A 72,089-nucleotide genomic window follows, 5' to 3' on the forward strand; every position below is an offset into this window, starting at 1 on the left:
ATCTACAAGATCATGATATAGTGTGGCGTGTTCCTTGGTTAGCTTTTGCTGATGTATTGTACAAATACGGAGATTCTGATTGGGTAACCCTATTAGGGTTATGGGGTGGAGTAGGTTATGCTCCATTAATGGTATTACAACAATTTGGGGCACGCCAATTCGTCCCAATTACATCTGGTCTAAAGACATCTGAATTTGTGTACCACGGAGATCACTACAAGAAAACTGCTCGAGTGATGTCAGATGCATGGAAGTCAATCTTTAGAACCGATTTAGTAGCAGCTGAGGTCATGCTAACACCAGATTATGTGGCATGGAGAACGGCAAGAAAGAATGATGGCATTCCCTTGGCGGATCGTGATCAAGTAATTCCTTTGGAAGCACAATTCAGACACATACCATCTAAGTTGGAGATACTGAAGAATGAATTCGAAGCAGAGATCGCCAGAAAGGAGGCAGAGTGTGAGGCTCTTAGACAAAATAATTTCGTGTTGGACATTGATAAGGGGTTTTATAATAAACAATTTGAGTTGATGCGCGAGAGAAAAGAGAAGGTGGAGGCTAATTTTGCTAACTTACAGAATGATTACCGAAGGATTGCTGGGCTTGAAAAAACTTCAAAATAGTGGAGGTTGGAGCTCAAGGTTGAAAGGGATCATCGTGTTAGGGATGTCAGAGCTGAAAGAGAACACCGAGTCAGAGAATTAGAGGCGGAGAAGAAAAGAAAAGATCATGAACTCGAGTCAGAGAAGAAGTCATGGGCTAGTGCACTGAATAACGAAAGGAAAGAAGCTAAAGAGTTAAGACAAAGGCATACTTTGAGCAAGAAACGAGAAGAGGAGCTTACTTTTGAAGTACAAAGATTGCAAGCTAATATTGAGGAGCTCAAAGTTGAAGATCAAAGTAGACTAAACGAGATTAAGGAAGGAAAACGAAGGATGGAACAGTTAGAAATTGAGAAAAATAATATGTTTCAAGGGTTTAGAATGGAGGTGAACAGTATGCAAAATGAACTTGAGATGAGAGGACAAAGAATAAGTGAAATTGAAGCTGAAAAGAGACGAATCAATGAAGAATTGAAATTAGAAAGACAACATAAAGATCGTGTGCTCAAAGGCAAACAAGATGAAGTGTTCCTTTGGATGCAAAGATGTGTAACAAAGAACGAACGAATAGAGGTCCTTAATCAAGAGATGCAAGAGGTAGAAACAAGGCATGAGGAAAAGTTAGCTCAGGCTCAAGCAAAGAATGAAGAGTATGGTGCTTACATTCGGCAGCTCAAAAATTCCTTGTTCACAGAGAATAGTCAGCGCTGGCCGTCAGATTTAAGGGTTAGTCTCGAAGAGAACGCTTCTTTGCGAAGAAAGGTTAATGATTTAGAAAATGCCTTGCGAAGCTGTCAAATACAGATCTCTGGTCTTGAGCGTACTGTTGAAAGTACCCGACATCAATGGCAGAACTCGAGTGATCATTTTGAAGACTGGAAAACGAATATGAACAGCATAATCCTTGAAACCATGAATCAATTGAGCAGTGTTGCAAGACAATTGGGAGAAATGGACATTCAAGCGAGAGTTATCCAGAGCTATACAAGTCCAGCATCAGATGTAGGAAAAAGGGTCAATTGGCTTGTTAATGAGATCATGGAATTAAGCACTAGAGCTAGGCCTTTTCTGTAATAAATTTTTCTTGTAACGATGAGGCTTTTGTCCTAAATGAAAGTTGTTCTAAGACTGATCACGTCTTATGAATCAATGCCTTTCTTCATACATTTGTATTTTGTTTAAGTATTGTTTTTTGCATTTTATTCGCATTTTTATCATTTTATTACCACATAACATGCATTCATTCATTAAAACACCAAAAATTATATATAATTTCCAATCATTGTAGTTATTCTGGCATTCACCTCATACCCGTACGGTACTCGGAATACAACTAAGAAAATAGAAGCTAGAATGATCCAACTTGAGCAAGAACAAAAACAAGCTCAAGAAGAAATGAGAGAGAGATTAAATAAGTTGGAAGCAGAGATAACAAATTCGCAAGATGGTCTACTACAAAGGATGGAAGAAATGTTTAAGAAACATTCTACAGGTGGAAGGGTTGCGGATGACCAATTAATGTCATCCGAGCAGGATCCATCACATCCTCCAGGGTTTGGAGCTGGAGCATCACATCCTGCGGGGTTTACTTCTGACCCCCAGTACCCACCAGGGTTTACACCAGAATTCCGTCCTCCTCCTGCTTTCACACCTATACACATATCTGCTCATCTTTCGATACCTCAAGAAGCTCGACCTCATATATATGTTAGCAATGAGAATCAGCAACATCACATGGGATCCACGTTCCCAAACATTTATCAGCCTGTTTTAAGTGTAAGGATAGGGGAATTTAATACCGAGCATTTAACCCCAGATTTGAACGAGTTAGCTGAGAAGGAAAAAGCCAATGAACAGATAACTCAACAATTGAAGAAATTGGAAGAAAGGGTAAAATCGGTAGAAGTGATTGAACCGTTCTATGGGTCTGATGCCAGAGAATTGAGTTTGGTCCCAGATCTGATCATCCCTATAAAGTTCAAGGTTCCCGAGTTTGAAAAATACAGTGGAACCACTTGCCCTTCATCTCATATAACCATGTTTTGTCGGAGGATGGTTGGCCATGTGAATGATGAAAAATTGTTGATTCATTGTTTTCAAGAAAGTCTGACAGGTTCCGCCGCCAAGTGGTATAACCAATTAACTAGGGCCCATATCAAATCATGGAAGGACTTGGCAAGAGCATTCCTAGAACAGCATCGCCATGTTCCAGATATAATTCCTGATCGGTGGACTCTTCAAAATATGGAAAAAAAGAAACAATGAAACTTTCCGACAATACGTCCAAATGTGGCGTGATGTTGCTGCACAGGTCCAACCTCCTTTACTCGAAAAGGAGGCTACTGTAATTTTTGTCAATACTTTGAGAGCTCCGTATTTGGGGTATTTGCTTGCAAATGCAACCAAAAATTTTGCTGATATGATCATCTCTGGTGAGCTCATCGAAAATGCTTTAAGAAGTGGCAAGATTGAAGTAGTTGAAGGGTCTAGCTCCAAAAAACCCGTGTACCAGAAAAAGGAGAATGAAGTTGCAAGTGTCTACCACAAGAACACTGCAAATAGTGTCACGATAACCCAATCAAGGACGGAGAGGAATGATATGAACACCACCAGAAATGATTCCAGGGGACCTCGTAAGGAAAGAGAGAAGGTGTCCTTCACACTACTACATGTACCCTATTCAGAGATATATGCCTCGTTATTCAAGGCAGATATAGTACGCCCCTACCGTTTGACCCCTCTTCAACCACCGTACCCTCATTGGTATGATGCAAATGCACATTGTGATTACCACGATGGAATTGCTGGCCATTCTATTGAGAATTGTTTTGCCTTCAAAAAGATAGTGCAGAATTTGATTAACACAGGAGGATTACAGTTTGATTTTCCAGATGCATCAACACAGCCACTACCAAATCATGGGGGTAAAGGGGTAAACGCCATCCATGAAGAGAATAAGATGAAGGCAAAGACAGACATTCATGAAATCAAATCTCCCTTCAATTGGGTATTCCAACAACTCTGTCAGGCTGGCATGATTCGACAAGATCTTAAGCTAGAGACTAGTGAGGGTGGACACTATTGCGAATATCACCAAGAAGAAGGGCACGAAATTCATCTTTGCTCTGAATTCAGGGGGTTACTACAAAGAATGATGGATAATAAGGAGGTAGAGTTCTTTGAGGAAGATAAGGAAAAAAGAGAAGAAGATGTCTTCATGACAGAAAATTCTGAGCCCGTTCACAAAACAAACAAACCAGTAGTCATCACTGTGAAACCATCAGCAATAAATTTTGGGTCGTCAACACCAAAAGTCGTAATCACAACTCCTTCACCATTTTCGTTTAAAGACACCCGCAAGGTGCCTTGGAATTACACTGCCAATGTTTCATTGATAAGAGAATCTGGTTCTCTAGAGAAAATAAAGGTAGTTGAAGGTAAAGCACCAGTAGGCAACTTGATGACTGGAATGGTGAATGAAGTCGGGCACTTCACAAGAAGTGGGAGGTGTTATTCTCCTGAGATGTCAAAAGAAATGGACAAAGTGAAGGCAAAAGTAAAAACTGTGGTGGTACCGTAAAAGATATTTGATGATGAACTCCCACCAATGATCAATGAGCCGGTAACAGAAACGCAAGCTCAAGAATTCTTGAAGTTTTTAAAACATAGTGAGTATAGTGTAGTTGAACAGCTGCACAAGCAACAAGCACGAATTTCGATTCTGGATTTGTTAATGAATTCAGAAGTACATCGGAATGCTTTATTAAAAGTTCTCAATCAAACATTTGTGCCTGAGGATATATCAGTGAACAAGTTGGATCGAATTGTAGGGCACATAGCTGCTGACAACTACATAACTTTCACTGATGATGAAATTCCTGATGGTGGAATGGGATCAGTAAAAGCCCTCAATATCACAACTCATTGTCATGGTCATATCTTGTCAGGCATTTTGATTGACAATGGGTCTGCACTTAATGTTATTCCTATGGCCACATTACGGAGGTTACCAGTGGACAGCTCACATATGAGGGCCTACCAAAACATTGTTAGAGCTTTTGATGGAACCCAGCGGGATGTGCTTGGAAAGATAGAGATACCACTGTTGATTGGACCAACTGTCTACAATATTGATTTTGTGGTGATGGACATCAATCCCTCATATAATTATTTGCTTGGGAGGCCATTGATTCATTCTGCAGGGGCAGTCCCTTCGTCCTTGCACCAAAAATTAAAATTCGTGACAAATGGTCAGTTGATTAGTATTGGGGCCGAGGAAGAGATTATTGCTTCCGTGACGACTGACGCCCCATATATTGAGACGAATGAGAATGCCCTAGAGTGTTCCTTCAGAGCTTTAGAATTTGTCAATGCTACTTTCATTGCTGAAGGAAATAAGATTCCTTGCTCACATTTATCTGATTGTACTAAGATGACTGTGCGAGAGACTCTCGGAAAATGAGCCAAGACAGGAAAGGGTCTCGGTATATGCTTGCAAGGGACTTTATATCCAAAATTTGTCATGATGAAGAAGGATCGCTTCAGGCTAGGATTTAAGCCTGATTTTCAGCAAAGAAAGAAAGAAATGAAAAAGAGAGGTGAAGTGAGAAGAGCTAGACTGAAAGGAGAGGATATTCCATGGGAGCGTATGCTTTTCCCTCCCCTAGAAAGCTCTTTCAAGTTTGGGGGAGTTTTTGATATGGAGCAACAGTTAGCCAGAGCAATTGATGAAGAAGAGCAGATAAAAGTCAGAGACTTGTTCAATGAAGCTATGGAGGGTTTGGTCATTAACATGATAACTGGGGATGATAAAACGGGAAGATATTTGGCTGGAATCCGTCCTTGCTTCCCAGGGGAAACGCTGAAAAATTGGACTGCAGAGGATCTCCCTGTAGTTTTTAAGATTAATTCAGAGTAATACCTAGTACTAATCCTTATACTTGTGCCCGCAAGTATTAAGGAATTTTCATAAGGGCAGCTATGTTAATTCTACTTGCTTTCAATAAAAGACAATCTTTTGTTTCTTAAATGGCTATCATTATTTACATTTTCATTTTCATTCTTTATTCTTTATATTCATTTCATAAATTTTGGTTTCCTTTCAAATATATATTCGATTCAATTTTTCCATTTGCAGGTGTCACAATATCAATAGCATGAATGTTTCTGAATTTAATACTGAGATAAACTTTGAGCAGCCCATATATTTGGAAGAAATCAATGAATGTCAGGATGAGGTAGAATGTGATGTTCCTAACGAATTATTAAGACTGGTAGAAAAGGAGGACAAACAGATCTTACCTCACCAGGAAGAAACTGAGGTTATAAACTTGGGAACTGATGATGACAAGAGAGAAGTTAAAATCGGCAGCACACTTTCTGTTGAGATAAGGCAAGAATTCATAGATCTGCTCCGAGAACTCAATGATATCTTTGTGTGGTCTTATCAAGATATGCCAGGACTGAGTACAGACATAGTGGTGCACAAGCTTCCGATAAAGCCTGAGTGTAAGCCAGTTCAGCAAAAGCTCGGAAGAATGAAGCCAGAAATGTCATTAAAAATTAAAGAGGAAGTGATGAAACAGATTGATGCAGGGTTTCTTCAAGCGGCAAAGTATCCGGAATGGGTCGCAAACATAGTCCCTGTACCAAAGAAAAATGGGAAAGTTCGCATGTGTGTGGATTACAAAGATCTTAATAAAGCAAGCCCAAAAGACAATTTTCCATTGCCTCATATAGATACTTTAGTGGACAACACTGCTGGTCATTCATGGTTTTCTTTTATGGATGGCTTTTCGGGGTATAACCAAATAAAAATGAACACTGAAGACATGGAAAAAACCACATTTGTGACTATGTGGGGCATATTTTGCTATAAAGTGATGCCATTTGGTTTGAAAAATGCTGGGGCAACTTACCAAAGAGCTATGGTGACTCTTTTCCACGACATGATGGATAAAGAGATTGAAGTATATGTGGATGACATGATTGCCAAGTCCAGGACTGAAGTTGAACACATTCAAAATTTGAGGAAGCTTTTCCAAAGGTTGAGAAAATATCAATTGAAACTCAATCCAACTAAATGCACCTTCGGGGTAACATCAGGGAAGCTTTTGGGTTTCGTGGTTAGTCAAAGAGGAATTGAGATCGATCCGGATAAAGTAAAGGCCATTCAAGATCTTCCACCACCTCGTACACAGAAAAAAGTTCGAGGTTTCCTAGGAAGGTTAAATTATATATCTCGATTCATTTCACAATTAACTGAAAAATGTGATCTAGTTTTCAAATTACTTCGAAAGAACAACCCCGAAGTTTAGAATGATGAGTGCCAGGAGGCTTTGGAGAAAATCAAGAGATATTTGTCTAATACTCCAATTCTGGTGTCACCAGTTCATGGTAGACCATTGATCCTTTATCTAACGGTCTTTGAGAATTCGATGGGATATGTGTTGGGGCAGCATGACGAATCTGGAAAGAAAGAGAGAGCCATCTATTATCTAAGCAAAAATTTCATCGATTGTGAGATCCGATACTCGCCAATTCAAAAACTATGTTGTGCTTTGATATGGGCTACTCGAAGGCTCAGGCAATACATGTTATCCCACACTACTTGGTTGATATCTAAGCTTGACCCTTTGAAATATTTAATGGAATCACCGGCTTTAACTGGCAGATTGGCTAGACAGCAGATGTTGTTATCAGAATTTGACATTGTATATGTGAATCAAAGAGCAATCAAAGGGAGTGCCATAGCAGATTTCCTTGCAAGTCGTGCTTCAGATGATTATGAGTCCTTAAACTTTAATTTTCCAGACGAGGATCTGATGTGCATTACAACCAAGGAGGAAACAATTTCAAATGATAAATCCTGGAGGTTGTATTTTGATGGGGCATCTAATGCTTTGGGACAAGGAATTGGAGCAATACTGATTTCCCCAGAAAATGTCTATTATCCTTTTACAAGCAGATTGGAGTTCTTTTGCACCAACAATATGGCAGAGTATGAGGCTTGTGCTATGGGATTAAGAGCAGCTATTGAAAGAAAAATCAAAGTACTCCAAGTATATGGAGATTCCTCACTAGTGGTGTATCAATTGCGAGGAGAATGGGAGACAAAGGATCCAAAGTTAGTGGAATACCGAAGATTGATCCTTGAATTGGTAAAAGAATTTGAAGATGTCAATTTCAATTATCTCCCTCGAGAAGATAATCAAATGGCAGATGCTTTGGCCACACTGGCTGTAATGTTCCAAGCAAATAGAAGAGTTGACATGATGCCAATCAAAATGCAAATATATAAAACCCCGGCACACTGTTATGATATCGAAGAAGAAGTAGATGGTCATCCATGGTATTATGACATTTTGCAATATATCAAACATCAAAGTTACCCACTACATGCATCTGAGATCGATAAAAAGACAATAAGGAAGATGGCTGCTAAATATGTATTAGATGGGGAAGTTTTGTACAGAAAGGGCAGTGATCAAGTTTTGATGAGATGTGTGGATGCCTGAGAAGCAAGAAGTATACTTGAAGAAGTGCATGAAGGGATATGTGGAACACATGCAAGTGGGTTTTCTATGGCCAGGAAGATCATGAGATATGGATACTATTGGGCCACTATGCATTCAGACTGTATTGATTATGCAAGAAAATGTCACAAATGTCAAATCTATGGGGATAAGATCCATGCATCTCCGTCACCTTTGCACGTGATGAATGCACCATGGCCGTTTTCTATGTGGGGCATGGATGTCATTGGGGCAATTATACCAAAGGCTTCGAATGCACATCACTTCATATTTATGGCAATTGATTACTTTACCAAGTGGGTTGAGGCTGCTTCATATGCAAATATCACGAGATCTACAGTTTGTAAATTCATAAAGAGAGAGATAATTTGCCGGTATGGGATGCCAGAAAGAATCATCACAGATAATGCCACCAATTTGAACAACAAAATGATGGTAGAATTTTGTACTCAGTTCAAGATAAAGCATTCTAATTCAGTGACCTATCGTCCAAAGATGAATGGAGCAGTGGAAGCAGCAAATAAAAATATTAAAAGGATCATCACAAAGACCACTGAGACTTACAGAGATTGGCACGACAAATTACCTTTTGCTTTATATGCATATCGTACTACAATGCGAACTTCGACAGGGGCAACGCCTTTCTCTTTAGTCTATGGGATGGAAGCTGTCTTGCCATTGGAAGTAGAAATCCCATCACTTCAAATTCTGAAAGAGGTGAAGTTGGATGAAGCTGAATGGATTCAGTCTCGGTTTGACCAGTTGAATCTCATTGAAGAAAAGAGATTAAAAGCTATTTGTCACGGTCAGATGTATCAGAAACGAATGATGAGAGCTCATGATAAGAAGGTTTATCCAAGATAATTTCGAGAGGGAGATCTAGTGCTAAAAAAGATTTTGCCAATTCATAAAGATTTCCGAGGGAAATGGATGCCTAATTGGGAAGGTCCATATGTTGTCAATAAGGCCTTCTCTGGGGGAGCATTGATTTTAGTAGAGTTGGATGGGGAAAACCGAGAAATCCGGTAAACTCAGACTCTGTTAACAAGTACTATGCTTGAAGAAAAAAATGAAAAAAAATAAAAAAAAAGGAAAAAAAAAGAAATAAAAAATGAAGAGAAAAAGGAGGGTTCGAGATGAAAATCCACAAAGGACATCTTGAAACCAAATGAAGACTTTGAGTTGAAAACCTGAAAATGCGGCTCAAAGGCATTTTGAGATTAGGCGTCAGGTAGCTAAATCCTCTCGAAAGTCTGATATTTTGAGAGAAGCTTCACGTCTACAAGATATTTTGGCAATCTTTGAAGTCCTCCAGACAGAAGCTCAACTCAATAGTTATATCAAGTGGATTGGTTCAGGAACACTCATGCTAGTGATCCATATGGACATCTGATATGTGTTTTTAAATTTCCACTATTTATGTGATTACCATAACTTTGTAAATTCATTTCCTTGTCAGTGAATTTAAAGTGTTTTTTATTTCAAGTCCCAATTTTATTCATTCTTCTTATAAGTAGATTAACATGGCATTAAAAAATAAAAGGATTTTTGGTATTATTCTGAATTAATACTTCCATATCAGAGATGTTAACCTTAATTTTTGAAGAGAGTAGGGTAAGACATGGCCAAAGAAAATGCATATGAGCTGAGAAAAAGCACATGGAAAACACTGATATTTTGATACGTTGACAAAGATGAACAGTTCAAAAGGGAGCAGAAAAATATTTATATGGGAACAAGAGAAATGAGAATTTGCATAAAATAGCCCAAGCAAAGTGTGAGGTGCAAACAAAAGGTCGAATGACGTGTTTGAAATGAAGATTTGCAAGACCACAGAGCTCATAATATTAAAACGACATCATGCATACATTAGTAGGCATCTATAAATAGGAGCATGCTCATTCATTCATATTCATTGAAATGCTTTGAATGTTTTGACAGAAATTCAGAGAGAGTCAATAACAATTCAGATTCACTGCAAAAGGAGGTGGATCAACATTACCAGAAGAGTTCATAATGAGAAGAACTCATCCGACAGAGGGAGAAGAAGTTCATAACGAGAAGAGCTTGTTCGACCTATCACTCGATTCACGACATTTCGAACCAGTGATGCCTCTCTTGAGGGATTGACATTTCCAATGGAGAGTTCATAATGAGAAGAACTTATCCGACAGAGGGAGAAGAAGTTCATAATGAGAAGAACTTGTTCCTTTCAAGTCCACCACAGAAAGAGGTGACTTAACATTTTCAATGGAGAGTTCATAATGAGAAGAACTCATCCAACGAGGAAGAAGAAATTCATAATGAGAAGAGCTTGTTCGACCTATCACTTGATTCACAGCATTTCGAATCAGTGACGCCTCGCTTGAGGGATCAACATTTTCAATGGAGAGTTCATAATGAGAAGAACTCATCCAACGAGGAAGAAGAAGTTCATAATGAGAAGAGCTTGTTTGACCTATCACTTGGTTCACGACATTTCGAATCAGTGACGTCTTTCAATGGAGAGTTCATAATGAGAAGAACTCATCCAACAAGAAAGAAGAAGTTCATAATGAGAAGAACTTGTTCAATCCAACAACGAATGAAGACTGAACAAAAAATTGTTTGTCTTTTTTATCTTTGCACAAGAATGTGCAAAGAGGGGCAGCTGTAGACATCCATTTTTTTATTAGTATTAATATATATATATATGTATTATATTATAATATATATATATTATTATTATTATTATTATTACTATTATTATTAATAATATTATTATTATTAATATATGTTACATATTTTTTTTTCAGACCCAATAAATGAGGCCCAATCCAGATTATAACTCACTCAAGACCCGGATGTACAATAGGCCCAATAACCAGGATGACCCGACCCGTTTAGGCCCAGATTGCCCTAACCCGTTAGGGTTTTTCCACCTTAGCTGTTAGCCGTTTGGGATGCCGACCGTTGGATCAGATTTGATCCAACGGTCCAAGATTGCTCCAGATTAGGGTTTCCTAACCCTAATGAAGAAGCCGCCGCCGTCGCCAGTTCTCAACAGTGACCAGTTCACTGCCTGAGTCACCAACAAAGCCACCAGCGTCATTGCATGCGTCAAACAGCAACCAACAATCAACCAAACCAAATCATCATCCATCAACCGAAAAAAATAAATAAATAACATTATCATCCATCCACCGAACCAAACATCCACTAAAAAATACTCTAAAAAAATTTGTATCATGCTATGCCACTGCTCGAAAACCAGTGGAAAATCCACTCAAAGGGTGTTATAAATACAACCAGAAAAACAAAGCAAGGGGAGGGGGGTATTCGAACACCAAAACCAGAAAATACAAAGGGAAATAAATAAGGAAAGAAAGAGCTTACCGAAGGGTTGGTTCGTCGGAAGCCGGAGAACGCCAAAAGTCATCAAATATTCGAAAGGTAATTTCTAGATCTACGTTTCTAGGGTTGGTTTTAGGTGAAATAAACCAGATTTTTGGGTCGAGGGTGACGAGAGAAAAATTTTGGGACCATTCGGTCCCTACGCCATAGTACGCCGCCGTGCCGGTCGCCGTGGACCACCTACCGACGACGAACTCTCTGAAGAGAGAGTTGAGAGCATTTCTCTCATACTCTCTCTCTATTCAAACAGAAATGAGGAAGAAATGAGAAAAATAAGCTTGAAATTGGGTATAAATACCCAAAGCAAAACGACGTAGTTTTGCCTTCTCCATTCCCGTGTTTTTGAGAAATTAGGGGAAAATATTGAATTTAGTCCTTCACTCTTTGTATTCAGACGTTTGTGTCCTGAAATAAAATGGAAATTATTGTTTTTAATCCTTTTTACTTTACATCCGTTTTATTTTAGTCATAATTTTAGGCTTAATTGCATGACAAATTTTTATTAAAAATGGTTATTTTTAATTTATTCATATTATTTTACGCATATTCATTCTAGTCACTGTAATTAATATTTTTTTTCTATCAATTTTAACTTAAAATTTTGAATAAATTATATTTTGACCACTTGAATATTATTATACGAATTTTGTATACATTATAAATTATTCTATTGGTTTATAAAGTTTGCATTTAAGTCACTAATTTAATATGTGTATATTTTTAATATTATTCGAATTTGATTATGATATTTATAAATATATTGTTTTAATCCTTCTTTTATGTTTTGATTTAGCCTTCACATTTATATTTATTATATTTTAATCCTAAATTTTATTTTGAGGTTATTTTTATTTTAATACTTATATTATTTAATATTTTCAATTTTGAGAAATTCATTTATCTTTATTTAAAATTTAATATTTTAATTTTTTTAAATGTTAGTTTTTATTATTGTAAATTAAAGTTTTTATTATATTTTTTTATTAGTTTAGTTACTTAATTTTCTATTTTTTTATTATTTTAGTCTTTAAACTATCTATTTTTATTATTTAAGTACCTTAAGTTTTTATGACATTTTGATACTTTTAAACTTATATCTTTACCATTTTTTTAGTTTTTAATTTTTAGTTGTACTATTTTGGTATATTTATTATTATTTTAAAAAAAAATCCATGTTTTTATTGTTTTATGGGATCAAAAATCAAATTAAAATCGAACTTGTAAATTTCATTGCAAATGAATTAATTAATCGACTAGGTACCGATTTAGGACATTGTGAGGGTGCTAATCCTTCCCCACACGTAACCGACTCCCGAACTCATTTTCTGGTAACGTAGACATAAATTTGTCGTTTTAATTAAAATTAATTTTTATTTAAAATGACAAAACATTTTTGGGTGCCCAATCACATCCTAATCAAAGATTGGTGGCGACTCATCGAACATTATTTTTCTATCGTAAAAGGAATTTCCAAATTTTTGAAATTTAAGGTTTTTAAATCATATTCACTTTTTAATTTAAATTAATCAATTAAGAAATAATTAAAAATGACATGATTTTCAAAATCTATCTCTTTTAAAAAAAACGGTTACGACAACACTACAGAAGTATATCGACAGACTTATGGCGAGATTGTCTACCCTATTCCACATCCTTCTAAGTGGGACATACCAGATGACTTACAAACAGTTTTGCCACCAGCCATGGACAGAAGGCTACCTGGCCGACCAAAAAGTCACGATCGTATACCGTCTAAGGGTGAAGAGAAGAAGAGATCGACATGTAGTCGGTGCAAGGAAAGTGGTCATACAAGGTTGACGTGTGGATCACCAGTGCCATCACAATCATCTTTTCCTCTACCAAAATATGGATCCTCATCAAAATCCCAATCACAACCGGCTTCACCTTTTGGGACTGTTAACTTAGGTGATTTTTAAATGCAAACGTTGTATTATGTGTATCTTATGTGTGAACTTTTAACATTTTCAGTTAGGCGTGTATTAGTAACTTGAGTTTGAACATTTCTATGATAAGTTCAGTTGTTATCACTTATTAGACATTCATTTGACTATCGTAACGCGGAAATCGCAACGCGAATATGACTATCGCAACACGGAAATGACTATCGCAATGTGGAATTGACTATCGCAACGCGGAAATGACTATCGCAACGAGAGAATCGCATTGCGATTTCTGCGTTGCGATAGTCTGTTTTGCATTCAACATAATGCAGATTGAAATCAACAAATCAACTATTACATTTCAATCAATTAAACAAGCACAAATATTATGTACACATCAATTAAACAAATCAACATTTACAAATCATCTTTTACAAATCAATTAAACAATCAAAAAATAATAATAAAATCAACTTTTGCACCCATACATCCATTTCACGCAGCTCACTTCAAGATTAACCTGCAGAAACCAAACATTGAATCAACAACACTTTCTACACATCTAAAACCTACAAACAGCAAATTATTGAATTCTAGCTACTTAACCAAACATTTTCAAACAAAAAAGAGTAAATATGTTTAACAACACTTGCATTTGACTTACAAATTGTTTATGGACACTTTCATAACGCGGATGCAGGTAGGCAGCGTCTCGCATATATCGCTCTAGCTATAAAATGCCGAAACCACAAGCCTACTACACCTCTATCTCTATCGGTGGGAGGTAGAAAATGTGTACTTCCTGTCGTCAAACGCTCCAAGCACATGCATACGAGAGGACCACAATCCCCTCTGGCTTCCTTCGTTTGTTGTGGCGCGGTCTCGTCTCTGATAACTGTAACATTGAACTTCTTTGGCTTCTTGTTTCCAGACTTAGTCCAATAATCAATTGCATCCAAGAATTTAGCCAAATGAGAGCTCCATCCCTTAATCATATCTCTCAAATCAGACAATGATATGTAATTTATCATGTTGTCATATACTAATTGTCTTTAGGGATGGGAGCTGAAGCTCGACGAGAAGTCAATGAGTACGGTCCAAAACAGGGATAAACACCTGCATCGAAATGTAATAATTCAAATTGCGCACTTATTTATGAACACCTTTAAAATATTTAAACAAATATACTAACCTTATCGACCTCCCACCATGCAGGATAAAGCTTAGCTTGTCCATTAGTCAGCACATATGATTCATGTCGTTGATTCTTCAAGTGAACTACGTGAAAATACGTCGGCATAATTGTATATCGCGTTTTTTTAATATTTTTCTTCAATTTCCTTACAATTAGAAGACGTGTCACCCATGCATCAATATGCTGTTTTACAAAAAAAGACATATATTAGTGAATTACATAAATTTTAAAAGAAATTAATCAAACTGAAATATAAGAAATATAAGACTTACCCCCCATCGAAATAGTCGTTGTCTTCAACCCCTAATAATACACCCCACCAAGACCGTTCAATCAACAAATGCATATCATCGTTGAGTTTGTATATGTCAGCGTAACACCCTTGGTTCCGCTCATGTAGATAAAAATCAACTACGGTCTTGGCCCAAAGGGTATTATCCATAATTGTTTCCGGTAGTTATTTCCTCTCCACTTCATCTGCCGGAATGGTACTGGCCGGTAACTTATACGAAAGCCAACAGTCATCCATCATGTCCGGCACGTGAGGGGGCTTCTCAATAATTCGATATATTACGCCGTGTGAATCAGGCTCTAGAATGTTGGGAGGGACCTCTTCAACGATGACAGTGGCTTCTTGAACGGTGGGAGGGGACTCTTGAGGGATGATGGGGGCCTTTTGAACGATAGGGGAGGCCTCTTGAACGATGACAGGTGAGTCGGACTTTTTCTTACGGATTCTTCGCACTATTGGGGTGAACGGAGACGTAATGGCACGTGCACGCCGTCTGATGCGTGAACTCCGTCTTGCAAGAAAAACCCGACGTAGAGCATCCACCTTAGCGGGCCGCTAAAAATAAATTAATACATAAATCAGTAAATAAACAGACATGATATTAAACAGTGAGAACAAAGACAAATATATTTCAAACTTGCAGGGTATTCACCCAAGTCATTATTATATCATTGTTCACAAAATGCATCAGATAACATTCCAAAAGTAAGCACTTATATAAACATTTAAAAGGACAACATATAGGTTTAGTGCAGGTTCAATGACAACATAAAGAGTAGTAGTTTATTCCTGAAACTTAAATTTTCAACACTGTGAAGTTAGTATTTGCCTTTTGGTTGAAGTAATGCAATTCATTCAAGTTTCAATTTGCAGAAGAAGAATAGAATCTGAAACTTAAAATCGCAACGCGAAAATGACTATCGCAATGCGAAAATGACTATCGCAATGCGAATTTGACTATCGCAATGAGAGAATCGCAATGCGAAATGAAAATCGCAACAACAAAATCGCAACGCGAAAATGACTATCGCAATGCGAATTTGACTATCGCAACGAGAGAATCGCAATGTGATTTTCATTTCGCAATGCGATTCTTTCGTTGCAATAGTTAAATTCGCATTGCGATAGTCATTTTCGCATTACGATAGTCATTTTCGCATTGCGATAGTCATTTTCGCATTGTGATAGTCATTTTCGCATTGTGATTCTCTCGTTGCGATAGTCATTTTCGCGTGATAGTCATTTTCGCATTGCGATAGTAAACTATTCTTCTTCTGCAAATTGAAACTTGAATGGATTGCATTACTTCAACCAAAAGACAACCAAAAACAAATACTAACTTCACAGGGTTAAAGAATAAACAGTTAAACAGTATTGGCAGCAACCGAATGAATTTACTAAGCAATCTAAGTGAAATTACGAGTAAATTTATCATCAAGTTAAATATGAAAATTATTAAACTTACCTCGTTGTGTAGAGTATGACCCTCGTTCTGCAACGATGCTACAATCTCACGTAGAGCTATTACCTCACCACGTAAAGTAGACACCTCAACACGCCATACACCATTATCATCGCGTAAAGTATCGACCTCCTCACGCAAGGCATTGACCTCATTACGTAACTCCCCTAACTCATCCCGTGGAGGTGGAGGTGGAGGTGGAGAACAGGGAGATAAACGTCGTGGCATCTTTGTCGGTCGCCTATCATGAGGTGATGGTGGAGAAGATGCTCGATGATGTGACAGAATAGGTGATAACTCTCGTTGTGGAGGTGTATATTCGGGTCGATCAGGTGATGGCTCTGGGTGAGGTGATGGCTCTCGAAGTGGTGGCTGCTCATCATCCGTGCCATAAAAAAAAGCTTACTAGCTTGCCACCAATCAGTGGCAAGCTCAGCTTCCGTGGGTGTCAGCCTCTGTAATGGAGTGTTGGCCTCCTAACAATATAAAAGCTCAAACAAAGTTAAACGTGTACTAGTAATAACTTGTTTATAAACATATGGTAATATTTGTGTTAACTTACATTATTTATTGTAGTTACGGTAGTAAATCTTCCCATTGCTGCAATGACCATTTCCTCTTCCAGGAAATAGCCCTAGGAATATCATTGGAAGTTTTTAATGCATATGTCTGCATGGCGGGAAAGGCCTCAAATATCCAAATCTACAAACAATATAATAACAAATATTATTAATTGTTAAAGAATTAATTATAATTTTGGAAACATTATATAAAAATTATTATCTTAAAGGCCCAAATAAAGCCTGACAAAGTGTATTTGGAACCATCGCCACGCAAACTTTTCCGATCATTAAAGGCAGACGACAACTTATTCCATGTAGCTCTCCATAAATACGAACCCCACGAAAACAGGTTCCATGCATTTAGGTCCTCTACCAATTTAATTAGATCATTAGGAATAGGTTGTCGGGCATCTCTGCCTAAAAAGCCGGCTTGCAAAAGTATTAGAAGGCATACTCGGACAACATCGACGTCATTCATCCGAGTAAAACCATCTTTCTTATTCAATAATCTCGTCAAGTCTTCCACGTGTAAATTCGACTTCTCCGTTGACTGCTCAGGAAAAACCTGGGAAAACCATGATAGGCGGGTAATATGTCTAGTGTACCAATCTACATCATCGTGTCCGAAGCGTAGACCGGTGATTAAGCAAAACTCCTCCCGCCCAAAACACGTATACGTCGGAGGAAAATCAAACCATATCTCTTCATCACGACGTTGTATAGTCTCTGGTAGATCGCTAGTCATGGTTTGAAGAAATAGATGGGTCAACATAGCATCTCCACCCGGATGTTATACTTTCAGCCATGGCCCGAAGCAAGTATCCTCAAATATTTTTCTTTGTGCAGGTGAAAGCTTCGACGCAATTGTTTTGGCCAGGCTTACTTTATTTCTTAAGGTCAATTGAGCCAAATAAAAATTCTGCAAAAACAATAAACATACCAATTTAGATATACCAAAAACTATACTGTGAAGATATGAACAATAAAGAGTAGTAGTTTATTATTCAAACTTAAATTTACAACACTGTGAATTTAGTATTTGTTTTTTGGTTGAAGTAATGCAATTCATTCAAGTTTCAATTTGCAGAAGAAGAATAGTTTCTGAAACTTTAAATCGCAACACGAAAATGACTATCGCAACGCGAATTTGACTATCGCAACGCAAGAATCGCAACGCGAAATGAAAATCGCATTGCGATTCTCTCGTTGCGATAGTCAAATTCGCATTGCGATAGTCATTTTCGCATTGTGATTCACTCGTTGCGATAGTCATTCTCGGTTTCAAATACTAAAATTGAAAGAAACTTGAATGGATTGCATTACTTCAACCAAAAGACAAAACAAAGACAAATACTAACTTCACAGGGTTAAAGACTAAACAGTTTAGTAGTATTGGCAGCAATCGAATGAATATAATAAGCAATCTAAGTGAAATGGTTAATCTATTATTGAAAACACCAGTAAACTTATCATCATTTTCAATATGAAAAACCTAATAATAATGCAAAAATTTCAAAATAAAAATAATTAAAAAAACTAACCATCGGTGGTTGATTTGGTTGATTTTCCATTTCTGACCGTGAATGATTTCGCCAGAGATGGAGACTGTTATCGTCGTGGGGACTGATTTCGTCGGAGATGGGGACAGATGTCGCCTTAAAGAGTGAGAGATGGAGATGAGACTGAGTTGTGATTTAGGGTTTTAAGTTATGAGTTGCGATTACGGGATATACTGTGGACGGTTCAGTTTCCGATATATTAATATATTCGTGTTTGGAATTTGAAAAAAAAATACGCGTTAATACGAATGGCACTATGTAAATCGCATTGCGATAGTCAGATTCGCATTGCGTTTTACGTATTCGCATTGCAATTTACGTAATCGCATTGCGAATTGGAAAAATCGCAACGCGAATTTGAAAAATCGCAATGCAATAGTCATAATCGCGTTGCGAATCTGGAAACTGATTTGCGATATCGGAGATCGCGTTGCGAATTATCGATCGCATTGCGATTTAGTTGGTCATTTTGACAAATCCAAAAAAAATTGATTAAAATCGTATATTATAAGGCATTTTTGATCACTGAGGTTATTTTCTCATAATTCTATATTGGTTGTGGGGTTCATAAATACAATAATTTGGTGGATAAACCATACCTTCACTTCACACAAAAATCATGTAACACAATAGTTGCAAGATTAAAGATCTTTGTACTGGGGTGTTGCTGAAATTGTACACAAATCTGGCAGTCCTTGGGGCTCAAAATACACTATCAGGCAAACACAAATATTATATATATATATATAGGCCGCTTTAATACATCAACCGATCAACCCAATAGAACCATTGGTGATTAGAGGTTCCAGGTTCTACTTGCACTGCTTACTGTCCTCCTGGATTTCTGTTCCATGACAAATACGAAGGATCTCCGAGTCGCCTGAAATGGTAACACGATATCTCATCAGTTACAACAACACAATATTAATATTTCGATACTCAAGACATGGATATGGAGATATGGTAATCCAATTAGCCTCTAAATACATGGAGTTCTTAGAGAAAATTGGACATGTATCATGTCCAATACTCACCTAATCAAATTAAACATGAATCCGAAGTAGTACTTTAGTAGAGAAAATAATGACCAAAAAAATCTACGAGAGGACGCTACCTTTCAAATACCCCTAAGCATCCTATCCTAATTTGTATTACTAACATGTCATTTTCACCCAGGAAGAATCATGTTCAAATAACAGCAACCTTCCATATGAGATAGCTAAGTCTAGATGCCTTGTTTGAGTATGGGTAGCATGAATATAACCAAAGAAATTACCTTGGCTTGACCAGGTAGACTACAGTGAAAGACAAAGCCAAAAAGAAGCACAGTCCACCGACCGTGAGATAAGCAATGCCGAGGAAGTCGTTTTTCCCACCAAGCCAGCTAGTAGTTGAAAGCACAAGTTTCTTCTTGCCATTGAAACTATATGTGTTGTAGTTGTTCTCCAATGTCACATGTATGACTTCATTTGGTTGGAGATCCCGTTCTATCTTCCCATACAGTTTTCTAAAAGTTGGCAGTGCAGCAGTTCGCATCCAAACAATGAGGTCTTCTTGCTCACTTAACTGTTATACAGATCAAGCCGGATAAGTTTACCAGTAGTTCAATGCAGGTAGGAAGGGCTTTCAAAGATAAAACAAATGCTCCTTTGACGAAAAAATTTTGCAATCACATGTGCTGTTTTTTTTAATGAAAATTGAGACTTGAGTTTATTCTGAGATATATGCTTTTTATTTTCATTCTAAATCACTAGTTGTTGAAGAAACTATATAGGGCATAAAATAGAACAGTACAACAATGTAATAACAGATATGAAGACGAATGCTTACCGGGACAGTTGGATCAAGACTTTTACCACCTATAAGAGTTCCATTTTGAAAATTTCTAGGAAATACATCATTCCCAAATTTACTATCCCTATCACTCTTCCAGGAGATCTCCGTCTTGTTCACTGCCAATTGCTGGTTGTTGAGGGAGAAATTATAGGTATCATTAAATAAACTCCAAGCTATAAGACCGCAGGGGACAATCGGCTGGCCATTAGAATCGTCTTCAGGCTTACAAGAACTAACATCATTCCAACTGCTATTGTCTTTCAACTGTGAGTCACTTCGGCTCTTCACGTATCTGAATTATGAAAGCCATCACCAAACTTTATGCCAAAGAGTAATCATAAATAAATATATTTCCAAAAAGGGAAAAGGAAACAAAGGAGCAAGAGTTAAAATAAGATCAAAATAAATACCAAAAATACGGGGTGAAGACAATGAATTGTCATCAAACCAACGGAAAAGAGAAATCAAGCACACAACCGAATCCAAAAGCCTAAAGAAATAGCATGAGAACAGTTTAATCTATAAATATAAATACTTTAGTGCCCCCAAGAACATCTCAAAACAATAAAAGAATCTAACAATGCATAAAATTTTTAAGGATCTAACTACTAACATTCCTACATAATTCCTAAATCACACCATTCCTTCAAAGATCACAAAGTTCCAAACGACATATTGAGAAAATCTGAACAAGGTGGTTTGTTCACTGAATATTTTATAGTTATACATTTTGACAAAGAACTTCTGTTCCATTGTAGTAAAAATATATTTTCATGATGTCTGCTACTGAAAAAAGGATATCCTCAACATCATTTTAAAGATTGACCAATACACAATAGAGCATTTAATGGAGAGAAAAACTTGTAGAAAAGGTGGAAAAGATATACCTCCGATGATTCTGGTAGAAGTTGTCGAGTTGGTAGTAGACATAGATAGGCTGCTTCATGCGCTTTGTAACCTAGGAAAAGTAACAAGAGAATGGTAAGAAGATGTATTTATTTTTCATTTAACTGCTGTAGCTAGTTATGATCAGTGATATCCTAATATGAGACACTGAAAACCATGGTTGGGACTTGGAAGAAAGCATCATATTGGACTCTAATTTCTTTATTTATGCCCGCTTACATAAAGACATAAGCAAAGCAGTCAACTTTAATGTGTGCTTGCTTGTCAATCGCGCACATCCATTAGTCAATATTCTGTTGATATATGCTATATAAGAAACTTACTGTCAATCTTCTAGTGCATGTCTTGTTTGCATCACTCTGTATGAATGAGACCTTATTGTTTCTGAAATCTTGTGGCACACATTCAGTTTCATATCGATCAATGATTTCGACGACCTGATAAAAAAAGGAGTTAAAGCTTAACCAATACCAAAAGGGAAGAAAAAACCCAACAATGCCAGATTCTATTTTTTTTCTTCTTGTAATCATACATCTTGAGAAGCAAACAGAGAAACCACTCCAATAGGAATGAAGACAATGCTAACAAGGATAAAGGCTGATATGACCTGCATAACAAGAAAAGCCATAATTAGCAAAAATAGTTTTCCTATATCACCATCAAATTGCAATATAGCCATTGTTTATGGACTCAAAATCAGTAAAACCCTAATAACCCACCCATCGTGGCGTGAGAATTGGCTTGCAAGCTGGAAGCTCCTGCTGGGTAAACTTGGAGTCTGAGTTGAAAATCAAACAGAGAAAGAAAAGGTTATTAACTTATTATTGCAATCAAGAGTCGTGAAAACAAAAGAATTCAAAAAGCATTCTTCAGTTCTGACATCTAAAATCACAAGTACAAAAGATGAACAGTTAGATTTGACTAATAATTCAGTACATCCAATAAGCCCTAATTACAGTTCTAACTTTGGAACAAAACAAAACACGAAACTAGCAACAACAACAACAAAAAAACCCGATCATGCATCAAAATTACTGCAAGTACAAGAACAAATAAAAGGGGAAAATCAAAAACTAAAACTAGATACTAAATTGCATCAAAGCTAGAAACAAGAAACAAAGTCAAACAACAAAGCGCGTAAGAAGAAAAGAAAGGAATTTACATTTGGGTCGCTTGGAATTTCTTCTAGGAGCAGAAGAATCAGCAGATCCAACACCTCCAGCGCTGGATGATGGAGTATTGGAACTCATCGGATCAAGCTTCTTCTTTTTCTAAACAAAAAAAAATTATGATCTGATAGAAAAGAAAGTAGAAAACGGAGAAAGAATTAGAATTGTGGGGTTCGGGAGAAGATTGCTATGCAGTACTAATTAAAGATGAAGAAAGAAATAATAAATAAAAGGGTATATACTAATGTTGGGTTTATTCGACTTTAAAGGGGAAGGGAAGGGAAAAGCAAGTTTCTCTCACGATTTGAAAGTCCAATGGGCAATGGCGGGGAGGGGAGGGGCGGCACCAAATGCTTTCTCCGAGCCGTGGTGTGTCTAACTCGGTCTAGAAGACGTAATAGTCAAGACTGAAGTTTTATTTGTCTGGAGACGGCTCTCGGTCAAACCTCTGCCCCTGCGTTGCCATTATCGCTTATTACACCAACTTTGGGGGTTTGGCAAAACATGAAAAACATGCCAATCATATTAAAAAAAACGTACGTTCATTTTCTTATACTTTTTAGAAAAATATAAATTTCAAAGATTAAATTAATTAGTCGTCTGTTTTATTGAAAATATATTTTAAAAAATTATTTTAAGAATTATTTTATATTGTTTGAATATATTTTGTAAATCATTTTTTACTAGTTAATATTTTTTATAATTATTTATTATAAATAATAAATAATATTATTTATTAATGAAATTTTATATTATTACAATATTTAAAAAAATATATAATATTATATTATGAAAAATATTAATAGATATATTTTAAATATTATTAAAATGTTATATTAATATTAAATATGTAAAATAACATTATTTTGAAAAAATTGAGAAAATGTTTTACAATTGTAAGACATTTATAAAATATATAAAGAAAATTATATTAACAAAAAAAAGGTAAATTACATTAACCTATTTGTTTTACGTAACGTTTAAATTTAAGGAATATTGTGGGTGATTTTTTAAGAAATAGGAGGGCTTGGAAATTATTTAAAGATTTAAGTCATTTATTACATTACACATGAAATTTGTTATAATTGGATGATTAATTATATAAAATATAACTTATCATATGAATTAGAATAAAATGGTATGAAATTCGTCATTCTTTTTGACGAATTTTAATTTTTAATATATTTTATAAAACTCGTCATTCCCTTAGAAAATTTTAATTTTTTAATATATTTTATGAAACTCGTGCATTGTAACAAACAATCTAGATCCTAAAATAATTTCAAAGAAATTTATTTTTAAATTTTTTTCTATCTGCATTATTTAGCTAGAGAAGTCCAACTAAACAAAAAAAAAAGATAATAATAGGCAAGCAACATGACGTTGACTAGTACGAGTAATTTCGGTGGTAAAAAATAGTTATTCATTGAGATTTCAGATTCGAACATCATGAAAGTCAAAAGAATTAAATATTAAATAATTAAAAATTACTTTTGAATAAATATTGTTTGATAGTTACCCAAATTAATTAAAAAAAATATCATAAACAAAAATAACCACAATAATTTAAATGGTTATTAAATGAAAAATCCTCATTTATTATTTTATTGAAAAAACAATTCAAATAGCATTAATTGAAAAAATATCTCTTAAATTGTACATGTAGGATTACCTCCTGTTCTACGAAAAGCGAGTTTTATGATTTATTGTGTCCTTTATCAAAAAAATTAAATGAAGTTATTTGAAAATTTGAAATATCCCATGCAGAAAGTGAGGTCTTTAAAATGTGTTTTGTATAACATGAGTAGTCCTATGTGTATAATTTAAGATATTTTTTCAATTAATTTTGTTCGTCCAAAAAAATTAATTTTTGGGTTTTTTTAATAAAAGCATCATAATTTAAAGGGTAAATTGTAAAAATAACAATCAATCTTTTAGGATATTTTTATTTTAGTCATTAAACTTTTTTAAATTTGTAATATAGTCATTGAAATTTTCATTTGTTTTCATTATGGTTACTACTTTCAGGAACTAACTTTTTTTTAAAAGAAAAATGACCCTCGTTAAAAACTTCTTTTAGGCCTGTAAAGGGGAAAATAATGCCCTAGAAACTTGTATTACTATAAGTATAATCGTTGGATACAACAGACTATTTAAGCTAAGGACAAATTGTTTCAAAACACGTAGTATTGCCAGACACAACACCCGCCATACTCGAGAACTTCACCATTATTTCATCTAAGGGCATGTTTGATAGACTGTAATTAGTTTTTTGAAAAATAATTTAGGTAAAATGGATTGCCTCAAAACTTTTTTATGTAAAATGAATTGCATGAAAATTGTTTTACATAAAATTAATTATATAAAACTGTTCTACGTAAAATGAATTATATTTTCTGAAAACAACTTTCAAAAATTATTTTTCGATGTTTTGAAGATATTGTGTAGATCATTTTTCACTTATAGATAATGAGTTACATAAAATGAATAAAATTCGGTTCAGTTAATATTTTCCCAAAAAATCGGTTTGATTAACGGTTAAAGATTTTTTTTAATTCAATTAATGATAATTCAATTCGATAAGTGATTGAATTAATCTTTTGGAGACCCTTTGTTTTAATTATTAGTATTTTATTAATATAATACTAAATTATTATAGTAATAGTAAATGTATAAATTAATATTACTCATTATTAATAATTTAATAATATTCTATTTATAAAAATAATAGATAATATTAATTATTTTAATAATTTATTATATATTATTAAATTAAAAATATAATAGCATATATTATTATAATATAACTGAGTAGATACTAATATAATATTAAAAATATAATATTATTAAAAAATATTATATGTATATTAAATATTTTAATAATTAATAATTTTATTAAAATGATATAAAAATATTAAATTAATACTAAATAAATAAAATAATATTTTTTGAGTGTTTATATTTAAAGTGAAAAAGTTTGAAAAACATTTTATCGAAATGAGACGGTAAAACATTTTATAGAAAATACAAAAGAACTAGGAAAATGAATTACATCAAAAAAATTTATTACAATTATCGAACACCGAAAAATATTTTTCGCAAAACCAATTACACCTATCAAATACTAAAATATATTTTTCGAAAAATATTTCTCACCTATCAAACAAACCATAAGTCTCAAACACAACTAAAATTCCCTCACCATGATTTGATTCCTCAGATTTAATCCAAATCTCGTTCGATGTAAACAGTCGTAGTCGGTAGTAATAGCAATCATGGTTGAATTCCCCAAGCGGTCGGAAGCAGGAGATCTTTCACTGACCTTCACTTGTTAGAAGTAAACCTCTTAACTTTAATCCCTGCTCAAGGCCGGCCCTGGGCCGGGACAGGAGGGGAATGCCCAGGACCCATACATTTTTTTTCTGAATGCATACAATGTTTCAGCCTACTAGCTAGGGGCCTCACAAATTTGTTGATTTTTTTACCAATAAAAGTTGAATTTTTTACCAAACATTAAATTTTTATTATTAATTGTTCATTTTCCAACATTTTAACTGTTCAATTTCTTTAACATTATTTTTAAATTTTATATTTTTCAAATTTAAAAACAAAATCAAATTAAACATTTTCAACAATTAGACATCTTCAACTTTAAATTTTTCAAATTTCTAACATTTTATTAACGGTTATTTTTTTTATAAAACTCAATGAGGAGAAATAAATTAAATATAATCAACTTGAAATTATCTATTATATATCTCAAAATTCATTTGAAAATTACTAGTTACTACTATGATTTTTCAATTCAATTCCAAGTTCAAACATAACTATGAACGTAAAATTCTGTTGGAATTTATTTCTTTTAGGGTTTTTATTAGTTTTTTATTATATTTATTATTATCAAGTTCTTGGGTTTGTTTTTAAAATTTATTTTATTATACAACGATCAATAATTTGATTTTCAAAATTCTAATGTAAATTATTTATTTAATTCTAGAGTTCATTCATTATGGTGTTGCGGATTTGATATATAAATACTTCAATCGATGATCTCCCTATTTTACAGGTGCTATTATTCTTTTTTACATTAGTTGCATTGCATATAATGTCGTCTAAAAACAATTTGTCTGGTAATAAAAATAAAGAAAGAGATGAGTTAATAGAATCGCATAAGGGAGCTCTTAGCAAATTCTTTAAAAACAAAGTAGGAGAACCTTTTAATGAAAATTTAAATGATGTTAATGTGAATCTAAATAATATTGATAGTTCTCCAAATTATACCAGTGTGGGTGCTACTGATGTAAATGGCCATGATAATATCCTATATCATATAGATGATAACATTTCTAATTTAAATGACCATAGCCATACACAAAATGAGTCTAATGTTGAGGATGTTGGGATTGATCAACACTTAGTCCCTCCTTTAGACATTTATGATCCTAGAAATTGGGGTAATCTTGATAATAAATCTAGAGATATTTTAGTTGAAAAAGGACCTATAAGAGAATTGAATTTGAAATTTCCCTTAACCAATAATTCTAGGCATTTTTCATATGCTTATTTTTCTAGAAAATTGAGTAATGGAGAGACTAGTGATAGAAAATGGTTGGTTTATTATATACATATAGACAAAGTTTATTGTTTTTGTTGTAAATTGTTTACAAAGCAAAACAACAAGAGTTATTTAGCAAATGACAGATTAAATGATTGGAAGCAACTTAGTGAGAAACTCGAACAACATGAGAATAATATCGAGCATATGACTAACATGAATGTTTGGAGTGAATTAAGAGTGAGATTAAAAACTAATAAAACACTTGATAAAGATTTACAAGAAGGAATTTCGAAAGAGAAAAAACGTTGGAGGAAATTTTTAATAAGAATAATAAGTGTTGTAAAATGTATTACTAAAAATAATTTAGCTTTTCGTGAATCTAGTGAGAAAATTTATGATGAGAGTAATGAATTTTTTTTTGGGTTAATTGAAATGATTGCAATATTTGATTTGCTAATGCAAGACCATATTAGACGTATTCAAAATGAAAATATTCATTATCATTATCTTGGTCATAAAATTCAATATGAACTAATCTCTCTATTGGCTCATAGTATTAGAATTTTTATTCTAAAGATCATTCGGAAGGTAAAGTATTTATCTGTTATTCTTGACTGTACCCCTGATGTATTCCATCAAGAACAAATTATTCTAATAGTGCGATGCGTAAACACGTCAAATAACAAAATAAAAATAGAGGAGTACTTTCTAGAGCTCTTGAAAGTGGATGATGCACCTAATTGAGACTTTTTAATGAATTAGTAAATACATTACAATCTCTTGAGTTGAATGTTGATGATGTGAAGGAGCAATGATATGATAATGGCTCTAATATGAAAGGAAAACATCAAAGAGTTCAAAAGAGATTGATTGAAATAAATCCTAGACCTTTATATATGCCATGCGTTTGTCATGATCTTAAGCTTATGTTTAGACCCACGATGCCGATGCATAAAAAATTGTTCAATGAATGTCATAAAGTTGAGTGATGAAGGATTTGTATTTAAACTAGCTAGTCTTGTTGGTGATCCTTAACTATTGGTTTTTAATTGTATTATATAAAAGCTTATAATAATATCTAGGTAAACTATACAATTAGTCATCCAACTATTAGCATATTTCTGCTTTAGTCATCAAACTATGAGAATTTTTAATTTCGTCACCAACATCTTTTATTGGTTTGGTTTTTGTCACCATCATTAAATTGTTAATGAAAATGAGGATGTGTCATTAGGGTGAGTAAAAGTATTCTGATTGTAACGTTTCATATTCGACGTACAAAAAAACACTTTAGTAGTAATAAAAATATTAGAAAAAAGTAGATGTTTTAGTTGGTTTTCAATTTCATAATAGAAATTGCTTCAACTAAATAGTACATACTCAAACTAGAGTCAACTTTAAATCAAATTTAAAATCGGCTCTAGTTTAAGTACAGTAGTATTTTGTTTTCGAATTTAATTTTGTCACTCTTAATTAACAAAAGATTGAAACTGGATGGATTTTATTCTGAAAGAAGGGGGTGTATTAAAATTAAATACGAATAGGACTTGTGTGCCAATCAGAATTGCAACGACTGTGTTTGCGTTATAAGAACCAACACGGCGTCGTTTTATTACAGTTGAGACTTAACAAACAATGAAACGGCATCGTTTCATTAAAGAAGAACAAAAATTAAAATGGCCCATGCAGGTCTCGAACCTGCGACCTTCGCGTTATTAGCACGACGCTCTAACCAACTGAGCTAATAGGCCTTTTGAATAACGTGTACATTTAAATAGATAATGTCAATGATTTGTTCCTCAAAAAAGACCTTTTGAATAATTTGGCTGTTACTAGATAAGAAATAGTATTTTCCCCCCAAAAATGGTTAGCAAAATATTACTCAAATGGTATGTGAAAATAATATGTATTTAATAGTAAAGGCTTTAGATTGTTCGGCTATTAAATTATACAAATAATTAATTGAGAATAATGAAAAAGCTCACTAATAAACAATGTTTTTAAAATTGGACCGAACATTGAACCGGTGAAGTTATTGGTTCACTGGTTCAACCGGATTCAACCGGGTTCAACCGCGATTGAACCGAATTTTATATAAAATAATTTTTTTTTAATTTTACATAATGTTCAAAGCAATATTAATATATATGTAACACTTTTTTTAAGTTTACAATATTAAAAAGTATAAAAATATCACAAGTCATAACATATATAAATTAAAAGCCATAAAATTAAGTGAAACAAAATGATTCAAATCAACTACAACATAATATTTAAGGTAAAACATATTAAATAATAAATATAATTATATAACTATAATCAAAAAAATAAAATTGGAGCTTAAAAAAATCATAACAAATGATGTCATTTGGTTTAATTTAAAAAAAACAATCCCACGTGACCAAGAAACATAGAAGAACATCCCAAAAGTTTAAAGAGTAAAAATATGATAACAAAACAATCCTACATGGCTAAGAAACATAGAAGAGTATCCCAACTTACTTCTATAAATAATAGATATAATTTGACATTCAAAATCATGAAGCCTTTTGGTGAGCACAGAGCGAACTATTCTTTCGCTTCAATTGAGCTTAAATTTTAGACTTCAATAACTTCTAATTTTTTTTTGAGTTCGAGCCTTTTTGAGTTCAAGTTTTAATATTATATTTCGAGTTCGAGTTGAACTTGATAATTTTTAGCTCGTGAGTTTTTGAGTCAAGTTGAGCTTACTTTTAAAGTTTTCGAGTTCGAGTCGAGCTCAGCAATACTCGAATTTAACTCGGCTCGTTGAACAAACGACGTCGTTTGGTTTAATTTTTTTTAAAAGAAAAAAAGTGAAATGGCGGTTCAAACTGATTTTGTCGGTTTTCAGCCGGTTCATTGTCAGTCTGATTTTGTGAGATAACCGGATTGGACAAGTCACTAATTTACGGTTCAACCGGTTGAACCGGCCGTCCGATCCAATTTTGATAACCATGCTAATAAGTGTGTGTTTGCAAAGCTATCCTTGAATTCAAGTTATTTGATGGAATCACGCAAATTATGAAAATTCAAAACAAAAACAAAAACCTAAAAAAATGAACATCTACTAATGTAGATGTAGAAATGTGTATGAATCCATGAATACCGAACCTAGTTGACGCTCTAGAAAAGGGAGCAAACCATAACCCTACGCTTTGATTTTGGCGGGAATCTCGTGAGAATAATAGTAATACAAAAAAAAGTAATTAAATTGCGGTAGCCGCAGCAGCCATGGCGTTTGAGTGATTCAGTGTAGGGATTGCAAACGGGAGGGTCGGGTACCTTCTCCTCATCTTCATACCCACATAATATTTTTTAATTCATCACCCGCTCACCACTTATGATGGGTACAAATTTTCAAATCCACACTCGCCTACGCGGGTATATTTTCAAATTCATCCCCACACCCACTACCCACTAGCAATATACCCATCTAGACTCGCCTAACAACAAACTAATGGGATGTTGGAGTTGGTTCCCAGACAGTTCGTGATAGGGTAGCAACGCATGCTTCAATTTGTTAGAGGAGTGGCTCTACGAATGTTATGGAGACAGATTATAGGGAGCATGTAATCGCAGAGCTGAATTGTTGAGTTACTTTTAATTTTAATGCTCATAGTACACCTAATATGAGTTTTGAGGGGCTAAAGAACATGAAAACTGTTGCTTTTGATGTTAATGTATATAGTATGATTAATTTGTGTTCAGATAGGTAGTATGGGTTAAAGAATATGAAAAGTGACGTGGTTAGTGGAATTATAGGTTTAATCAAATAGTCGAATATTTCCCTAATTAAAGGCCAAATTAAAAACTAAATATCCTTAATATTTGGTTAAATTATATGTTATATATTATACAATATTAAAATTTATAAATTAATTTCTAAAATTACACCTAAATTCATAATGATCTAAAATTTAATAGATATTTAACTGGGCGGGCGGATGCAGGGTGAGTAATGTCTCAAATCCATTACCTGCCCACCACCCACGACGGGTACCACTTTATAAATCCATACCCTCCCACTACTCGCTAAAATTATACCCATTTCCACTATAATTAAAACGGATACAATATGAAATCTACGAAATTATACCCGCTTGCCCTCTCTAATTCAGTGTTTGCGGAATAAGAATAGATAAATGGGGTCGGAAGCTCCTCGCCCAAAATGGGCATCTACTCCTTGCATTATGGGCATAGATGAAGCCGGCCGTGGCCCTGTTTTAGGTTTTCATCTCATTCTTTTTTTATTGCATTCGATTTCCCCCCAAATTTTATCGTCACATTTCACTCATGTTTCCTCGGTCAATTTTCTTTTGGTTTTCTGTGTTTCAGGACCCATGGTGTATGGATGCCTTTACTCTGCTCGCTCCTACCAGAAAACTTTAGCTACCTTGAATTTTGCCGGTTCAGAATTTCTTTTCTTTCTCCTTTTCCCCTTAATTTCGTTTCAAAGTTTAAATTTTTACACAACGATATAACATGCGGCTGGGCACTTCAAATGCATATTGTAGTGTGTGGAACTCAATTATTTTGGTTGGTGTAAGCATATAAAATTTAGGGAAGATAAGGGTTTCATGGAAACATTATTGGTAAATGGAAAACGAGTTGTATGGTTTAATGAGTTTTATGGCATTCTTTTTTGTTTGTAGATTCAAAGACTCTATAAAGGAAGAGAAAAGAGAAGAATTGTTTGAGAATTTAAAGGCTGACGATTCGATAGGGTGGTCTGTTGATGTTATAGATCCAAGGGAGCTCTCAGCTAAAATGCTAAATAAGTCGGTTACTTCAGTTGCAATATCGTTTAGCTTTTCCTTTGTGTGTTTTTCATCTCTCTCACATGATTTCACACGTTTGATTGTCGATAGGAAAAAGGTGAATCTGAATGAGATATCACATGATTCTGCAATTGGTCTCATCAATAGGGTATTGAACACGGGAGTTCTTCTAACTGAGGTACAACTCCTTCTAACCTTTCTGAAACGAGCTTGCTACTGCTTGCATCTGTTATTTTTACACGAATATTTCGAGTATCTTAGGTACTTCACGAGCAAAATAAAGTAAACTCAATGGCGTTGTTATTGTTGTGAGATATTAAAAGAACTCTTACATTCAAAATCTAAATCCAAATCTGATAAACACATAATATATTGCAGGTAAAAGTTTACTAAAATGAAGCTTGGTAGATTTAACTTATGCTAATATCTCTAGTCTTACAAGTATTGTAGAGTGGTGATATTGTGCACTAATTTGATAGAAACCTGGAAATTTCAACAAAATTGTCTCAAAACATTCTTTTGTTCCTAGTTTTTCTAGTGAAATTCTAAGAAGGGGAACAATTTCATGACCTGTTTCAGGTTTACCTTGATACGGTTGGAGATGCCGACAAGTATAGGATCAAACTGTCTGAAAGATTTCCCTCCATTAAATTTGTTGTTGCAAAGAAGGCTGACAGTCTTTATCCGGTTGTGAGTGGGGCGAGTATAGTTGCTAAGGTAATCAGCTCTCCTTTCCAAACCCTCACCTTTGGCTCATTCTGAACTGATTTTATCTTTATTTAACCATGCAGGTAACGAGAGACAGAGCATTGCGAGAATGGGTGATGGAGGAAACATGCGAAAACATGAATAGGAGTTTTGGTTCTGGATACCCAGGAGGTTGGAACTGCTTGACATTATCTTATTTCATATATGTATTATCCTATTGGCAAAGGTTAAATCTTTGATTTGTTTAGATCCTGAAACAAAGGCTTGGCTGGCACATCACAAACACCCGGCTTCGGATCCCCAACACTAGTCCGGTTCAGTTGGGGTACATGCACTTCGTACTACAAGGATATGGTTGAAGTGTTATGGGAATCGGATAAAGCGGATGAAGATGTTGCTAATGGAAGCAGCGCGAAGCAGTTGAAGTTATGTTGGATTGGGCAAAAGGAAGAGTGAAGAAATAGAATCAAGTGGCAAAGGGAGATGTAAGTTCTTCCAGTCTCGTAAAGCTTGAGCTGCACCCTAGTTTCTAGGAATGAACTTTTTTAACTTCATGATTTGTTTCTTGGTTCAACCGATTTTACATTTTTATAAATTTCTCTTTTTATGACGTTTTTATTCAATTATTGCTGAATTAGTGATTAACCGATTTTGACCATTAATTTGATTTTAATCAATTTTTAAACCAATCTTCAATTTGATAAAAGAATTTAATAATTCAAACTTGGGTTAAATTATATCAAAAGATTATTTAAATTGATTCTAATTCTAAATAAATACGAAAGGGTATTTATTCCAACAATTTCTCAGGCATCGCCAAAGCTTGAAAGCTTTCTTTTTCAGCCAAGCTCTGATTGCTCCTCTCTTCTTTATTGACCTCTGATCTTAACTTTAAGCGTCCAATTAAACCTTCCTTCCGGGAGAGGTATGGATCTCGGCATCCGCAATTGCACATCAAACATTCCAAATGTCTCCAAAGGTGTTGGAAGGTGCAGGTTTTCAGGTTCGATTTTAATGCAAAGCTGTCTTCATACCTGAAAACTGTATGGAGATTAATCGAATGTGGAGTACATACATGTAAATAGCAAAAATATGATGTCCCAGATTCAGATCTTAAAACGTTTATGATTAAGTTCATTACCCAAAATCCACATCTCCATGAAGATAGCTTAGAAACTAATATTCCAGTTCTGATAACTATGCATATTACGCAAGGAGTCTGTCTGTCGTAGAGATGCGAGAGAAACTATTACTATCAATAAAGAACATGAGCATACCTCAGCAACAAGTTCATCTTTCGTCACAGGAGAGTGCAATTGAATTGGGTCATCTTTCGTCGAGCGGGCATGAAACTTTTCAACATTGATAGATCTCCTCAACATCTATAAAATGCAATACAAGTTTGTTCCAGAAAAAGGCCGACATAAATGAAATTACTCTTTTCAAGCTTCAACGAACTTTTGAAAAAGAAAGTTTTTCACAAGTAACAAGTTAAAAAAATGATCACTTTTGCCATCTTTTAGAAGTTAAACAAGTCCCACTTCAAAACACCATTGTTTAACAATATATGCTTAGTTCAGCTGCTGTTAGTCTACCCTCAGAAGGCAAGGTCCAACATTTCAGTCCCTCACACCTTGACCTTGCTCATCTCAAACCCTTTAAAAAGAAAAACACACACACATTGTTGAGGGGTCATTTCTTGTGTATTCATGTGCATCCAGGGGTAGGGAGGATAAAAGTATCAGACAATTGAACTTGAAAATATATTTACTAGATTAACAGCTTCATGATAGGGAACTAACCAGCCGATTATAAAGTAGACGATATGCTGCCTTTTCATATTCTTTGCTTTGATCTTCCACATTCTTCTTTGTAACTATTTGAACCTCTTCTTCCTTAGGTTGGTAAATCTGGTGAAGTAGACCATGGGTAAGTTATTATTTAACTCTAAAATAAAAAATAAAGATATTCTGCATATCAGAAGTGTCTCCACCAAATCAAAGATGTATAATTATCTGAAGTAAATAACGGATTTTTACTTCGTCTGTATCAAATGTCCATAAGAAACATATGAATCCTCAAAAAGAGTGAGAAAGTACGGAATAACTGATATAATTGCATTAGGAGAGTAGGAGACATATTTCCTCCTTAAGGCTGTTAATAGCAGATGATACACATCTAAGAAAAGACACTACTCATAACCAGAAAAAGCTAACTAAAAGCCAACTGCAAATAAAACTACTGTTACCTGGACTATTCCCTTTTCTTAGAATATCCGACTTATACACGTTCAGACATGGACATAAGGGTAGAAAAACTTAGGGAAACATATGCACATATCCATCATTAACACGTAATTATATTGGCAATTTGGCATCCACTCCTTAAGTTAGATGGACTACTCATTTTCCTGATATAATTGTGCCTGACATGTATTTATACATAGTATAGAGAGATACTCCTCTAAATATATTAAAAACTTATAAACAATGAGCGTACGTATATTGTACACATTACCAGATCCAAAGTCTGATAAACATAACTCACCCGGGTAACATAGTGAAAACGTTCTACTTTATGTCAAGCTTGTTTTGCCTTAAATATGTCACTAGAAAAGGTTGATAAAAGAATAGAGATCTGTGTTTATAAGGGAAAACAAATTGATGCATATTTGTTTGTAAATTAAGAGTCCAATTTTGATCAATATGAACCGAAAAACTTCTTTCTTATAAACAATCAGCATTACAAGAACACATGTTCCGAAGTCCGAACATTAAACACAAATTCAAGAGAGAAGAAAAGCGACCTTACGCTGCTCCCTAATGAGATAAGCGAATTTATCAATATTATGAACAGCGAGCAATTTCGGCATCAAATGATTGCGAAAATAACCAGGAGCAACTTTAACAGTCTCACCAGCTTTGCCTAGCTTCTCAATGCTCTAACACATGGAAACAAAACAAAAAGAAGTTCAATTTTTCAGTTAGAAACAACCAAAAAACGGTAAAAAAAAATTATCGATTTGAAAAGATTCACCTTCATAAGAATGACGTCCAGTTTTCTGTGTCTAATTCCTTGACAAGCATAGAGCATAAACGATCATGGCTTTGGACATTCGTTTCTTTGATAATTTGCCTTAGGGCATTTCTACCATGCTGTATATAAGACATACTTGATTTCAAGTATCCGAATTTCGCGACGGGGCGGGAAATGGCCCGCCGGCGAACGGCGTAGTTTGGAGCTCAGATGGGTTAGGGTTTTTCAAGTGGGATGACAAACTAAAACCACATCTCATGTCCATTTTCCTTTTTGTTAATTTTGTTTTAAAATTGTCCTCGTTAAAACCACGTCGTTTAGCCTTTGTAAGACCTAAAGGCTAAAATTAGTCTTCAGGTGGGCTAACTATGCATTTGATTCTATACTCCAGCCGAATTTATGTTTAGTTCCTATATAACAATTTGGCCCTTTTATACAAAAAAATCATATCGATTTAAGAGTTTATGTAGAAGATTTATTATTATTAACTTTTAAACAATAGGATATTGATTTCATTAATAATGGAATGAATCAAAATTACAACACATCAAAATATATAGAGAAATTTGGAGACAATAATCACCAAATACTCATACAAAAGTAAAATATTAAACCTATAGACACGAAGAAAAATAAAACATTCCATTGAGAATGAACACTGACATCAAAATCCAATAAACTTCATAGAAACTCATTGTCTCTGTCGAATAAGACACTTTACGTAGTGATAAGTGAGTGGTGAGCGAACCAAAACAATCTGGTAGGTTGCATCGCCACATAATTCTACTTATATCAGCAAACAATCTTTTACCAAAAGAGGGGATCTGACTATACGTGACCACAAGAGCAGAGAAAACGCGTGTCACAAGAGCATATAAAACAGTGTCACAATGATAAAGATTCTTATTCAAAATTAAAAAGACTCGAGAGAAAGAGAAATAAAAGACGTAATATAAAAAACCAGAAGAATTGATAATCACCGACGATCGAAAATTAACATTAAAATTGATGTCGCAATCGATTAAACGAAAATCAAAAGAAAAGAGGAAGACAACGTAAAAATATTGAAAAAGAAATTAGAATAAAAAAAGAAAGAGACGGCTAGAAAATTTTCATTAGTTTTGTTTTGTCTAATAAATGCATCACATGTAACATTTGATCATATGGTTGTTTTATTTAGTAATATCATTCTAAAATTTAACCTTGATAAAGTGGCACGCCATATATTAATAAAAATACGGTATTGATTATTCTATTTAATAGAATAGAATCAGCATAATCATTCCACAATAATTTTTAGGGTAAAATTTAAAAATGATAATTAAATTATTTTAGAATAATTTTTTAGACATAAATTTTTCATAAATTACAATATAAACATTAAATTTTAAAATTTTGTTACAAAATGAACATTACATTATTACCTCCCATTAATTGTTGTTAAGTGATGATATGACACATTAAAATGGATATTCAGATTATATTTCTAATAATATTGTATTAAACATGTCATTTTTAGTTAATCTGTAAAATTTATTTAAACTTAAAAAATAAAAGATGGTGTGACACACTTAAATTAATGGGTAATATTTCATCTAGTCCATCAAGTGTAATTAAATTTTTATTTTAGTATAATTTTAAAAAATAATTATTTTAAAAAATATATATATAACAATTCATAATTTGTTTTAAAAATTATAACAATATTTAAAAAAAATATAATTTGAGAAAAATATTTTACAAATCATAAAATTTTAATAAGAATCTTTGTTGCAACTAAAAAAATTAATTTAAATTTAGACTATCTTATAAATTTTACTTGAAGATTATAAAATCACTTAGTGGAAATAATGAGAATGCTTGACTAGATCATATAAATTGTTGTCCGGATTGAATTTAAAATAGTTCACATGTACCTGAAAAAATGTAGTTAGTATCTTTCAAATACTTAGATAGATATCGTCTATACATGAATTATGAGTACATGCAACCAGAGATTTAAATAATGGTTCGCGACTGTAATACCGCCTACGATATAGTGGTAGCGGTGCCATTCAAAAATGCTATTATTTGATCACGACATCTGTAATTACCGCAATAGCGCATGCTATGCCCGCCAAGGACGGAGCTCCCTTAGTACCCAAGGGGGCCTATGCCCCTGTTAAAATTTATATACTTAATATAATTTTGGTTTAATAGTATTTTGGTTCATGTAAAAATAAATATTTAAATTAAAAAATATAAAAATTTATTAAATATTTAATCAAGTAGGGATCGAACTAAAAAATGATAAGTTTGTGTTCTCAAAATTTTGGTCTAATTACAATTTAAGTCATTGTAAGTTTAAATATTATACAAATTAGAAGTTGTCTTTTGAGTTTTGAGTTGTTTTTTTTTAATTTAGGGTGAATACAAGGTAATATCTGTACAAAGACTTTCAATTATTTGACAATGAACACTCATACCCCTATATACGTGCTTGAACTCAAGACCTCAAGGATAACAACAATCTCTTAATCATTAACGTCGCTTGGTTCATGCTGAATTTCGAGTTTAAATACCTAATAAGTCTTTATATTTTTCTTAAATAGTATAATATTTCGGCCTCTGTCAATATTTAATTTTGACTCCGTCCCTGATGCCCGCAATATAACTGTAACGGTGTCATCTGAAAATGCTACTTCGAATGCAATTTGAATGCCTGCATGTAACTTCTAATCACTATTCTAGTCATTTTGTCGACGACAAATATATAATTATAAGTCAAATTAACTTGTCACTCAAGCAATTCATTAATCAATTTCTATCTTATTAAATAATAAGCATATTTTTGTGATATAAACTGTATATATCACAATAGGTAAATATGTCTAAATAAAATTAATATAAGAGAACTATTAAGGAAATATACTGTATCACCCGTAAAAGTTGTTAATTATTGATTTCATACACATTATCAACTATATTAATTTAAAAATTCAATTTTATTTTTATTTAACATCGTTCAATAGTACAAATCATGTGATCTCAGTGGTTAATAGATTTTTTATTATCTCTTGATGTTCCAGAATTAAGCATCACATATGCTAAAGATACGAGTATTCAATATCAAATAGTTGAAAGTTATATTTAAATAGATATTACCTTGTATTCCCTTATTTATAGGATGAGTAAAGAGATTGGTGAAGATAATTGTCCCTCAAAAAGTTTTAAAGAATCTTATATTTTAAATATTTTTTTATTAATAATCTGTCAAGGATCTTAAGATTTTATGAATTTAAAACATGTGTCTGTTCATGTTGTGGTCTTCATTGATTTGCGCGTGCAATGATGTCTGACTGATGGGCGATCTGGTTTCCTTTTATGACAGAAACTCGAAGCTTCCTTTTCCATGTCAATCTGTTTCTGAGACGTGTTGTTTGAGTGTTTGCAGGTAAGTTTTTTGTTACAAGAACGTGCTTTCCATGTTTTTCTTTATTCTCCTCTCACTAGAACATGAACTGTATGCTTATTGTCCCCCTAATGAATATATTCTTACCCAAGAACATCTTCATTAAAGTGCTGTTATTCTGCAACAATTAAAATTTTGATTTCTTGTTTACTTTTTACTGTCATTCTTGTCATATTCTTGAGTTGCTTCTGGTTTTAAATTCAAGCAGATTTCTTTACCTATTGAAAATTGGTTTTTATTCTGTCATAGTCACATACATTATTCTAGTGTGGATTCAAAGAGGAAGAAAGAGTTTATTGAGCTGAAAAAGCATATAGTTGTTGAGCTCAAAGAGAAGAAGCATGGCCGAAGAGCATAGTGCGCCGCTGTTGAAGAAGTACTATAAGGTTGATCAAATGAACGAATTGCAGCAAGGCATCCCATTTCGGGAACTAGTTTCCATTTGGATTGTTATGCACTGGTAAGGGTTTTTCAAACCCATCCTTTGATTTTACGAGCAACAAAAACCGGATTCGAGTGATTGTCCGATATGTATATACATAGGGCATAGATATGATCATATTTTAAACTTGTCTAATTATGTCAGTATTGGTCCTAATTTCCTACTGCCAAATGTTTGCAGCTCTGCCGATTTCATCTCTGTTCCCATTCTTATACTTCATGGTGAGTTCAGCCAATTTCTTCATGAAGAAAAACGAAAGCAGCTTTACTTTGCATAATTGTGTTTCTTATTCATAGTCTTCCTTTAATTGAACTGTTTTTTCAGATTAGGGACTTCCACATTGGAGAAAGAGAGGAATTTATTGGCTCCTATGCTGGTTATGTGGGCGAGCTTTTGTTGACACCTTTCATTTCATTGATGCATTCTTTTCATCAAAAATATGATCCTAACACAATGCTCAATATCTTTGAAGGCTCTGCATTTATGCTAGGAAGAGCTTTAACATCTGTACTATGGGGAATATTCGCCGATCGTTACGGTTGAAAACCTGTAATAATCATTGGAACTATTTCAGTGTCAGTGAAAATTCTAGCAGAGTTCATATTCAAGTTGACATCTCTGAAGTAATGGTGAAAATTTTCTCAAACTTCTGATTGCCAACGTATTTTGCAGGGTTGTTTTCAACACGCTCTTTGGCCTTAGTGTGAACTTTTGGATGGCTGTAACTACAAGATTCCTTCTCGGAAGTATGAACGGTTTACTTGGACCGATAAAGGTTTGTTCGCACTCAGTACGAAACGGTTCGAATCCGAATTTGGTTTTCATTTGTTTTCGGACAACTATTTGATTACTTCTCTCACAACATCCAGGCATATGCAGTCGAAATTTTTCGAGCAGAACACCAAGCGTTGGCCCTGTCAAGTGTAATCCATTATCAACCTTTATATGCTTTGGTTGCATGGGTTTTCACTTCAACATCAATATAAAAGTATTACAAAATTTCAGGTTAGCACATCTTGGGGCATAGGATTGATCATTGGCCCTGCCCTGAGAGGTTATCTAGCTCAGGTACTTCCATTTAAGGCTTCCAATACAGTGTGCGTCATTTGTTAGAAATTATGAAAGATGTTTCAATACAATGTGCTTCCATTTTAAGGCACTTTAAAGTATTCATTTGAGGTTTTCTAAATTTTATAATTCAGCCAGCTGAGAAGTATCCAAGTGTCTTTTCAAAAGATTCATTATTTGGAAGGTAAGTGAACATATTCTGCAGATTTCCATGTTTTGTAGTAGCATTTTCTCCGCAAGTGTTTAAATATGATGATGTTCATTGTAGCAGATTTCCATATTTCTTACCATGCCTCGTCATATCACTCTTTGCCTTGGCAGTTACCATTGATACTTGGCTTCCGGTATGTATTCTAATCTGTTTACTTCCTACTTCCTATCGAACCCGTGCCTCTACTGATATCCACACATGAGTATGGGGATATAACCCTCTGAAGACCCTTTAAAGACAAGGAATTCGCGAGAGAGAAAAAATGAACATATCATTTTTATTGCAGGAAACACTTCACAAACACAATGACATCAATAGGTTGTATGATGATTCATATGATGTTTTGGAAGCTGCAACTCATGAATCTAACACAATGGAAATAAGAGAAACGGTTGAAGGAAGAGAATCCACAAGCCTCCTAAAGAATTGGCCCTTAATGCCATCCATCATTGTTTATAGTGTTTTCTCCCTTCATGATATGGCCTACTCAAAGGTACCTATTCATACAAGTTTATCAAAAGAAGTTCATGGTTTAGTAAGCTATACTAACCAATCTAATCAGAATATACTGCGATTCATCTTCGTGCTGCAGATATTTTCGTTATGGGCTGTTAGTCCTAGAAAGTTCGGAGGCTTGAGTTATTCAACGGAGGATGTCGGACAAGTTCTTGCAGTCACTGGTATTAATTTTGATCATGTTAATATCTGCATAAGAACACCATCCCTTGATCAACTCAATAGAAAGATATGAATATGCTTAGTAAATACTGGTTAGATTGATCAAGTGATCAACATACCTAGGTTTCAGCCTACTCGTCTTTCAAAGTTCCGCATATCCATACGTGGAGAGGATGCTAGGACCAGTAATGGTGGCTCGTATTGTGAGTGTAAGTATCCGAAACCTTGTAACATTTACATTACTTTTCCTTATGGTTACACAATTTACTACTTGCAGCTCTTTAGCATGCCTCTGTTGCAAAGTTATTCTTGCATTGCCTTGTTATCCGGGTTCGCTCTTCGCTTGACAATAAGCTGTGCATCGATCTTGAAGAGCCTTTTTTCGGTAAGTGAATATCGAGAGCCATTTATATCATCTATATATGCCTAACTATGAAAAAGAGTAGCAAGGCTGAATCCTTTAGTTAGGCATCTGTTATGAACTTATATGCCTTCTACTAACTATCGACTTTTTCGACACCACTAGATATCGATCCAAACAGGATTATTCATTCTGCAAAATCAAGCCGTGGTAAGTCTTCACTCCGGAATATTCCTTCTTCTACAGAATTAGAACGCACCTCATCTTAATACAATTTAAAATTGAAAAAAATAATAGGAACAGCACCAAAGAGGAGCTGCCAATGGCATAGCCATGACTGCAATGTCTTTTTTCACAGCAGTTGGTCCTGCAGCAGGCGGTGCATTGTAAGTCACCTCTAGATTCTCTCCCGTACTTGCTGCTTCTAGGCCACTATTCACCATTTCACAATCTTGAACCTTTTTCCACAGGTTTTCTTGGTCGGAAAAACGTCAAGATGCTTCGTTCCTTCCAGGTATGCTAACTAATCAACAAAGTTCTGCATCGTGACATTTACAGAACATTTTGGTTTGAATAGAATCGAATTAAGTTGAAAACTTTTACGATATTGGTGGAACTTTTGGGTAACATAGGTTTCTAGCACAAGGCTTTACAATTGGTCGTTTGATGAATGAGTTTAGCGTAGCATGAGGTGCAAGAACTTTGACTCCTATCACTCCATTACAGGTATGCAGATGGTATTCTTCATGTTGAATGTGGTTCAAGCAATCGGAATGCTGATGACGTTCGAACCGTTTCTCGCCCAACCTCGGCAGCACTAAAGAAAAGGGATCCCAAATGTCGGGATAATCATCTTTTATTAAAAGGTAAATGCTCCCAAAGCTTTAATGTCGACCTACAAAAGAACAAGCTTAATGCATTTTTTTTGTCGAATTCTCCATTGTCTTCTTTACTCTTATCCGACATTTATGTTCGACATGTATTTAAACATAGGTATGAATGTAATTATAGAAGCAGAACATACCTATGTTGGAGAAACACGTTTGTTTGTAAGACTCATCTGCTAATCAGATAACATAGCTTCAAAAATATACAGTAACAAAGCACAACATACCATGTTGCCATCTCTAGTTGGCCCTGGCTTTGACATTAAACTACAATTTGACCTGAGACTGTTTTTTGATGTAATTTGGTACCTCGTTTAATATGTAATTTGTCCTGTAACTATTTCCAAATTATACAAATTCAAATTTTAACTTAAAACAAGTTCAAAATTTTACTTAAGGTTGTATTTTTAATAAAAAATAAAAGTTCGGGTTAAATTACATATTAAAGCTGGAAATCAGGGGCCAAAAAGATCTAAAAATTTACATAAAATACGTCCACAGTGGGAGTCGAACCCACGACCTTTTGATCCGAAGTCAAACGCGCTAATCCACTGCGCTATGCGGCCTGATTGGTATTATGTACGTTTACTATATAAATAATATATTATTTTCTTGACGAATACTACTACTACTTCCAATCACTTTTAATCTCTTCAACTTCAAACTTTGATATAACAACAATTATAAAAAAGTTTTACATTTCTAATTTTCGAAGGTTTAAGGGCTTCTCAACCAATTGAACACCCCATTGTGCTAATATGTTTTTTGTTACCAAAAAGATATGTGTTAGGAAAAGCACATGTATCGATAATTGATTATTAAGATTTAACTATAAAGATATGAGAAGTAGGAATCAAGAGATCAAACCTTAGCAGTTGAGAACAAAATGATTTACCCATTGAGCCAATCATTTCTAAAAACATATTATTAATTTAAATTACGATCGATGAATATTTTAGAAGCAAATATACTAGCAGTAAAAGGAGCTAAATTTTTGAAGTACCCTTCGTGATGAAGGTGGCCCAGAATCGATATTGCCTCTACTGCTATACAAGAAACCATCTCTTCTGTCAGCCTATTCCAGCAGCAAAAGCAATAAGATATTATGACCAAAAAGTATCATTTAAACCATTTAAGTTTAGAAAAACTTAGGATAATGATAAAAGATATCGGATCATGTCGTCAACTTTGTTAAATTAAATGTTAAAAATAAAAATAACTTCAGATATGATTTTATAAGAAAAATATGAGAATATAAATATGTGAGAGATGAAATAGGTGGTATCATAAAGAGGAAGCCAATGAGGAGGCGTGAGATTGAGTGGAGACGATGATGATGTACAGCTGTGATTGAATGTCCCTCCACATTTCCTATTTGGGGAAAGACAAACCCCACTTTCCCACTATAGATTCATTTCCTATTGACTATTGAGTTGAGATAATGAGGGTCATGAACCCTTCTAATAAACATGCATCAGCGTACGATACACTAGCATGTTGAGATACATTATTAACCTAACCCATCGAAATGCATCACTGAGTAAATTACTTTTATTGAGTAAATATTGAAAAATTTAACAACGGTTCTATGAATCCACTAATTTTATAGAATAATTTTTTAAATAACCATTAAACTATATTAAAATAATTTATTTAGATATTAAACTTTCAAAACTTATATAATGGATATTAAACTTTAAAATTTTATAAAATAGATGCGATAATTTTTTTTGGTTACCCTTCCAGATCCCATGGCTTTGCCTTAACTAATCCAGACCGACCCGATTTACATAACTGACTTTGATGAGTAAGTCTCCCAATGGAGATTTTCTGTATTCACAAGGGCTTAAACTCGAGACCTAACTTAAGCAGAATCAAAATTATAATTCTAAAAATATTTTTTAAAAATGTATAAAAATTCACAGTTTATTTTTAAAATTTTAAAACATTTTTAAAATTATATATGAATTTTTAATTCATCAAATTATTTTATAAAACATTTTTATTTAGTTATGATTAAATATGTAAATTTATAATTTATAATTTTTGAGATCCAATAATTTTAATTATTAAAAAATGAAGTCAATTTTTTTGTTAGCAACTTGATAAATTTTTTAACTTCTATTTAATAAATTTAAATATAAAATGAAAATATATTTATAAATTTTAAAATTTAATATATATTTTTTATTTTTTGAAATTCTTACTTAAAAATATTAAAAAAAATACCAAAAGAAAATTTTAGTCACTATTGAGGGACCAAAGTTGATTTTTTAATACTTTAAAATGCTACATCATCCCTTAATGATAGTTAATGATCAATGATTTCATTTTTAATAAAATCTAAAGTTAATGTTTATTTTATAATTTTTAAAAAGTTGAACTACTAAAAAGATCATTTTATCATAATTTGATAATTATTTGTAAATTTAATATATTTTAATTTAGTTAGTGGTGTGTTATAATGTGCCATTTTAATAGTGTATTTTGGTATACGTGCACTGTAGAATTTTTTGATTAACAGTAATTATTTATAATCGATTTTTTTTAAATATTTTAATACATTATATTATACAAAAATATTAAATCCAAACTGTTATTTAAGTTTCTTTTATTTATGAGAAATTCATATTTAAAAATCGTTATGAAATTAAATATTTTACTTTTAAAAGTCAATCATGGAAAGTAATTTAAACATTAGTTTTATATATCAAATCATACAAGTTTTTATATAATTTTATGAAATAAATATAAATTTATAAGTTATTTTTCTTACAAATCATTCAGTGAGATTTTCTTAAAAAGAATAAAGAAATTTATAATAGTATATCTTGACACTCAATTTATAGAATGAACTATTAAAAATAGAGTAAATTGTTATGAATTTACTTTCATTCATATAATAAAATAAAAATATATATATTTTTAAAAAAAATATCATTGAGCTTGTTAGAAATTTTAAATTTTCATCAAATTTAGAGGAGAAACCAATTTTTTTCGTATTTTGTTTTTATCTGGAAATATTTTATAAACAAAAGAAAAGAAGGGTCTATGATTGAAAAAGAATAAAAAAATAACATTTGGCATGATATGCTTTGTCCCCTGTTTGCCGATTGTAGAGTTTGATCTTTCTTTGGTTCTAAAACCTTTGTGTAATTTGTTTGGCAAATACTGTCATTATGCCATCTTTTTTTTTATTTATAAAGAAACCGTGTTAGGCTTTTACACATGAATTCTATGTTTAAATTATTTAAAGTTGTTTCCGAAACTGTAAAACTTAAAAACTCAACCGTGGTAAAAGTTTCTAATTGAATTAAAGTTGTAAAAATGAAAACTAATGGATAAAATCTGACCCTATTGTAGTTGTGAATACAAATGCTCAAAAGTTGGTGCAGTCCATGAAGTTTAGGATGTTGTAATGTCACGAAATGAAATGAGATTGAAGTGGGTGAAATGATACCGTAAATATATGTTGAACAGCTGTGGAATATAGTATTATATATATATATATATATATATACTTAAGTATAAAACAAGGAGAAAATAACCTAAGTGACCAAAAATCCCAGATAATATACGATTTTGAAGTGGGTGAAATGATACCGTAAATATATGTTGAACAGCTGTGGAATATAGTATTATATATGCTTAAGTATAAAACAAGTGCTCAAACTATATCTATTTCAGGAATGGGTGTCTAAAATATTTTTGATCTATTAAGGTGTCTGACATTACAAACGTTACTTATTTAGGTGTTTGGGCCGTCAACGACGTTAATTTTTTCCGTTAAGTGACACGTGTCACAAGTTGGTATTTTGAAATTTATTTTTTAAAAATATTAAAAATATTATTATATTTATAAAAAAAACCTAATTACTCTTAAATTATAAAATAGCCCCCAAATCTCCAAAATCCCCAAATCTTAACCCTAACCCACCTCCGCTACCCCCGACGTAGTTCATGCCATCCTCCTAGTCATACGCCACCGTATTTATTGTCGATTGGCCATAGGAATCATATGGGATCATAATTTTCAACTTAGGGTTCGAAGGGTATAAGACATCGATTTGTCGACAATCGACCACGATTTCATAGGATTTTGATCGTCGGGTAGAGCTTCGTCGACGGGAAACGACGGTGGCTGGTGTGGATTTAGGGGTTGAAATGAAGATTTTCAAAGTTTTGGGGTTATTTTGAATTTTTTTGTTTTATTTTAAAAATATATATAATTTTATTTTTTTTTTAAATTTTATTCAAAAAATTTAAAATTATCATATTGTGACACGTTTCATTTAACGGAGAAAATTAATACCATTGACAGCCCAATTACCTAAAGTGATAATATTTAATTTAACGGAGAAAATTAATACCATTGACAGCCCAATTACCTAAAGTGATAATATTTATAATATTAGACACCTGAATAAACCAAAAAATACTATAAGCAACTTTTTGCGAAAACAAATATACTTTGAATTCTTATTTTATACTTAACCCTATTATATAGAACAGAAAATAGAAAAGGAGTGTTGTAGTTGTACTTGCAGTTGCGGGGTGTCTGTCTTAATTTGTATGCACAGTGTTAGACATTCACATAGTCGGATAAATAACCGATCCGATTTTTTCACCTAGCAAAAAAATTGGATTTAAAAAAAATCGGTTCGGATCCTAATCGATTTGGAGGGTCGGATGGTGTAACCGGTTTCGGTTTGAAAAAATTGATTTTAAAAAAAAACTGGATATTAAAAAACCGGTAGTGGTTTACGATAATTACATCGTCATCAATTACAACAAAGTTTACGATAATTGAAATACTTGAATACTTTCAAGTTCGATAAATTCAAATACTTAAAAACTTCCAAGTTCGATAATTAAAACAAAAAATTACAAAAATAAGATTTGAGAGATGTTTAGGTGTTATGTAATAAGATTTGAGAAAATTATAATCAACCAAATACACCCTCAACCTATTTATACATGTTTAGGGTGGTAAAATGATATTTTTTAAGAAAAAAAGGTCACAAAAACCCCAAACCGGATTTTTTTCGAATAAAAACCGGTGTTTTATCCGGTAAAAAAATCGATCGTTCATTTTTTTTCCAAACCGGTTATATTATCCGATTTTTAAATATCCGATCCGATTTAAAAAAATCGATTTTTTTTAAAATTCGATTTCAGATATTTTTTTACACAAAATCAGATTTTCAAATTTTTTTGTTCACTTCTACATAGTGTGCTGATTCCAATAATTAAATGTGTTTGTACACTCTATTTTTTTTTTTGGTTGTCCTGAAATGCTATACTGTCCATAAAATTATATAACACAATATAGATAGATGGTGACATTTAGTCCAACACAACAACCAACCAAATCCCTTCTTCATATATCTTCTTTATAAAAACATTTTATTATTATTAAACAATCAAAAAATTTATATATATAACAATTAGATTAGCATTAAAAATCACATACAAGAAGTAAAACTTAAAATAATTCGATCTTATATATCTTTACGGTTGAGAGAAACAATAATATAAGACAAATATAAAAATTATTGTACAAATATATAATATCTAATATATCCTAAAATTTATTTATATATTAATCATAAAGTACTCCTTCAATATCCTATAAAATATGCTCTATTTATAAAATCAAATATTTTTCTATATGAAATTCGAACTAGCAAAAATTATATACTAAAGTTTATTATAGAAGACCAGATAAATTGACATCGTCCTGCTCATATTCCTAAGTTTTCCATAATTATTGGATGGCTATTTTTGGTCGATTGCCAACCAAGGACAAATTGGTTTGGTTTAGTATGGCAGTTGATGAGGGGTGGGGTTATATGGTGTTGATGGGGAATCGAGAAACCTCATTTTCTCGGATTGTCATTTCACTAAAGGAGTGTGAATGAAAATTTTAGGGTTGTGCAGATCGAGTACAAGTCATCTTTGTGGGGAAGATAATTTGCAATGGGCTATTGCTAATTTGAAGGGAAAATCACTCATGATGCATATTCTTAAGCTAGCCTAGACTGATTTTGTATATTTTATTTTAGAAGAGCATAACTTTAGACAATTTAGAGGGGTTAATCGATCTATTGATGTGATTATTAACTTATAAAGGAAGTTATTAGAGCTAAATTGCATAATAATCTTATAGATAAAATTAATTTGCGTTTGTGTGTGTGTATCGATTGGGGTTTGTTGTAGGTGATTTGACTATGTTGTTGGTTGTCTATAGCAACTTGACTGCTTTCTTTTAAATTATAAAAGTTTACATATAAAAAAAATTAAATTTAACATTAAACTATTATATTCTCTTTCTATTCCCTTATCCAAAACAACTAAAATACTTTTAATGATAAATAAATTAGTATCATAATTTTATTTAAAATTCAAAAATATTTGATTATAGTTATTTAATAATCTAAGATGATAGTATGTGACTAAATATGCAATTATAACTTTTAAGTAAAATATATTTTCATTCAAGTCGTTATATTTATCCTATATATTGCTTGTGATTATATTTATTACTGTATTTTTTATTTTTATTTACATCTACTTAAAAATTTAATCTAAAAATATTTTATTTAAATTTTGATTATAAAATATTTTATTTTCTATCATTCTTTGGAGGCAATCAGGCGCGCAGAAAGCCAAGCCAGCATTACTTATAGGCACGGTAGTAGGGGCCCAATTGCCAAAATCTACGCTTGGATTCCTCTACACTGTACGTACGCTAAATTAAATGAAAATTATTAGGGCTTAAAAAATAATTTCAATAAATATTAGGGATTAAAATAAACATTTTAAATTTTATTAATATTTTTTTTATTATGGCATATCTAAGTTATCCATGTAATAATTCCATAAAAGTTTACAATTTAATCAACATATTTTAAATAAATTTAACTCGACATTTAATACTTAAATTAATATCTAATTAATATAATAGTGATGCTTTAAGAACCTAATTTTATTTTGACGTTTATGAATTAATTTGAAACCTAAAAAGTACTCTCTTTTTTTTTGTAAAGAAATGAATAAAGACAATAACTTATTTACTACATTCAGAGAGCAGTGATTCCTTGACTACCAAAGGCGGCCTACGAAATTTGAGAACTTCAAAGGTGATGAGGGATTATTAATTTGGTCAATTTATCAGCCACTTTGTTGCCATCACGCCGCACGTGCTGAAGAACGACGCTCCATTGTTGCTTACACAGCTCACGCACATGAAGAAGAATGATAGGAAAACCATGACGTAAACTCCGGCTCTTGTATGAGATTGATCGCCTCTTTACTGTCGGATTCTAGTATCAACTGCCTAACCTCGGGCTCTCATGTCAAAAGCAATCCAACATAAATTCCACATAATTCTGCCTCCATGGTCGAACAAACCCCAATAAACTTAGAGAAACCAGCACAATATATAATTGCCTCTATGGTCACGTAAAACACCTCCACACGACGCTCTATCATCATCCCCAGCTCTGACACCAGTATTCAGCTTTAAACTTCCTACAAGAGGAGCGTGCCAACGGTTCGGACTTTTATTTTTTGTAGCATTCACCCGGCTACGAGGACCTGCACCAACAAAGGCACGCTGCATCCTTACCAGCAGTTCACGGCTTCTCTCAAGGATTGACCACCAAGCTCCATCGAATCTCCAAGGGCTACAACATTCCTATAAAGCCAAATATTCCAAATGATTGCACCAAATAATAAATCCCAGTCATTTGCGTTAGCAGCGAAATAATGCAAGTTTGTGATATTCAAATCCATCCAGCATCGAAGATCCATGTTAAGAAACTCTTCCAACTTATCTCTTTTGATTAAGTTCGGCCAAATAGAGTAAGCAATAGGACATAACCGAAGCATATGGTAAATATCCTCCACCGTCGTAGAACAAATCGGGCAACGGCTATCCATAGTAAAGTGTGTCTTCACTCTCTCCTCATTGGTCATCAGCTAGCCACAACACACTAGCCACAAACATTTTAATGCGTTGCCCTCGATAGCGATGGACATGCTTCCAGAGTTGATTCTCTGTCACTATTGCCATACCAATTTGGATCTCATATGCTGATTTCACCAAGAAATTTCGGTTCTCTCGTCCCAACCATCCCACAGTGTCCTCCATAAGTGACAGTTTTGACCCCTTGATTGTTGCAATACGAAGTAAAATCGACCAAGGAAGGGAACGTTGGAAAGACTCCCAAAGCCAATTACCGTATTGGTTCACCATGCTTATCACCCATACTCTGCCAATATTTTGAGCTACAGAAGGCAGCAAGTAATTGATTAAAGGACCCGTATTTGGGATCCAATCATCACGCCAAAATGTCCACATTCCTTCCATTTCCAATCTACGGACATCCCACCAAACAACACTAATCCCCTTCAAAATTCTCGAGCAATTGCTACCTCGTATGGTTGTCGGAAGACCATTATCGCATTTATATTTGGCGCGAAGGAATCGAACCCACGGAGCATCTTTCTTCACAACTAGATTAAATGCTAGTTTCGTTATAAAAGCTTCATTATGGGTACTCATTGAGCGAAATCCGAGGCCTCCTTGCGAGATTGGTTTACATACATCATCCCAACGAACAAGGTGAATTCCCTTGTTATCCGGCGAAATCCCCCATATAAAACGACGAATAAGTATTTCCAATTCATTGAAATACTTTTGGGTAATACCTCCGATTGCATCGTGTATGATGGTATTGCCGACAATACAGCTTTAGCAAGAGTAATTCTCCCCGCCAACGAAAGCGTTTTTACCTTCCACCCACTCAATCTTTTTTGAACCATTTGAACCAGATATCAATACGAGGCAGCGTTAACCCTTGAGTGAAGTAAAGGGACCCCAAATACTTACCGATATCCGAAACCTCCACAAAACCAAAGGACGAGCTTATGAGCGAGCGAAGACTCATAGGAACATTCTGTTGGGAAAACGAGTTATTTCTCACACGAACGTAGTTTTAAAAATGACCTAAAATGTCAAGATTAAAACTACCAAAGGTTGCATAGCGGATAAACCTGTCAAACTATTGAATATTGAAACACAATGAAAAAGAACTGAATAAAAACAATAAAGGAGAGAACACACCAAATTTACGAGGTTCGACGAGAATATCGTCTACTCCTCGGGTACCACATCGGATGATAACTTCACTATATCGCCAATATTACAACAAATGGAATTCTTTAGAATTCCCAAAGTGGGAGAATGAAGAATACAAGAGAAGAGAGAACTTGTTTTTTTTGGATGATTTCTAATGGAAATACTTAGGCCTATTTATAGTTGAGTTTTAAGAACAATATGTTCAAAGTTTGGCCACCAACCAAGATGAAATTTCCAATAAGTTGGCCACCAACCAAGATGAAATTTCCAACTTGTCAACTTAATTTCTAGACAAATCTAATAAATCTCCACCTTGGCTTGAAAATTACCAAGCCTACTCAACTTCTTCAACTCCCTAAATTTGTAGTGCCTCTAATTACGCTCACAAACGCCACACACCCGAAGGTGTTCATACTTTCAGGATGTTAATCAAGTTCAAACAATGATTGAATTTGATTACTGTTACCACCTTGGTCATCATATCTGCAGGATTTTCTGATGTCGCAATTTTCTGAAGTAGAATCTTTTCTTCTTCAAAGATCTCCCGCACAAAGTGATACCTTACGTCGATATGCTTAATCCTTGAATGGTAGACTTGATTTTTCGCTAAGTGAATAGCACTCTGACTGTTACAATAGAGACTAATGTGACTTTGAACAACTCTCAAGTCTTCCATCAACCCGTTAAGCCAAATTGCTTCCTTTACAGCCTCTGAAACTGCTATGTATTCTGCCTCTGTAGTAGACAAGGCCACCGTAGATTGCAATGTAGACTTCCAACTTACTGGGCTTTAGCAAGAGTAAACAAATACTCAGTAGTTGATCGACGCTTATCCAAATCACCAACATAATCGGAATTAGCATATCCAACCACACACTAACCAAGTGCTTCATCCTGTTCAAAAGCTAAACCAACATCTACGGTTTGTTGGAGATACCGTAGAATCCATTTCACAGCTTGCCAATGTCCTTCTTCAGGATCATGCATGTACCTGCTCACAACTCCAACTACTTGTGAAATGTCAGGACGCGTACACACCATTGCATACATCAAGCTCCCAACTGCATTAGCATATGGAACTTTTGCCATATACACTCGTTCTTCGTTAATTTTAGGAGATAATTGAGAACTAAGTTTCAAATGAGAAGCCAATGGGATACTTACATGTTTGGTATTTTCATTAATGCCAAAACATTGTAATACATTTCTCAGATACTGCTTCTGTGTTAAACAAAGCTTCCCTCTCTGTCTATCTCTACTTATCTCCATACCAAGAATCTTCTTGGCCTCACCTAGATCTTTCATCTCAAACTCTTGATTCAACTGAGCCTTTAATTTGTCTATCTCCTTTTGACTTTTCGAAGCGATCAACATATCGTCAACGTACATGAGAAGATAAATGAAAGATCTATCTTTGAGCTTTTGCAAATACACACAATGATCATATTTGCTTCTAGTATACTTTTGCCTCCTCATAAAACTATCAAATCGTTTGTACCACTGCCTCGGAGATTGCTTCAATCCATATAGCGATTTGTTCAACTTACAAACCCATTTCTCACAACCACCATCTTTGTATCCTTCTGGCTGAGTCATATAGATCTTCTCTTCTAAATCACCATGCAAGAAAGCCGTCTTTACATCAAGTTGAGCTAGCTCCAAATTCAACTGTGCTACCAAGGCCAACAATATTCTAATGGAGGAATACTTCACAACAGGGAAAATACTTCATTGTAGTCGATTCCCTCCTTTTGAGCGTAGCCTTTAGCTACCAACCGTACCTTGTAACGAACATCTTTCTTGCTATGAGATCCATCTTTCTTTACAAATACCCACTTGCATCCAATGGCTCTTTTACCTTTCGGTAATTGTGCCAGTTTCCAAGTGTGTTGTTCTTTTGGAAAGATTGCATTTCTTCATCCATGGCACTTTTCCACTTATCACTTTCCAAGCTTTGTATTGATTCTTGGTAAGTGATAGGGATATCATCATCAACAACTGGAAGAGCATAAGCTACCATATCAACAAATCGAGCAGGTCTACGAATTTCTCTCATTGGCCTTGTAACTGCAAGTGGTTCTGGTGTCTCCAATAGTTCTTGGGTTTGAACCTCTTCATCTTCTGATTCTTCTATTGGAGTTGAAGAATCAGCTACATCAACTTCTAGGATCATCGTCTGCTGAAACTCCACCTATTTTGGAGTATGCTCCACCTGCTACGGAGTACTACTTGTCTGGACAGCTTCACTTGTTACCTTCTTTACTAGGGCAAATTCATCAAAGGTAACATCTCTGCTACAAATTATCTTCTTGGTGTCTAAACACCAAAGGCGGAATCCCTTCACTCCATGGGTGATTCCCATAAAGAGAGCCTTCTTTGCTCTCGGATCAAGCTTGGATTCCTTCACATGATAATAAGCAGTGGATCCAAATACATGTAAGGAATCATAATCAGTAACAGGTTTTCCAGACCATACCTCCAATGGTGTTTTTTCTCCTATCGCTGATGACGGCAGACGATTGATGAGATGGCCAGCATATGTCACAGCCTCAGCTCAAAATGCCTTGCCTAACCTAGCATTAGAGAATATACATCGAACTTTCTCCAATAGTGTTCGATTCATACACTCTGCCACCCCATTCTGTTGTGGTGTATGTCTAACAGTGAAGTGTCGAACAATACCATACTCATGGCAACATCACTTTTACATTCCCCTCTATTTTTCATCCTAAGACGTTTGATCTTTCTACCAGTCTGGTTCTCGATCATATTTTTCCATTTCAGGAAAATTTGAAGCACTTCATCTTTAGACTTCATCAGATACACCCAAACTCTTCTGTAAAAGTCATCTACAAAAGTTACAAATTAATGGTTTCCTCCCAAAGACGATGTCTTTGAAGGACCCCATACATCTGAGTGAATATAATGTACAATACCTTTTGTATTATGTATAGTGGTGCCAAACTTCACTCTCTTCTGCTTTCCCAGAACACAATGCTCGCAAAAGTTCAATTTGCAAGGATTTCTCTCCAGCATGTCCCAACCGCATATGCCACAACTGGGTTGCGTCCAAATCATCACCTCCGGAAGCTGCTGCAACTGCTCCAATAATTGTACTACTTTGGTAGTAATACAAATTATTTTTCCTGATGCCTTTCATCATCACAAGTGCGCCATATGTGATTTTTAAAACTCCATCTCTCATAGTGACTACTGAGCCTTTGGATTCCAAGGCTCCCAACGAGATGAGATTTTTCTTCAAACTGGGCACGTATCGGACATCCGTCAGAACTCTGGTTGATCCATCTTGATTCTTCAATCGAATTGAACCTATCCCAACAATTTTACAGGCATTGTCATTACCCATATAAACAACTCCTGCATTTAGTTTCACTAAATCGGAGAACCACTCCCGATTAGGGGACATATGATAGGTGCAACTCGAATCTAATATCCACTCATCGGAATGGAATGTTGTTGATGAAGCAACCAATGATATGTCAGAGTCATGTGCATCATGCTCTGCAACACATGCATCTGGAGCAGCTTTTCCTTTCTTCTTTAGCTTCGGACAATCTTTCTTCCAATGGCCTTTCTCATGAAAAAAAGGCACATTCATCTTTTCCCAGTCTGGACTTTGACTTTGATCTCCCTCTCCACTTTGGCTTTTGACTTTTCGAGCGACCTCTTGCCACCATGGCCTCCGTTGCTTCGTACTTGCTCTCCTTCTTGGTTTTCTTCTTGAGTTCATAACTATACAAAACAACAGTTACATTTTTAAGGGTAACATTATCCTTACCATAAAGTAATGTTGTCTCAAGGTGCTCAAATTCATTTGGAAGAGATGACAACAACATCAAAGCCAAATATTCATCTTTGAAGGTTTTATCCATGCCCAATAAGTCTTCCACTAGCTCATTGAACGCAGTGATGTGTTCATTCATACTGGTGCCTGGTTGATAATCAAATCTGAACAATCTTTTCTTCATGTGGGGACGATTCTGAGAGCTTTTCTTCAGGAATTTTTCCTCCAAAGCTTTCCATATCTTACTTACAGAAGTCTCGTTCTTGTAATCATACTTTTGCTCCCTGGAAAGACAAGATCGAATCGTGCTGCACGCCAAACGATTGATTGTTCCCCATTCTTTCTCCTCCATATATTCGGGCTTTTCTTCCTCAATGGAGATGTCTAGACCTTGTTGGAATAAAGCATCTAACACCTCGCCTTACCACATGCCAAAATGACCGGATCCATCGAATAACTCCACCGAGAAATTTGCATTTGACATCACCCTTCTCACTGGTCCAGATGAAGAGCTTGATGTCTCAACTGATCCGTATTTTGGCATTTTAATTCTAACGAACAATATTCAATATCAGGAACTGTATCTTTTCAGCAACGAAACCACCAGGATAACCTCAACCGAAGCTCTGATGCCAATTGTTGGGGAAAACGGGTTATTTTCCACACGAACGTAGTTTTAAAATTGACCTAAAATGTCAAGATTAAAACCACCAAAGGTTGCACAGCGGATAAACCTGTCAAACTATTGAATATTAAAACACAATGGAAAAGAACCGAATAAAAACAATAAAGGAGAGAACACACCAATTTTACGAGGTTCGACGAGAATATCGTCTACTCCTCGGGCACCACACCGGATGATAACTTCACTATATCACCAATATTACAACAAATGGAATTCTTTAGAATTCCCAAAGTGGGAGAATGAAGAATACAAGAGGAAGAAAGAACTTTTTTTTGGGATGATTTCTAATGGAAATACTTAGGCCTATTTATAGTTGAGTTTTAAGAACAATATGTTCAAAGTTTGGCCACCTACCAAAGAATTTTCCAATGTGTACAAGTTAGCCACCAAATATAAAATTCATATGTTCAAAGTTTGGCCACCAACCAAGATGAAATTTCCAATAAGTTGGCCACCAACCAAGATGAAATTTCCAACTTGTCAACTTAATTTCTAGACAAATCTAACACATTCTTCTAAAATAACATTGTAGTTTTAGCTATGCTCACTTTCAATCCTCAGGCCATGGAAAACATGCTAAAGATGTCCTGTATTACTGTTAGTTGATCTAGAGAATCATTTCCAAATACCAACATATCATCTGTAAAAAATAGAAGGGAGATAGACGGAGATAGTTTGGAGGTTATTAAGAGCTATCAACGTTGGTTATTAACCTCAATCTGAATCCTTTGGGCAAGCCTTTCCATACACAACACGGACATATAAGGGGAAATCGGATCGCCTTGACGAATACCTCTAGAGGGTTTGAATGAATCAGACATGGAACTATTCTAAAGGATTTGTGTCGAGACTGAAGTCACACAATGCATGATAAGATTTCGTAAAGCATCAAGTATACCAATATCCTGAAGAGTATCATTAATAAATCTCAATTCAAACTAGTCATACGCTTTTTCTAGATCTATCTTGATAGCCATTCATCTATGTTTTTTGGATTTCCTCCTCATACTATGGATCTAGAGACCTAACTTAGAAGAAACATTTTCAATCTATTTACAATTATCTTTGTGACAATTTTATAAAGAACCGTATATAAAATGATGGGGAGAAATTGACTTATCCACTCTGGGGTTGAAACTTTAGGATCTAGAACAAGTAAAGTTTTTTTCATATCGTCGGGTAAACCTAAAAAATACTTTGAAGACATGGTGAAATAAATAAAGTTAAGATATTGATGATGTTCTAATAACTCTACTCGATTATTAAATAATATATAGTGTCATGCAATTAAAATAGTCTATGTAATAATATAATTCATCAAACTATTTTAATGATTAAATAATGTGTTATTTTTTTTTAGAGATATTAAGTTCGAATAATTATATTTGTAGTATGTATATTGTTAATAATTAAGAAATATTATAAATATATATTATTTTATAATCAATTTAAATGATTGAAAAGAATATTATAATACGAAAAGAAGAAATACCTTAAATTAAATAGATTAATAAACGAAAAACAATCCATTATATATGAAGCTATTGGGTCAAAAGACAAGGTGCAAGGATACTGCAACACGCGTCATTGGAGGTTTCTTTATATCCATATCGTCGTGTAATGTCCGACACTTTACAAAATCTGATTGGCCCTGTAATCTATGTATACTTTTTGTATCGCAGAGAGAAAAGAAGAAAGGGGAAAAGCTAAACATAAATTTAGTGATGAAAGAGTGATGAAAGTTGCGGTAGACTCGGATCCTGTCCCCCTTCAGAATGGTCCAAACAAAGCCTTCATAGAATCAAACATCTTCTCTCTCTCTCTCTCCAGTATTGTTCTTTTACTCTTTTAGGGGGGGGGGGCGACCCTAATGGAAATGGGTGATCAGTGCGGCCTGCCTGATCTCCGGCGGCTTTTGACAAGAAGAACCAATTTTCCGGCAGCCCTGCCGATGTCTTCTGAGTCATACCTTGCTCATAGGAACATGGCTCAGTCAGTTCCTTACCATGATGCAGCAGCCTACATGCTGAGCAATGGGATTGCAATGCCTAGTGGTTTGCTAAGGTTTAGCACCGCCACTGCTTTTACTGCTTCAACTTCAGCTTCTGCTGGTGGTGGATGGAGCGTGGGGAATTGTGACAGGGGAAACAGCCGGTGGCCTAGGCAAGAAACTCTTACACTTCTTGAGATCAGATCTAGACTTGATTCCAAGTTCAAGGAGGCTAACCAGAAAGGACCCTTGTGGGATGAAGTCTCTAGGTATATATATATATATATATTGATATTATCATTAATACATTAAACTGACTTCTCTATTCTTCTTCTTCTTCTTCTTCCTTATCGTTCATTTGGATTTCCATTTTTTTGTTCCAATCTTATGATACATGCTCAATGAAGAAACCCTATTTAGTTTTGCTGAGCGAAACCAGTTTGTCTCTCTACTTGCATGAAAAGTCACACAAAAGTTTTCAATCTTTTCCTTTCAGATGGATTTCTATTAGTTTTGGATTGAAACCAACAGAGCTGTGAGTTAAGTCAGAGATGCAGGTGTTTTTTATTCTTTAAAAATAGAAATAAAAGATGCTTTTTTTCATAGCTTAAACAAATATTACATTGTTTTGCAACACTAGTTAATCCCAATGGAAACCAGAAAGGAATGCTTCGGAATCATTTAATCCTTTTCAATTATTTAAGACACTATGATGAGGAATGTTGGCATATGATTAGTTCGTCCATATTTATAATTTTGAATTATTTGATGTCTATATGTAGGATAATGGGTGAGGAATATGGGTACCTGAGAAGTGGGAAGAAATGTAGAGAGAAGTTTGAAAACCTTTATAAATACTATAAGAAGACTAAGGATGGTAAAGGTGGAAGACAAGATGGGAAAAATTACAGGTTCTTTAAACAGCTGGAAGCCATTTATGGTGAAACAAACAATCCTCAAACTTCAGTCCCAGAAACCTACATTAATAATAATGTCCCGCTGCAGGAGTCTATGCAACAACAAAAGGTAAGCCACGCCCTCAGTTTCTCCGAATCTGAATTTGATTACTCCACGTCTGGGAACATCGACGACGGCCTAAGGGATAAGAAGGGATCAGGGAAGACGAAGAAGGTGAAGGAGTTTGTGGATTCGCAAATGAACAAGTTGATCCATTCACAGGATGTTTGGATGGAGAGAACGTTGAAGCTCATCCAAGATAAAGAGCAAGAAAGACTGTTAAAAGAGGAGGAATGGAGGAGACGAGAGGCTGCTCGGTTTGATAAACAACACGAGTTCTGGGTTAAGGAGAGGGGTTGGATCGAAGCTCGAGATGCTGCATTAATGGCGGCTGTGAGAAAGTTGAGTAAAACCCAGAACGAACATGAAATCTCGACCTTGGAACGAAGATTCCTGGAAATAGAAGAGAAAATGGTGAGTTTGGGGTACGAACGTGATGCAAGCAACGCAGAATGTTACAAGAAGCGTAAAGAGGATTACTTTCAGAGGTTTGACTCCATTGTTGATGGTCAAGAAAATAAGAGCTTTCACAGTGTGAAACAAAGGGTAGAGCAGGCTGCCATGTATTCATCGTCATCACCTTCGAGATCATATGACATCAATTCCTTTCATATTTCTGCAGTAAACCAATGGGACAGGTATGGATTGAAGACGATGAGTAAGGGAAAGAATCAACAAATTTAGCTCTCGTATCTTTTTTCTCTTAGTTGTTGTATTATTAGTAATGATGCATATGAAAGAGCTAAAACTATATCCCCAAGCAAGTTCATTCTCTCGGAATCGAACAAATAAGCACCAAGAAAATATAATATTTTGTTAGGGTACGAATTTCGATATTAAAAAAATTATTATTTTTTTAAATGTGTATGTGTTCATGATTGATAAAGAAATTTTTTAAACATATACTCTCTTATACTATTAAAAAATAATTTAAAAAATAATTGATGTTGAATGTGATTACCAAATATATATCAAGATATTAGTTAGATAAAAATACACTTTAACTTTTTCTTTTTTTGAATTGAGAGCAAAGAATTAAAATCTGTTTATAAAATTAAAATGAGTTATTTTAAATTTTAGACGAATAATTTAGTTTTTTCTGTCAATTTTTTTATTCAGTTCTTAAATTTGAAATATATTCTCTTCAATCTTGTAAATTCAATTTTTTCTTTTTTGATAATAATTTCCTTTTTAATTTATTTTGTTAACTTTTATATTTTATTTAATTTAATTATTCCGCTACAACTCTTTGTAATCTTTTTTCTTATTAATTTCTTGACTCATTTACAATATTTTATCCTTAAAATATATTCTTTAAAAAAATATCATAAATATGTTATATAATTTTATATACCATTTAATCTATCAAATAGCATTACAAATCTTACTTACAAATTTGAAAAAGAAAAAGAAACATTTTTATATATGTTCCATATGATTATAGAAGTCGTTTAAATCGGAATCAATCAATATCATAATATATATCCTAAACAATTACTTTTTCATGTCAAAAGAAAAATAATTGCATTTAAAATTAAATAGAATCTTAAAGAAATATATTCGATATGACTCGATTTTATCGATTCAAAATTTTTAATAAAATCCAAATGATAAAAATGATATTTATAAAATTTATTAATTTAATTTTTTTCAATCGAACTCGATCCGACACGTATTCAATTCTTGAATAAATTTAATATTTTTCCAGAAATTAATTAATTAATAAATTCTATTTGGCTAAAATTAAAAATGGAGGAGGAACCATTTGTGGTTATATATATAAAATATATGTGTTGAAGAATCATTTTCAGTGCAGCACAGAGTGTCAGCCACTGGGGTGTACTTGTGATGGAGTTGAATGGGAATTGTATATTGAATATCCTTGCATTTATTTATAATGCATAATTGTTTGGTATTAAATTATAGCTTCCGTGTGCAGATCATTTTTCCAACAGACAAACTGTGAGTGGACGATTAAACTTGACTCTTTTAATACCATGAAAGATCAATAATCCATTCCGCCCATAGGAAAGGATGTTTGGGGTCAATACGTCCCTTGGCCAACAACAATTCCTGTCTGAAACAAAATGTAACCCTCCAAGAATAACATCTTTAAACATCGGAGGAGCTTGTTAGGGTTGTCGATCCAAGCCACAGACAGTGCACTCGATAAACTCCACCTAGAAGAAGAGTGCACGGAACACCCTTCCAAATGATCCATAGAACCGATAGTTCCTGAGAAACGAACAAGATGAATACCAAACGATATCTAAGAATCCCTCCTACGCCACCTTCAACATTCCGTAAAAACCCTACGCTTGGGTAGTTGGACACGAGTAGGAATTCTGTCCTGAACTGCTTTCCATATGAACGTTTTCGCTTTATGAGGGGTCGAATAAGAGCCATAGAGGGTTTGATTCAGACCCCACAGTCATTGCAGCTACACTAAACGCTTTTGGGGAGTAGCAACCCAATACAATCAGCAAGCTCAGAAATCCTTACGGACCCAGGTGATGGCGGGGAGAAATGTTCCACAACCAAACCCCATTGCCCTTTGAACCAAACTCACAAACCTTGCCAAAGATACATTTAATGGATGTTCTCTTACCTAATGACCAGACCAAAAAATTATGAACTTGTCTGTCAGAGAACAAAGCGAATATTTCTGTTATACATATCCTTTTAATTGAACAAGGGTCGTCACATGTTCTTCCATACTCCGATTCATTACGGGATCGATTAGAATTCACCCATAATTAAATGCACATGTGTAGTTTACCCTTGATTCAATGCTAGTTTTACAACTAACACAACTGTCAAAAACAAGCTAACTTTGAGGATTAAAATTTTAAAAAAATCCAGCTTTTGACATGTTTACAATAATCCACCAAAATATGTAACGAAGGCAATCTAACATGTTAGATTAATGCATCGATGCACTCCTTATGCATAATTCAAGGGACTAAATCCCTCATATGACCAAATACGGGAGAAGTGACTCAACTGCTTCCGTGTCCCAAATCACCTCCAACCAGGTAGCCATGGCCTCCAGTAACAGTAGTGGAGATAGCAATCTCATGCCCATTATAAGACACAAACTGAATGGGAACAACTATCTCCAATGGTCCCACTCTGTTATGATGTTCATATGTGGAAGAGGAAAGGATGATTATCTCAAAGGAGTGGCTGCCAAGCCAAGCCAGGATGATGAGAAGTTCAAAATATGTAACGATGGCAAACTAACAAATCCACTTCACAACCAGGAGATATTTACAATCAACAAACATAATTCAAGGGTTTGATCGGCATTCCACATGCTTCTCGATTTCATCATCTTCACTTGTACGGGACATGTTTTCCCCTGCTTCTGGATTTCCCCCTCTTCCAAAAGAATTCAATGGAAAATGGTTCCTTCTCGACAAACAGTCGTACGCGTGCCTGTCGAAAGACTATGCGCTGAAATGAGACCGAATCAATGAACTGAACAATGGTTGCATCAACCGTGTCTTCTCGGGGAACTCCCACAGTGATATTCGGCAAACAGGACACGTGGAATGCTGTTGTAGCCATTTATCGATACATATTACATGGAAGGAGTGCTCACAATAGGGGAGGATTCGTAACGTGTCTTCACAGCGGTATTCCGAAAGGCAAACTGTGCACCTGTGACATATAGCAATTGAACATTGTAATATGTTAGGTTCGGATTAAGATGCTATAAGCAATCTGTAGAATTATTTGGAGTTTAGTTTGAATGCATATCTGTCTGCGTGTTAGAGGGCCAAAATTAAGGAAATCCAGAGTTAAACATATTAGTATTTTGTTCCATATTTTTAGGGGATTCTGGTAGCTTGTTACCATATCCGTATATATTTATTTCCTGTTTATTTCTTTATGTTTTAGATAGATTTGACCTTATTCTAAGTAAGTTGTATATATCCCTAAAAATTAGGTGTTTCAGCATCTATATATATAGGGAACGTGTAACCTGTTTTAATATATTGAAAATAATAAAGAATTCCTCTACTTTCAACATGGTGTCAGAACATTCTCTGAACCCTAAATCCCTCATATGACCAAATACGGGAGAAGTGACTCAACTGCTTCCGTGTCCCAAATCACCTCCAACCAGGTAGCCATGGCCTCCAGTAACAGTAGTGGAGATAGCAATCTCATGCCCATTATAAGACACAAACTGAATGGGAACAACTATCTCCAATGGTCCCACTCTGTTATGATGTTCATATGCGGAAGAGGAAAGGATGATTATCTCAAAGGAGTGGCTGCCAAGCCAAGCCAGGATGATGAGAAGTTCAAAATATGGAATTCCGAGAATAATATGGTCATGTCATGGCTCATCAATTCCATGACAAATGAAATCGGAGAGAACTTCCTACTCTACAGAACAACAAGGGAAATCTGGGAGGCTGCAAAGGAGACGCATTCCAACAATGAGAATACATCTGAGCTGTTTGAAGTGGAGAGTGTTCTCCATGACTTCCGTCAAGGAGATTTAACAGTAACCCAGTACTTCAATACACTCAACCGCTATTGGCAACAACTGGACTTGTTCGAGGAGCACAATTGGAGCTGTCTAGATAATGGAATCAGGTGTAGACAAATCATTGAACGGAAGAGAATATATAAGTTTCTGATTGGATTAAATAAAAATCTAGATGAAGTAAGAGGAAGAATCTTGGGATCTAAACCTCTACTTAATATCCGGGAGGCTTTTTCTGAAGTCCGGAGAGAGGAGAGTCGAAAGAAAATCATGATGGGCTCTCAAGAACCAATGACAAGTCTTGAGAGCTCAGTCCTTGCTGTTAGAGGGAACTCCTACAACACCAATGACACCAAACCAAAGAAAGGACGCCCTTGGTGTGATCACTGCTGCCGACCTGGTCACACCAGTGACACTTGCTGGAAAATTCATGGTAAGCCTGCAGATTGGAAGTCTTCTTGGTCTGCCAACGACAAAGAGGGGCGAGGCAATTTTGTCTCAATGGATGACAAACCTTCATCTGAACCTACTCCATTCAGCAAGGAACAATTAGAGGTTCTACAGAAGCTGTTCAACCAGTCTTTGCATGCCTAAACCTCCAATGTGGTTGGTACTGGGTCCTTAGCCCAAAAAGGTAATTTTTTAAGCGCTTTCAATGTTAAAAAAGAGACGTCAAATCCATGGATTATAGATTCTGGAGCTTCAGACCATATGACTGGAAATTAGGACCTATTTTCTACTTACAGTCCTTGTGATAAACACTTAACGGTCAGAATAGCCGATGGTTCACTCTCAAAAGTGATTGGTACAGGTTCTATTAAAGTATCAGAGAATATTACACTTGAATCAGTCCTTCTTGTGCCAAATTTGAATTGCAATTTACTATCCATTAGTAAACTTACTCGAGACCTGAATTGTGTGACTAAATTTGGTTCAACCATGTGTGAATTTCAGGTCTTGGACTCGGGGAAGACCAGTGCTAAAATGTTCTCGGGACTCTATCTTCTCGAGGTTACAAATCCTCCTCAAGGCACAACTTATCAGTCCGATTGTCTAGTGTCTGGTAATCCTACTTCTTTTTTTGTCAGTTGTTCTAATAATGATAGTGCAATCATGTGATGACACTATAGATTAGGCCATCCGAATTTCTTGTATCTTGAGAAACTGTTTCCTTCTCTATTTCATAATAAAAATACAAATGATTTCAAGTGTGAAATTTGTCAATTCTCTAAACATGTCCGTAATTCTTATCCCAACCAATCTTACAAAGAATCCCATCCTTTTTCAATGATTCACAGTGATGTTTGGGGGCCATCTAAAATAAAAAATGTGACTGGTTCCCGTTGGCTCATTACATTTATTGATGATCACACTCGACTTACATGGGTCTTTCTCATGAAAGAAAAATCAGAGGCAGGTCAGATTTTCAAAAACTTCAACACCATGATACAAACTCAATTCCAAGCCAAAATCTAAATTCTGAAAACTGACAATGCCAAAGAATACTTCAAATTCATACTCAATGATTATCTCTTGAGTCATGGCATCATTCATCAAAGCTCATGTGCCAATACCCCTCAGCAAAATGGAATTGCTGAAAGGAAAAATCGGCACCTTCTAGATGTTGCAAGATCTCTTATGTTTTCTACTCATGTACCGAAACATTTCTGGGGTGAAGCTATTCTCACTGCGGCATACCTCATAAACCGGATGCCATCTAGGATTCTCAACTTTCAAAGTCCTTGTCAAACCTTACTTCAGTTTTTCCCAAATACACGTCTCATCTCCACTATTCCCTTCAAGGTTTCGGGTGTTCAGCCTTTGTTCATGTCCATCAACATAAAAGGGATAAACTTGATCCTAGAGCACTTAAGTGTATCTTCCTTGGGTACTCTCCAACTCAAAAGGGGTATAAGTTCTACTCACCGGACACTAAACAATACTACCACTCTATGGATGTTACCTTTTTGAGCACCAGCCCTACTACCCCAAATCTGATATTCAGGGGGAGACCAATTTTACCCAAGAATATCAAATTTGGGATATTGATGAATCAGTTCAGCTCTCTCCAAATCCTGACCAATCTCACCCATCACTAAATTCTAAACAACATCTCTCCCTAGAATCTTCCTACTAAAATCTGGACACTAGTAAATCAACAACTAATAATGAGTTGATTACCTATTCACGGAGGAGGAGGAACCAAAAGGAGATGGAACCACTAGCACCTCTGTAGCAAAACCAAGAATCTGATCCTAGTCCAAGATCTTGTGAAGATCCATCACCTCTACAGCAAAACCAAGAATCTGATCATAGTCCAAGATCTTGTGAAGATCCTTCAGGTAATCCTAATCCTGAGCCCTCACAGAGTGAACTAACTGGTGATGACAGTGACTATCCTATTGCCGTGAGGAAAGGGGTTAGAACTTGCAAAAAACATCCTATATACACCTTTATATCATATGAAGGTCTGTCACCAAAATTCAAGTCGTTTGTTGCCAATCTTGACAGCACTCAGGTCCCAAATAACATACAAGAAGCTCTTGGATCTCTCGAGTGGAAAGCTGCTGTGCATGAAGAAATAAATGCACTGGAAAAGAATGGCACCTGGGAAATATCAGAATTACCATCGGGAAAAAGGCCAGTAGGATGAAAATGGATATTCTCAATCAAGTACAATGAAGATGGAAGTGTTAATCGTTTCAAGGCACGGTTAGTGGCAAAGGGATTCACTCAATCGTATGGAATCGACTATGAGGAAACATTTGCCCCAGTAGCCAAGTTAAACACAGTTCGGGTTCTCCTATCTCTAGCTGCAAATCTTGATTGGCCCCTTCACCAACTAGATGTCAAGAATGCCTTTCTAAATGGGGACTTAGCTGAGGAAGTTTATATGGAAATCCCTCCAGGATTTGAGACACCGAAAACTAACAACAAAGTTTGCAAACTTAAAAGATCATTATACGGGCTCAAGCAATCACCAAGAGCTTGGTTTGAGAGATTTACTAAGGTAATAAAGAATCATGGCTATTCTCAATGTCAGATCACACCTTGTTTGTCAAACACTCATTTACAGGAAAACTGGTTATCCTCATTGTATATGTGGATGACATTATCCTAACAGGAGATTATGAGGAAGAAATCAATACTACCAAAGGTCTTCTAGCTAAGGAATTTGAAATGAAGGACCTTGGACAGCTCAAATACTTCCTAGGTATGGAAATTGCAAGGTCAAGAAAGGGAATTTGTGTTTCCCAAAGAAAATACGTATTGAATCTATTAAAAGAAACTGGGATGCTTGGATGTAAGCCAGCGGACACACCTATGGATTCAACAACAAAATTAGGCACTAAAGAAAATTGTGCACCGGTGGATAAAGGCAGATACCAAAGGCTAGTGGGTAAACTAATCTACCTTTCTCACACACGACCAGACATTGGTTTTTGTGTCGGCATGGTAAGCCAGTTTATGAACAATCCAAATGAAGAACATATGGAGGCGGTGTATAGAATCCTAAGGTATCTGAAGCTAACACCAGGGAAATGATTGTTTTTTGAGAAGAATCAAAGAAGAGACAGAGAGGTGTTCAGTGATGCAGATTGGGCAGGTTCAATACAAGACCGAAGATCAACTTCAGGGTATTGTACTTATGTGGGGGAAACCTAGTCACATGGAGAAGTAAGAAGCAATCAGTGGTGTCAAGGAGCAGTGCAGAAGCTGAATTTCAGGCAATGGCCCATGGTATTTGTGAGGGAATATGGCTAAGAAGGGTACTAGAGGAATTAATAATTTATAATGAAGAACCTATGAAGATGTTCTGTGATAACCAATCAGCAATCAGCATTGCCAAGAATTCAGTCCATCATGACAAAACGAAGCATGTGGAGATTGATCGACACTTCATAAAGGAGAAGATAGAGGAAGGGGTGATCAAAATGCTATATGTACCCACATGTCTTCAAACAACCGACATTCTTACTAAGGCTCTACCAAGAAAGACTTTTGATGATCTAAGTTCCAAGCTGGGGTTAATTAACATTTACCATCCAACTTGAGGGGGAGTGTAGAATTATTTGGAGTTTAGTTTGAATGCATATTTGTCTGCGTGTTAGAGGGCCGAAATTAAGGAAATCCAGAGTTAAACAGATCAGTATTTTGTTCCATATTTTTAGGGGAATCTGGTAGCTTGTTACCATATCCGTATATATTTATTTCCTATTTATTTTTTTATGTTTTAGATAGATTTGACTCTATTCTAGGTAAGTTGTATATATCCCTAGAAATTAGGTGTTTCAACATCTATATATATAGGGAACGTGTAACCTGTTTTAATATATTGAAAATAATAAAGAATTCCTCTACTTTCAACACAATCTAACTGAAGAAAGCACGTAAAAAATTCTAAAAACAAGAATTATTGGTGAAATAAATAAGGATCACAGAATGCATGAACACTTCAAGTTACACCCCTAGTTTACACGAACTGAATCCAAAAATAATCAAAACAAAATGGTCTTAATCTGAAATATCCCAAGGGCCTCAAACCCGAAATGACTTGAAAATGAAATGCCACGCATTTGAAATTATTCGAACTCAAAATCATCTTAACACAATCTAAGCTCAGAGCATATCGGAACCGAAAAACTAGTCATTCCAATGGCCACCTCTAATCCTTACCTAGTCATTTCAGACTTAGTGGGAGCAAATAAATAAACAACTGCCTCCACTTTTGATTTGATGGAACAACCAACCTCCACTTATTATGATAACTGGAGGCATCTTCATCCATTAAAAGTGGAGAATGGCTTAGGTCAACCTCAAGGTAGTGAGCTTTGCGATTATTGTTACGTGATTCGTATTGCAGGTTGATGACAGCTTAAAAAGTTTAGATCTTTGAATTAAAAAAAGTGTGATAAGGGGAAAATATAAAGAATACGCTCTTCACCACTCCTTTAATGAAGATGCTAACTTTATCAATCAAGAAACAGAAGTTTTATAATCGAAAAAAAGGAAACCAGAAGTTTGCTTGATGGCTAATCTGAACAACATTTTTCAATGCAGTATTCTCTGTAAGGAAAGCATCTTTGACAATTTTTTCCTACCAAGTCTCTATCAACTAGTCTTTTATTGAACATTTCAAAAGAATAATTAATATTGGCTGAGCACTAAAACTACTAGAAGGTTCAAATCATAATTGAAAATATGTCATGTTTATGGCACAAAAAGTAGAAGATGATAGAACAAAGGAAGGCAATCTATAACTAGGCAGGCAGGATGAAGAATAACGCTTCACATCAGTACTACCAGGTGAAAAAACGCAACAGTTTAATAATAAACCCCCTCCCAAATGTTATGTAAATTTAAAACGCCTCAAATTATTGTGCTTTAATCTTCCTTTATTAGGACTCAAATGCACCTAGGCATCGTGTCGTAACCGTCTTTCGGTTGGATCTCGAATTGAGCTTCGACTTGAAATAATTGGGTTGGGAGTCGCCACCAACCACTTTAAAACGAATTTAGGTGGGTCGGACACCATCTTACATGATCTGCATTTTTACCAGAAATGTGTCGGGTTCGGGAGTCGGTTACGGTCAAGGAAGGAATAACACCCTTGAACCGCCCTTTCGGTACCAATTAATTTGTCGGTTGTCTTAAATTAAGAAAATTGTAATTTAAAATTAAAAGGTAAAAATACGACCACAATTACTTACCTTAGATAGTTTTAAAGGTGCGGCCTTAAGAAGGTAAAAAAAATCATGATAGATAAAAAGGTAAGAAATAAATAAATAAATTAAATTAAAATGAAGAAAAAATAAATTAAATAAAAGAGAAGATAAAGAAAACAAAGATAAAATAGTAAGTAAAATAAATATAAAAAATAAAAAAAATAAAAAAAAGAAGAAAAAAATATATAAATAAAACAAATAAATCAAATAATAATAAAAAAGTAAAAATATTATATATAATAAATAAATAAAATAAAAAATAAATATATATATCAATTAATAAAACTGATAATAAAAATAATATATATATATATATATATATATATATATAATCTAAAAAAATAAAAATATATACTAAAATAAAAAAGAAAATGCATAAAATGTAAAAAAATATTACATGAAAAAAAAGAAAAGAAAAATAACAAAACAATTAAATAAAATGAGTAACAAGGGAAATGTGCGTATAAATAAAGTTAAATAAATAAAATAATAATAATTAAAACGTAAATGTAAGAGACCGAATCAAAAGTAAAAAAGATGCTACATTTTATTTCCTTTTCGAATCGTTTACAATAGCTTTGCCTTTGTATTTTCCGCGCTTTCCTCTGTATTTTGTATGTAAATCGTGTGTTACAAATGGGGATGATTACATGTATTTATAGTGAAAAAACTAACTATTTTTAGAATCCTATTAACAATAGAATCCTAATGCAACTAGACTCATTGCTCGGTTGTTGCACGTTTGTTGGTGTGGTTGTTGCTTTAAAAGATATGGTGGTGGAAGAGTCCTCCTAAGAGAGAAACTCTTGCTAGTTCTATCTTTTAAGAAAATGAGTGTCTACAGCTGCCCATCTTTGTCCTTTTTCGTGGAACGAAAAATAGGACAAAGATAAAAAGACACAACAAATTTTCGTTCAGTGGAGTTGAAGAATAACTTCTTGTCGAATTGAATTGCGGATGGCTCCTCCGTCGCGAAGTTGAGTCCATCTTGAAATGATTTGAATCATAATATGGCTTCTCGTTGTAGTCCACTTTGGTCTTCTTCTCGGTTTAAAGATCTTGGCTAAAAATTCGACTGAAAAATAATCTATTGACTCCACAATGTGGTTGATATGCCCTAGAGCTGAATGAAACCAAACTCGAAAAGTCTTCGCTGACAGATAGCTTTTCTCGACTTAAGCTATGCTGACGGAAAAAAGGCTTCTTGCTACTAAGACATGACTAACCCAGACTGTTGAGTTAATCCATTGACGAATATGGCCAAGAGGGGGGTGAATTGACAATTAAAATTTTGATGGAAGCTTTTGCAGAAAATTGAAAGAAATTTGCACAAGCGATTTAGAGTGGTTCGACTTTCTCAACCAAAGTCTACGTCCACTACCTTAGCTATCCACACTAAGGATTTTCCATAAATTCACTAATTTGTCTTTCTTTTGAGGACAAAGAGTAACCTTACAAACCCTCAAGAATTATACCCCAAATTCTTGAGAACACTCTCTCCCAAAGAGAACAATACAAATTTGCAAACTTACAAGGAAATCTTCACAAGGCAGATTGTTTGCACAATTCTAGAACAAAGAAAAAAAACTCAAGAATGAATACAATTGAGCACAATAAGTGTTCTTGAAAGCAAAATGAGTATTGAATGAAAAATATGCTTGAAATGCTCAAACTTGAGGTTTGATGATTTCTCTTTGATTCTCTCTTGATTTTAATTGCTTGATGTGTTGTTTTTGATCAATGGCTTCTAATCTTGCTTAAATACACCTTGAATCACTTTTGAACGTTGGGGATCATTAATGAAGTTTTTGGAGCCGTTTAAGTGTGAAAACAATTAATATTTCTGCTTGTAGCGTGGGGGGAATCGGTACCCCTAATGGGGAATAGGTTCACTAGGTGTAAAATTCAAATACTTCGACTGTTGAACAGTGGGGGGAATCGGTACCCCCTGGGGGGAATCGGTTCCCTCCGAGCATACTGGAATTCTCGGAGCCAAACCATTTAAGGGGGAATCAGTACCCCCTTGGGGGGGGAATCGGTTCCCTCTGAGTAATATGGAATTTTTGGCTTTGAAATGGTTCGAAATATTTTGTAAAATCGTTTTGAAATTATTTTAAGATTAAAACTTAATTTTACACTTGAGTAAGAATTAAATATGACATTTGAAAGATTTAGAGTAATATTTTGATATTCGAATAATTATATCGAATATACTTTTTTTTTGGAAAATCTTAAAATACATTTAACTTAATTTGTTATATCGAAATATCAAAATGTTTTCAACAATCTCCCCCTTTTTGATATAATAAAACATTTTAAGATTTTCTAATTTCAAAATGAATTTTGATTTTGAAAATACTACTCCCCCTTACTTTAACACTACTCCTCTTAAAAACGCTTTTAACATTTCTCCCCCTTTTTGTTAAATCAAAAAGATTCGGAAAAGATTTTAAACAAGGATTTAAAAACATTTAGCCAATTGATTATATATATAGTTTAAGCTGCTAAGATCACAAGCAAGAGAAGCGTTAGCCATTAGTTTCATAATCAATATTCATAAACAATGTGACATGGTAAAATTGGTCATATATTTAACATGATGTAA

General features: G+C 34.4%; 2 protein-coding genes, 2 non-coding genes and 3 pseudogenes across 4 annotated transcripts; 3 read left to right on the top strand and 4 right to left on the bottom strand.

The window, feature by feature from the left end:
* Positions 1-19,089: 19,089 nt before the first annotated feature.
* Positions 19,090-22,649, bottom strand: LOC120154590 (ALA-interacting subunit 3-like). Its single transcript, XM_039166291.1, has 8 exons — positions 22,410-22,649; positions 21,967-22,025; positions 21,780-21,854; positions 21,571-21,684; positions 21,229-21,299; positions 20,336-20,633; positions 19,782-20,071; positions 19,090-19,385 (listed from the first exon to the last, which is right to left on the bottom strand). The coding sequence occupies exons 1-8, from the start codon at positions 22,495-22,497 to the stop codon at positions 19,331-19,333; spliced, it is 1,050 nt and encodes a 349-aa protein (XP_039022222.1). The 5' UTR covers positions 22,498-22,649; the 3' UTR covers positions 19,090-19,330.
* Positions 22,650-28,651: 6,002 nt separating this feature from the next.
* TRNAI-AAU lies at positions 28,652-28,725 on the bottom strand. Its single transcript has one exon. It is a non-coding gene; the product is annotated as a tRNA-Ile (tRNA).
* A 2,393-nt stretch (positions 28,726-31,118) lies between these two features.
* LOC120154593 lies at positions 31,119-33,010 on the top strand (annotated as a pseudogene).
* Positions 33,011-33,350: 340 nt separating this feature from the next.
* On the bottom strand, positions 33,351-35,725 carry LOC120154591 (annotated as a pseudogene).
* A 3,517-nt stretch (positions 35,726-39,242) lies between these two features.
* Positions 39,243-42,652, top strand: LOC120154592 (annotated as a pseudogene).
* Positions 42,653-43,107: 455 nt separating this feature from the next.
* On the bottom strand, positions 43,108-43,181 carry TRNAR-UCG. The gene has a single exon. It is a non-coding gene; the product is annotated as a tRNA-Arg (tRNA).
* A 14,723-nt stretch (positions 43,182-57,904) lies between these two features.
* Positions 57,905-60,044, top strand: LOC120154563 (trihelix transcription factor PTL-like). The gene is made up of 2 exons (XM_039166271.1): positions 57,905-58,509; positions 59,023-60,044. Exons 1-2 carry the CDS (start codon positions 58,121-58,123, stop codon positions 59,939-59,941), a joined length of 1,308 nt encoding a protein of 435 aa, XP_039022202.1. The 5' UTR covers positions 57,905-58,120; the 3' UTR covers positions 59,942-60,044.
* Positions 60,045-72,089: the final 12,045 nt, after the last annotated feature.

The sequence above is a fragment of the Hibiscus syriacus genome, unplaced genomic scaffold, assembly GCF_006381635.1.
Source record: "Hibiscus syriacus cultivar Baekdansim isolate YM2019G1 unplaced genomic scaffold, ASM638163v2 tig00111132_pilon, whole genome shotgun sequence".
Classification (NCBI taxonomy): Eukaryota; Viridiplantae; Streptophyta; class Magnoliopsida; order Malvales; family Malvaceae; genus Hibiscus; species Hibiscus syriacus.

What these genes read in the sequence shown, in the direction of transcription:
- LOC120154590 (XM_039166291.1), bottom strand. Translation starts at nt 22,497, where the DNA reads ATGAGTTCCAATACTCCATCATCCAGCGCTGGAGGTGTTGGATCTGCT. An exon ending in TTCTACCAGAATCATCGGAG is followed by an intron (nt 20,634 to 21,228) that starts GTATATCTTTTC and finishes TTCATAATTCAG; the next exon opens with ATACGTGAAGAGCCGAAGTG. An exon ending in GTCTACCTGGTCAAGCCAAG is followed by an intron (nt 19,386 to 19,781) that starts GTAATTTCTTTG and finishes TTACCATTTCAG; the next exon opens with GCGACTCGGAGATCCTTCGT.
- LOC120154563 (XM_039166271.1), top strand. Translation starts at nt 58,121, where the DNA reads ATGGAAATGGGTGATCAGTGCGGCCTGCCTGATCTCCGGCGGCTTTTG. An exon ending in TTGTGGGATGAAGTCTCTAG is followed by an intron (nt 58,510 to 59,022) that starts GTATATATATAT and finishes GTCTATATGTAG; the next exon opens with GATAATGGGTGAGGAATATG.